The sequence below is a fragment of the Augochlora pura genome, chromosome 3 (genome assembly GCF_028453695.1).
Source record: "Augochlora pura isolate Apur16 chromosome 3, APUR_v2.2.1, whole genome shotgun sequence".
NCBI lineage: Eukaryota > Metazoa > Arthropoda > Insecta > Hymenoptera > Halictidae > Augochlora > Augochlora pura.
This window is the reverse complement of record NC_135774.1, coordinates 8,584,149-8,656,237: the sequence shown is the minus strand read 5'-3', so window position 1 is coordinate 8,656,237 and position 72,089 is coordinate 8,584,149.

The following is a 72,089-nucleotide window of genomic DNA, read 5'->3' as shown; positions in this document are numbered from 1 at the left end:
ATATCCAAAGACAATACTATTATATAAATCATTATTTTCAGTGCATCTTCACAAATACTATTTTAATCAATAATTTTCTTTACAACTGTCGACTGTGATTTACTATGGACATATTTCAACATTTCATCATATCAAACTAGAAATACGAAAATGGCAATAAATTATACAGAATACTACGCTTTTGCTTTATATTCGTTTCTTGTCGAATTTTCGTCATAAAGGACGAATATATGTTAATGTCGAGGCAATGCTAATCAACGAAGTTGTGAAATTAATGGCAGCGCGAGGTGTTAACCTGGTAGTAGAAAATATCATCAGATAAACCATCTTTCGAACTGGAACTCTCTCTCTCTCTCGCTCTCTATGAAACGGTAGAGATTGAGATTGAAGAAGGATGCTCAGGCGGATTGGTAAAATCACGGTGTCCGGAGGTGCGAATCGCGAGAGGATCCAGGTCAATCGGTAGAAGGTGAACGTATTGGCGGCCGTGGGTGCGGATATCACCTCCGACAGCACCAGAAGGAGAAGTAACCTAAAGGTTACTACCGCATCATCGCCACGTCAAACTACCAGCTAGATTAGTCCCCCTTGGGCGAACACGAGGTATGTTTTGCTCGGGCCGCGTCTCTGTCTCTGTCAGGCTTGCTCTCTGTACACGGACGCAGTAAATGACTACATTGCCAGCCGGTAGGTCGGTAGGTAGGTAGGTCGGTTGGTCGCTCGGTAAGTATATTAAACGATCCTATCCCCCTATCCTCCTCCTCCTCCCCTCCCCTCCCTTTCGGAGTCTCTTAGCCGTTCTTTCTTTCGCTGCATCGCAAGCTGCTGCCGCTTCTAGGATCTGTGGGAGCGCCTTTCACCTAATTGTTGGCACAATATGTGAAGTCTGAGCCACCACGGTTCCCATCGACTTCTGGAGATGATTCCCCGGCTCGTGGCGCCTTAGCACAGTTTAACGGCGAGGTCGATAGTCCTAGACCACCTGCCGCAAAGGATTTTTTCTCGCGTGGCCAATGAGTATCTAAGTAGCTTAAGATCGTTGCGAATCGGTCGAATTGTGCTCGATATGGTCTGCGAGATGTTTTAGAGCTTTTGGAAATGGTGAAGGTAGTCGGTGGTGCACTTGGCACCTTATTTGTTGAGGATCTTTTGATCTTTTTATTTTTTAAAACAGACATTGTAAGGTTGGTAGCTAGAATAATTAGCAGAATGTGCACTAGCATTACTGAAAATTTTACGAGTTTTGTATTATTTATAATGTATTTGTAGTATTCTGTTAATTTATAGTATACTATAGAATATTCCACTGCATTTCAGTAGATTGATTCCATCACATTTTAATTTATTATACAAAATTCCGTTGCATTATAAAATATTATACAATTGTCTATCACGTTATAAAGTATAATATGGTACAATATTTCATTGTATTAGAGATCTTTATCAGTTGATGAAGAGGAGGTGTAAATATATAGCAATATAAAATAGTACATAATATTTCATTATATCATGATATATTAGAGAACATTTCATTACATTATAAAATATTATACAATATTTCGTTACATTACATATATTGTACTATATCCCATTACACTATAAAATATTGTACTATATTCCATTACATTATAAAATATTATACAGTATTCCAACGCATTACAACATATTATGATGACGTCTCTATAATAGTATTGGTTCTGGATGTCAAACATTTCTATTTATATCTTTTCTTAATCATTTTACAGTGATCTTAAAGCAAAACAAATTATTTTATTTCCTTTCGTACACTAATTTAATAATTCATATGTTTTTGGATAATATTGTAGAATATGAAAATTAACTGAAACGTAGAATAAAATCGCAAGAAATAATGATCGATATATCAATGATTCGCAATTAATATTTTTAAATTGTTTTATAAAAATTGTTTAACATTCGCAGATCAATCTGTTTGATAGTTGTACCATATTTTTGCACATAATACAGTGATAATATATTTTAATACATAATAATATAGTGGTGCTATGATGTATTCTAGTAATTAACTAAATTAAATTATATTAACTAGGTTCCAATATATAATACAGTTGTAATATATTTTTGTACATAATAATACAATTATACTGTACTATAATACATAATGCAGGTGTACTGTATTGTAGTACATAATAATATAATTCCACAAAATTCTAGTACAATAGCGTAGATGTATTATGTTCTAGTACATGATATAGTTTCAATATATTCTAGTATATGATATAGTTTTAATACAGTCTAGTGCATAACACAGTTCTAATATACTCTAGTACGTAATAGAATTGTAATATATTATTCTAGATAACCAATTTATACTATACTGTAGTACACAATAATATAGTTCTATTATACCTTAATACATAATGCAGTTTCACTATATCGTTGTCCAAAATAATATTACTCTACTATATTCTTCTACACAATAAAATCGTCGTTATATGACATAACACAGTTCTGATATAATTTAGTATACAATAGAGTTATAATATATTCTAGTACCCCAATACAGTTATAATATGTTCCAGTATCCCAATACAGTTGTAATATATTTTAGTACCCCAGTACACACAGATTTACATTCCAAACCTAATTGTGGGATCGCAAGAACGCTGGATATTTATTTAAGAAACTTTCCCACCACCGAAAAAGCAATTAAATATTAGAAAATTAGTTATTCGAATCCATTGCTGTAATTACGATTCGGGCCCGCGTTGCTTTTTCATCAAACCATAACTTTAACCCGGTCACACGCTGGGCAGGTCGAAACTGTTGGAAAAACATCGGAAATGAACATAAGTGGAATGAGCGTTTGGTTCATTCCATTCCTCGGAGCTAGGAGAGTGCTTTTACAGTGGAAATATAGTTATTACACTCCGCTAAAATTGCCGGGCGTCATAAAACAGTATTTCATAGAAAATTACCTATTACTTGTCGGTGATGTGAGATAAAGTATAATTGCTCGGTCCGCATTGGTAATGAGCAGAGAGAGTAGTACGTGCGATCGCTTTCTGGTATAAATATTTCTAATGAAACCAATTAGCGAACTCGGTAATTCCGAAAGTCGCGAAACTTTCTAAATCGTAATGAAATCATTTATGCATCGATCGCTTCGATTTCGGATGGTTAAATCGTTCTTCGAAGCGACGCAGAATTTTCGTTGCATTTGTTTCATGTTATCATTATCCCTTCAAATTTAAAATTTGAATTACGCAAATTTATACTTTACGTTATTATAATTTTATAGATTATAAAAGATCACGAAAAGGCAGAATAAATCTCCGAAAATCACAGAAAAGCAGAGTAAATCTCAAAGATCACAAAAAAGCAGAGTAAAAGAGAGAAAAAGTCCAAGAAACCCCCATAAGAAAAGCGCCTGCGAAAATAAAAATAAATGTTGTTAGAACAGATCTGTTAGAACAGTTTTATCGACCTAATTTCTTCATTCGACACCGATTTATTTCTAATTATAATCAGAGAAAGAAAACGCTTGTAATTAAAAATTCAGTACATGTAAATATTTAGTTTTCATAGACTTTCTAGAGCCACTGTACAGACGCAGAAAATGCGCAAGAATAGAAAGAGGGCGCAGAAGAAGAAGAAGAAGAAGAAGGAAAAGAGGACAAAGAAAAAGGAGACGAAGAAGAAGAAGAAGTCTCAAAGAAGAGACTCTCGCGGGAAGTCCACCGGCTCCTCTTCCGTCGTCTGCGTTCGGCGATTCGCCATGATCTATAAATCGCGGGACAAGAGCCACCTCCGCCGACGCGAGCAGGACCCCGTTGTGACTCACCAGTCACAACTCGCGCGCGGACGACGAGAGTGAAAGAGCCGCGGAGAGGAATGGACGTTGCGTCTGTGTGCTCTCCCGGAGCAAAAGAAAGGGAGGAAATCGAACGGAGAGGGATGGGAGCGGACGGGACGAACGCGTAGAGACAGAAGAGACAGAGAGAGGAGGACGAGGCGCTGCTGCCGGTCGAGCTTCAACAATAACGATTATTTACGCCCGCGGAGCATTGACGTTGACGTTTAACGTCCCTCTCCTACCGAGAACGCGACGCTGCGCCGTGCCCCCCTTACCGGCGCGACCCGTCGCTACCCCGCCCGAGAAATTATTGCCGGTTTAGGAGAAATTAATTCTAGGTGTCCGATCGCGGCTGACTCGCGAGGCAACTTGTTGTGTACCTGGGCGATAACTCTGTGGCTGCGCGGAGGACGCCGCGAGAAGAGTATTGCAGGATTATGGTTGAATTACTGAATGAATTACAATTGCAAGGTAATTTGATTAGATTATAATATAATTAGATTACAAATCGATTACATTAGAATGCAATTGTGTTGTAATTGGATTACATTAGAACGTAATTACATTAAAACACAATTACCTTATAGTTCGATTACATTATAATATATTTACATTAATATTCGATTACTTTATAATACAATTAGATTATAAATCGATTACATCAAAATGCTATAACGTTATAATTTAATTACATGAGAATGCAATTACAGTATAATACAATTACTTTATATTTCGATTACATTATAACACAATTACATTATAATTCGATTACATTATAATTCGATTACTTTATAATACAATTACATCATAATTAGATTAATTTAGAATGCAATTTCATCATAATTCGTAATTCAGGTCTCCATTCAATTAAATTACAGTGCAATTCGTAATGCAATAGGAATATAATTACAAAGTAATAAGTAACCCAATTACATCAGTGAGTCATTAAAATCTAATTGAATTATAATTACAAATTACAAGAGACTAATAGATAAAAAAGGTTGAGAAAATCATGTGAAGGTTTAAAACAAAAGAATATTATTGTTATATCCTCCATGTACAGTTACTCTCGTAAGTAGCAAATTACAAATTAAATTACTGTATCACTTGCAAAAAATAATATAATATTTTATTTCATTACAGAGCGATTTAGAATTACGCAGATAAAAACGTATTATCTAACTTCTTCAAAATTATGAACTTTAATTTGAAGGACTATATTTCGATTATGTTATATTTCAATTACGTTTTATTTCAATTACTTTATATGTCGATTATATTATGTTTTAATTACATTGTATCTCAATTGCAATTCTCGATTGCGTAGTTTTAACTGCGATCGTGATTAAATAAATAGTAATGGAATTAATTGAGAGACAGAATCACCTAATTGAATTACAATAAGTGAATAAGTGTGTACGTTATCTCGAGATCTATACAAGCAACTACTTTGAAATTTTGCAGATATATTTAATATAACATATCTGAATCATTGACGATCGATTTTTCAAAATTTTCAATAATTTCGTAAAGTATAAACAAAAAATATATAAACTGTTTCTAGAAATTCGATAGGTCAAATAGATACCATTTTGACAATTTTCCACGAAAATAAAAATATTGAAGAAAATATGGGTAAATTTTGACCGCTCCGAAGAATTCTAACCACCTAATAAAATAGCAGCTGCAATCCTTATTCGGATACAGTTGCGAGCATTCCTACCAGAAGGTAAATCGCGATATTTATGCAAATCGATGACCGCGGAAACGCGGCCCTAACTAGGCCAGCAGATTTCTCGGCACCCGCGTTTCTCCATAAACCTCTTACACGAATCCTTTCGCGGCCTATCTTTCACCTTTTCGTCCTTCCTCTCTCTCTCTCTCTCTCTCTCTCTTTCTCTCTGTCGTCCGCCCACGCTGATAAGTATAGAATTTTTAATAACAGCTTAGGCGATTATAAATGGCTGTACCGAGGAATCAGCCCCGAAGGTTTAGATTTCTACATAATCACTGTGGGATATTCGTGTAAGATGAAGTTTTTCGACGCTTCTCCTGAGTGATTGCAACGAAGGTGAAATTTCTATGATTTTCTTTGCTGTGATAACCTGTAATTAAAAGTGAAATAAGATATTTCTAAAATCATCAGTGTTTGACTGATTAGATGCATTCGTTATAGTCATGTGTTTCTTTTGAATATTCATGGTATTATATATTGTATATTGTAGTATTATATATATTATTGTATTATATATTGTAGTTTATTATTATATATTGATTGTTAACTCACAAATAAATTTATATGTATTGCATATAAAAGTTGTAAATATTATATACAAATATATGTATTGTGTATTATATGTATCTATTTTTTTACCGTATCAGAAAATTATTAAACATAAATTATTTTAATCTTCTCGACACCATTAAAATTACTTGTCTATTTTTCTTCCATAAATTAATATAATGCTTCACAATATTGTATTTGTATTATTAAATATATTTTTATTTACGCAGATGTGCATATTATGTTAAAATATCATGTTATTATATTAAAATATAACTGCAATGAAATTGTCTTCACAGATCTTTCAAAAATACAATAATTCAACTATGCTATAATTCAATTACCTAATTTTTCAACTACAACAATACAGAATTTTGAAATAAGTGAGATACATTTTTATATTTTCCATTCGTATATTCCTCTTATTCTATATTATTAACTATTATTACATATCAGTTAATTATTTTTTAACTCGTTCCTACGCTACATTGTAATTTGTCATTTGTATCCAATTATATCGTAATTTGTTACTTTAATTAAATTGCGTCGTAATTCATACTTTTAATTCAATTAAATCGTGATTCATAATATTAATTCAATCACATCCTAATTCGTTATTTTACTTCAATTAAATCATTATTCGTAATTTTAATTGATTAGATCGTAGTTCATAATAAATGTAATTCAATTACGTCGTAATTTATAATTTCAATTCAATTACATTTCAATACATAACATGTCATTATAATACATAACTTGACATTACAATACATTAATATTACATTACATTATATGTATGCCATAAATACATTATAAAGGCATGTACATTAAGTTACATTACAATTCATTATAAAGAGATATACATTAAATTACATTACATCACATCCAATTACATTAAATTACAATTCGTAATTAATGTAATTCAACTGCATAGTATCTTACAATTTTTCTCCGACTCCAATTACGAATTACACTGTAATACAATTGAATAGCGCTCTTAATTACGAATCACAATGCGATCGAATCACAGCGTAATCGAATTACTCTATAATTCATTCGCGATTCTGCCCAACTCAGTCCGACCCAACGATTAAAAATTTCTCCCGCACCAAAAGGTGTTGAATCACATTCGTGAGTCACTGTTACACGCTTCCTAGCATTCCCACATTCACAGAGACACCGCGAACGCAACGGAGATCCGCGTAACAGATCCAGTCATAATTCCCGTCGCGCGCGGACCGTTCGCCTGGCTGAAATGATCGGAACGTCACACAACACCTTGGAACAGAAGGGTTACGAAATCCCGTTGGAAGCGTTCGGGAGACCTTTCGACGATTAATCGATCCCCAGCCCCGCGATGCGGTGTGTCTTCACCCATGAATTTCGTGATCTATAGGTACGCGAACGATTCAGCGTAAGGCGGCCCCAGATACGCGCCGTTTATCGAGGGGACGCGATCTGGCCTCGTCATCGGGGAATGTGGGAGTGTCGCAAAAGGATCATCCGCGTCTACGGCGAAAACAAAAAGATCGGTGACAGCCGGTCGACGGGGAAGGTGTCACAAAGGGGCGTGCTGGGTTCGTCACAGCCGGCTTGTCGCTTCGTCCACGGAGCTCCCCCCCTTCCGTGATCCTTTCCGTCTCGATCGTCCTCGTTATCCACCGCCGTGCCGGGCTAATTCAATTATCACTAGACTACGATGATTCGCGCGCATTTTGCAATACGCATGAATTGCAAGGGTTCGGACTGTTGCGATTAGACCGCGGATGATCGTGCACGGTAAATAAATGTAATGATCGTGACATTTGTGCACGAAAAATATGCAGCGTACGTGCATGGATATAAAATATACAGGATGTTGCATGTATGTCTTTATATATATATATAAAAATTATTTCTTGAGCGAGTTATTTGACAACGCAATATTGATGTAGGATCAACTATTTTTAACCACGATCATGATTTTCACAATTCTTAATACTAGAATCATATAGGATTGACATATACATACTTGCATAGTAATAATAATTAGTAATTTATTCACAGGGTATCGTTTGTTACTTTCGAAGTATGTAGTCATGATTGAATTCATGTTTATTTTGAATTTTCCAAGTTATCGATACTTCTATAAAATTCTATTTTAATTATCATTTATCACAGATCAATTAATAATTAATATAATTTATTCTAGCTAAAAGAGAACGACGTTGCTAACAAATCTATGGAAGGAATTTGTATGTTATGTTTAATATTGATTTGGAATTCGCAAACTTTACTAATTATAATTACTATATAATACTAATTGTAAATACGGTGAATAATACTAGGAAGGATATGTTAATTAAACATTGTGAAAATGACAATAATAGTATGGACAGTGATACAGTAGTTATAGTAGTTGAAAAAGGCAACAATTTCGTGATAATTGTATTCAAACATTACACATAATATTGTTCACAAATTCGTGCTAATTGAATTCAAACTAGACATATGATATCGTTCGCATCTCAATTCTTATTAATTTTCTTTAATAAGCTCCATTTTTTATTCAGTTTGTTACTTGTTCAGCGGCGATGAAGATTTCTGAAAATTTCAGCAATTATCGAATGCATCAGAAATTGAAAGCACCTGTACACCGAACGTCAAGGTTTCAACAAATTGCGATGTACAATGACAGTAGTGAGAAGCCTTCGTTGGACTCTGTGCGCGAGCAACCGCATGTATCTGCGCAAAGTGATAATCCTGGTACAGAAAATACCACGATGTTAATCTTCCATATTAATACCGAGGATTATGAGAAAGGTTAAATGGAAACGTCGAATTAAAATTCCGAATTTTTCTTCCATCATCTTTAATACGCCAAGCAACGCGGTGTCATAATCTTCGAATACCAAGATCTACGTGGTTTTTATAACTGGATGTATGGGAATCATCGTCGTTATAACATTTACAATTGGTCTGATACGGAAGCATCGTTTTCATGAGAACCGTCGAGCCGCTAAAATAAATACATTTCGGTGTTTATAATACATTCGGTGCAATTAATTGTTTAAAGATTCTCTTTTCTAAAATTACATATGAATGAGAACTAGTAGAGTGTAATATGTATAATAGTCTGTATGTAATTATATACAGTAGATTGTTGTTAGAGGTTATTGCAAAACGTTACATAAGATTGGAAAGCAATAAATTGAAAAGTTAATTACAAGATGCGTCTGCTACTCCGAATATACTTTTTTCCATGTGTTCGTTTCAAATTGAAGATGCAATATATGCAAATGACAGCGAAGACTGTAATTAACACGTCTCAAACAATAATTTATGTTATTATAGTAATTTTATGTTTTATGTCGTTACTGGAAAATTCTATTAAAACTGAGCATCAAAGTATCATCTTACAACATACTAATAAACATTGAAGTTAAATTTTTGAAATCGGAAATTATGTATTTCATTAGAATTGCGATCTGAATTAATATTTGTAATTAATTTTGACAGTTCAATGAGCTTGATTTTTCGCACCTTCAGTACAAGAGTTTTTAACAGATTTATTTTTATTTATTTTTGATGAATTCTTTTTGAAATTATAGCTTGAAAGTTCTATTTTATTACAGTCTTTATGGATTTTAAGTGTGATGCACCCTCGCTGCTGTAACTCTTTAACTTTAAGACTATGTTTGTTATATTAAAGATTGCGAAATTTGACAATGCCGTTTGCCACTTAATAAAATTCGATCGATCGCCTTTAATTTGAAAGAAAGACATCCGAGTACAATTTTATTAATTTGGCAAAATTACAGCACTTTAAGGCAGCCCTTAAATTTAATAAACATGGCCTCACATTTAGAATGTTACAGCAGTGATTATGCACCAAAAATAAAATCCAAAAAGCAACTGTTTTAAATTAGAGGTTTCAAGCTTTAATTTAAAAAAGAAGTCATCATCCTACAATGACATTTCGCGGAGTTATCATCAGTCAAAACCAGCCAATTTTGTATCCATTTATCTGTACTATTATTTTTGAAGTCCATGAAATTAATAAACTCCAAACAAAGTAAACGATCGAATGGTTACCTTTACTCCTTCGAAAACACTGAGGACCCTAAACGGGGGAGGGGACCTAAAGTCCCCAAAGGACTGGAGCGGGCCCAGCAGTCCAGCTGGCAAGCCGCCGCTATCACGTTCGCCATCGCGTATGAAGACGCTGAAAGAAAGGAATAAATAGCGGACGAAAAACCACGGTGTTGGTATGACTCAGAGGTATTCGAGGATTCCAGCGTAGAGTGCCGGGACGTTTGGTCCCGTTTCGAGTCGCCCTGGCCCCGGCCACGGTTTTCTGGCTGCTCATTGGCCCCCGTGGGGGTATCGGGCCAACCGTGTCCCATTATCCCATGCTAATTCCCCGGCTACGGCTGTCATTGCCTCGAGGCGAGGACTGACAAGTAACACCTCTTGGCTCGTGTTTCACTCGACCGTAGGAGTGTCTCCTCTCCTGCTCGCCCCACCATCGGGGCCTTTTTTCCCCCAGTCATTGGTCCCCACCTAGAAATCGTCTCTTTTTAATTCGCCCGGTTCGCCTCTATTTCTCCTATTCGAACCGTGGACAATGGAACATTTAGTTTCAATTTCATTTCAAGTAGAATGGTCAAAATTCGAACTTGCATAAACATTTCTGATCCAGTAATAACTATGTCAATTGTGGATCTTTATTCATATTAAAATACGTTATATATAAATGCGTTATTAAGCACTTCACATACTAAATTTATTTCATTCTTTCCTTTTTATATTTTTTGTTTTACCTTCACTGTACACGCGGATATACAAAAGCTAGATTAACAATTTCAAATCACGTTGGAATATTTGTTGTTTTGGGTCCGGAGAATAATATTGACTATTGAATATTAATAAATTGATGAATAATATTGACTGCTGCATATTAATAAATCGATGAATAATATTGACTTTTGAATATCAATAAACTGACGGATAATATTGACGCGTTATCTCTTCAAGCGGTGATTTTATTTGCTTGGAAAGAACCAACAGGTATTCCTCAATTGTCTAATGAATTAATTATTTCATGTTTCACGTACCTATTATTGCCATAAATGCATCTCAGTATACTAATATCTAGACTGCGGGTATTTATGCGAACAAGGGTCTATATTAATTGCAAGATACAAGGGTTGCATGTATTTCTTTTGTCAATGGTTGTGACAAGTTAAAAAGAATAGAACGGTAATTAAAAATTCTTTAAAATTTTACTAATTTGTGTTTAGTTTTGTCACAAATGCACAAAATTCGCAGTCCACTAATATTATTTAACCTCCGAGTTTTTGAAAAGAAATTAAAATACAGTGGACTTCGAATTTCTCAAGAAATTAAATTTTTAGTTAGAAATCAAGTTTTTAATTACATTATATTTAAAGAATATTAATATTCTTTTAATAAGTGTAAGAGTTGGAAGTTAACTCGCTAATTAAAAAAGAAAATTACTATTAAACTAAACTAAAAATATACTTATACAATAGTAATTATAAATAATATATAATTTAATAATAATTATATATAATATGTAATTATCATATATAAAATATTAAATAAGATTCATAAATCTATTTGCAATATCCAACCAATTATTTTTGTAAAATCATAGTATAAAATAACTGTATTATTTTATCTCCGAATACTTTTATTCTGACAAAAACGACAAAAATAATTTTGGTGAAATCTTTGCGAGGAACACTGCGCGCCGTTGCCATTGTCGTTAACATTTACGTTTCTACGTCTGTCTTCTCCCGGGGCCCGGCAACCCCCTCTCACCAGCCCTCTTTCTGCCTGCCACGGGTCCCCGTGGGCCCATCTCCGCGGTGCCCGCTCCCGCCGAGACCGAAAATCAACTCGTCATGCTCGCTTCATTTTCTGGCCGATGTAAAACAGCCATTTGTTAGGTCGTGTCAAGCATCGCAAGAACGTCCGCGGGGTGTCCCGCTCCTTGGACGGCCACGAATGGCATATCGATTGGCGATTCATGCGATCGACGCCTGATAATAAATATCCGAGAGCGAGAACGGTGTAACATTCGAAACTCCCCTTTGGATGGAATCCCACCTCGAGCTTACTCCCGGTGTTGTTAATAGTTCTTCCTCGATGACTCTTCGGCGTAACCCTAATGCGGTGCCTTGTAAAATGCGTTTGTTCTACCTAGAATTTTGCTGTTTATTTCACCACTTGTTATACCATTTATTTTGATATTTATGTTACTATTTATTTTGCTATTTATTTTGCTATTTATGTTACTATTTATGTTACTATTTATTTTGCTATTTATTTTGCTATTTATGTTACTATTTATGTTACTATTTATGTTACTATTTATTTTGCTATTTATTTTGCCATTTACTTCGCCGTTTATTTAACTATTTATTTTGTCATTTAGTTTACTAGATTTAGATTGAAAGTATCAAATGCATTGTTGGTTCCGGGTGAAATTTTACTCTTTGTTGTACTTACTCTAGCATTTATTTTACCATTTATTTGAGTATTAATTTTAGGATTTATTTTAGCACCAATTTTACTATTTGTTTTACTACTATTTTGTATTTTCATTTTTAATTCGATTTCTTTTCATATTGAACGTCTCAAGTGCATTGTTGGTTCTAGGTGAAATTTTACTTCCAGTTGTACTTCACATTTACTTTAGCAATTAATTTACCATTTATTTGACTTTTTATTTCAGCATCTATTTTAGCATCAATTTTACTATTTATTTTACTATTATTTTCTATCTTTATTTTCACTTCGAACTCTTTTCAAATTGAACACTTTGAATGCATTGTTGATTATAGATAAAATTTTACTTTTTGTTCTACATCACATGTCACCTTTATTTCATTCTTTCTTCTTGATATTGTTTGTTTGACCTTCACTGTACACGTAGCAGAAAAATTGCACAGATATACAAGAGGTAGACAAACAATTTCAAATCATGTTGAAGTAATTGTTATTTTGGGTTCAAAAACTTGTTGCTGATTACAACGACTAATGAAAGACAAGCATTTATAATTTTTTCAATTAATTATTTTCTCATTCTTTATTCCTAAATTTGTTTTATCGATATAAATTTTCCCATGAAACAAATATCAAATATTCTTTGCACATTAAGAGACCGAGAAAAAACGTTCTGGGGCCAGTTACTGTATAATTATTATTTACAAAACTCAGTTACTGTGTCTGACTTACTATTGTCCTCCTCACTGAATCTTGTGTTTCAATTACTGTGCTGTTTCCCTGAATATTGCGTCTCAATAACTATACACAATGAAAATAAAATATTCAATGTACTTTAATCAATTTTATTCCCTATAAAACATATATTATATTATATATAATATATATTATATCATAAGTCATTTAGAAGTCACATTAAAGAGAAACGTTTTAATAAAATAAATATTTCTTTCCCTTTCAAACTGAAACAGTAATAATTTCAAGATTTGAGGTTATGCACATCTATTCTGTGCTAAAACAACTGAACTAAAAATAGATTCATTTACCGCTCACAATAAACAAACCACAAAAATCAAAACTAAAAACAAAAGTTCAAATAAATAATCACTGTTTCCTTTAATCAATATTCATTGAATCATTATCCTCTTTATCTTTTTCATAAACATTGCAGAAAATTTTGCAAATTCGTTACTAACAAATTGAAACAATCCTTATGGTATTTTAAGAGTCTTGAACGAATCAATTAAATATGAATCAATTAAATATAAATAAACGAACGTCATACGTCCTGCTCGATAAAAAATTAATTACGTTTGAAAATAAGCGGAGGGCACGGTAAATGGCTACTCCAAAGCGCCTGGGACCAGCGCGGCGTACCTCCGTCAAGTATTTTAAGTTAAGTGTGTTTGACGACTATATCCGTCATGGGGTTGTGGTAGATTTTTGTGCCATGACGATTATATCCTTCATGCATAAAATTTTGTTACAATTTGATATTTAAATTGCAATTCTGGCGAAAACTAAAATATATACGTAAATTTTAATATGTTTAAAGGTCATGTCGAAACGAAGCAAACGAATGAAAATTATAAATAATTTGATTTGATAGTTGGATTCATAACTTTCTTCGTCATCGCCACTGGTGGGCGCTTTGCAAAGAGATCGCCGCAGTTAACTGGTTAAATACGTGTACCTAACAATAAGCGGCATGAATGAATAGGCAAGAAAGGGGTCGTGCATCACGTGGTGGTCGTAAACCCGGCGATATCCTTTCGATATAGACGTAAAATTTGATTAACCATCAACGGGCGATCGGCGAACGGTTAAGCTGGTTAAAGAGCAAAGCAGAAACGCATTTGTTGCGTGAAATTTCACGATGTGCCCAGAACAGATCGGTGTCGCGCCGCTTAGTCGTTCGTTGGCCTCGCGGACGCTCGTTACGGCGCGGCGCTGTCTCGTAAATAACTGTCTTATATTCTTCGCTCTCCTCTCTTCGGTTCTGTTCCCCTGGAACCGTATTCGTTCGCTGTTACCGCCGTTTAGAGGCCGTTGCTGGTTTTATGAAACACTCGAAAACTCCGTTGTCGTTGTAACTGTCACGTCGCCGCCACGGGCACGCCGCGAAGACGGAATACCGAGAATCCTGGATCAAAAATGGGCAATTAAGGATTCGAGTCGCTACGAAACGCTACGGGAACGTCCCCCCCCCCCCCTCTTTTTTTTCGTTGGCTGCGTCTTCGCTCGCCGCTCGCTAATTAAATCCGAACATATCCATTGCGACGATCATTTTCGCCGGCGACGATCTCTCCGCGAGGACCGTATTCCCTTTGATAAATTGTACCGCGACGCGTGCAGGGAATTTTGTCTCTTTTAGCAAGTGACATGTCTTGGTATACGGATTCAACGGGTGGAGAATTATGCGCAGCGGATTCTAAGCGGAGTGGCACAAGTGTACGGATAATGGAGCAGTTGTTTTGATTGCAGTGCTAGATCTTAGATGGATTTTAGGTGGATTCGGTAAGTGGAGAGTCGTTTGCGCGATGTTGGACATGAAAAGCGCACATTTTCAATCTGAAAAGGATATAGTTGTTATTGCTTAATTTTGTTAAATATTGTTGTTATTGCCGTATTTTCATTCTCAAACATATATAGTTGTTATTGCCTGTTTCTTAAGTTATAGTTATTATCTTTTTAAGTTATAGTCAATGGTTTATTATTTATATTATAATTGTTAATTTCTAAGATATAGTTATTACTTCCCTTGACACGTTGAGCGTTACGACGGTCAGATACGAGTGACACTAATTTCTAACTGTTCTCAAAATTCATTATTACTCTAATATATTGAAACATTTGAAGTTTTACTTGGATCTTTAAAATATCGAAGTTAAAACACGATAGTTAAAATACCGTCCACTATGATACAGTTTTCAAGTTTCTAATTGCAGTTATACTAATTCAATTACTTTAATTTTGGGGGTTGTTTTAGAGGTTAATTTCTGGCACTCAATGTGTTCTTTGCTGTTCAACGTACATTTACTTCGACGTCATTGTTTCCTTAAAATTCATAGAATGATAGAAAATTGAAGCTCGCGTCAGTTTTTCTGCATGGAATAATAAATCATATTGTAACCGTATTGTATGTACGTAATGAGAGACATGGTTGTAATTTCTAACATATATTCTGTAAAATGCTTCTCATCGCATTGAATTATTTAGTTCCGTTTTAATCAGATTATTGTGTTCTAAAAATTACAGAAGTAGACAGGAATTGCATATTTCTCTGCGATACCGATAATTGCGAAGAAATACTCAGTGTTCATTAACATACTTACAATAAAAAAGAGAAAGTCGGATAATCGAGGTTCTACAGATAATGGACATTAATTGTCAATGATCAACATTTGAACGTCTTTATTACTATCCGTAACAGTGTTTTATTCAGTATTTATTACAAGTGTTATCAGGTGAATATGTTAAATTGGAAAACAGGTGTCAAATTGGCAAAGGGGTGAAATTGTGGTTGGAAAATTATTAAAATAGAAAATTAATAGTTGTCGATCAATAGACTACAAATATTCCCATAAATTATAATCTTTTTCCAGATTACTTGACAAAAACAAAGATGAACATTCGTATAAAAATAAATATTTTCGTGCAAAGCCCTTAGGGCTCTATGGACGCATATATGCGTTTGGCATTCAATGGAAAGTTATAATTTTTGACTGGGGACTTTGACTGCAAAATGAAAATTTAGAAAAAGATCGTACATAACAGAAATTAAATGAAAATAAATAGTCTCTTTTAATCATTTTGTTAAGTTAAAAGTAACGCAATAAAATCATGAAACTCTTCTTGTGTCCTCACAATATTATATAAATGAATAAAATTTGTAGTTTAATGATCAGTAATTAGCATAACTCAAAATGCTATCACACTTTTCAAATTCTATTATATATTTATATTTCTCCAGTGTTTAATTGATCTTAAATATTTTCCATCTCAACTAAACATTACATTTTAAAAACATTATTTAATATCTATCTAACATTTAGCTAGATTACTTTAATCTAATTCTAACTTTAATAATCTCAACAACTTAAAGATAGAAACCAATGTTTTAAACAATTCTCGCAAGTTTTCTGCCCAAATGAATAAAACCACCGGATGAATTAAAACATAAAAGCAGTCATGTTACCACACTTAACCAATTATACATGTTTATTTTGACGATTATTTACGCATTCAATGTCCATACGGCTGAGAAAATGTCAAAATGGCCGTAGAAAATGGATCCCGATTAATTTCCGTCCATCATGACCGCGCCGCAGGATTCAAATGCGAATCCTTGATGCACGCTTCTAGATTACGAAGGACAGACAATGCCGGGCCGTGCCCGGGGGATCTACTTTGTTAACCATGAAGAACACGGAACAGAAACGCTTTGGTATGCGCAGCATCGTTGTCTTTACACCGGCTTGAACCAAATTTATGTGGCACCGGGAGCCGAGGGTGTGCATTTGAATCCGGGATGAGACACATCCATATTTTTTTCTTTACGACCGCGTGTTCTTGTCGTGCACGGAGCCGTATGCCGGATGTAGCGCGCGAAGCGACACTTTTGCGACGACACGGACGTGACCTCCAACGCGGGGCCCCCACGGAATTTCTTTCCTTTTGTTCCGCACTGCTCCTCTATCCAACGATCCCGATTATTCGTCGACGGTCGGATGCCAGCCGAGAATAGGATCAAGCTACCTATTACTGGGACGACAGGCTTCAGTCGCATTTTCTTCCATTGTTTCCCTCGATTTCTTATCACATATTTGCCTCATGACGAGAATTCGTCGTTTCGTAAACCATCACCATTAACCAAATGACGAAAATTCGTCGTTTCGCAAGTAATAACCAATAACTAAATGACGAACATTCGTTGTTTTGCAAACAATAACCATTAACCAAATGATGAATATTAGTTGTTTATATATTACAGACAATAATTAATTCTTGTTCTTCTCAATTTATATAAATTAAATTCTAATTTTTACCGAACAAAGATTATTCCAATAATGAATTGATTTCAGCAAATATGTCTAAAATAAATAACAAAAAAGAAATATGTGCAGACAATTATAACCTATGACATATCTTTGTGTTTTCAGTAATTGATTTCAACTTTTTTGTGGATTTAATTTTTCCTGTATTGCAGAAAGCAGAAAATGAATTAAAAATTTATGTATAAAGACAAAGTTTTATATCATTTTTCAAAATTTCACTCAAAAATATATGATTTTTAACAAGTTACGTTGTGAATGGCGGTGCAAAAAATGACTGGACGAATATGTGTTAAGAATGAAACGATTCTCGGATGGTTTCTCGTAAAGAACAATGCATTTTAAAATAAGAAAAGAACGCGCGAACTTCGAAAATGTAACCTAAAATAAGAAAAATATCGAAAATCGAGTCTATAACATTGTGTACGAATTCATGTGGACGAAAAGCGTCATGTACCAATTATTATATTAGGTTGGAAACTATGAAACGGGCGTTTTTGTTTAGTCTATGTTCAGTTGCAACGCCCGTTTCATAGTTTCCAACCTAATACCTTGTTATAAAGTACAAAAGCTCATGAAAATAATATTAATTGCAGGAATTTGACAACGAAAATAATTCATTTAAACAAGCGTCGACATTCATATTAATTACTCATGAAAGGAAACTATTAATATTAACAAGCAACACCAAATAATTTATCGCGACAGATGTGTGATTAGCATTCTTTGTTATTTAAAAATAATAATATTTTCTGACAATCAATTCAAATTTTCACTTGTTTCGTTATACTTTCTATAGAAAAACTAACGTCTCTAAATGAGTTTAAAGTACCTGCAAAATCATGTCAACCATAATTGTCAAATAAAATTATAAACGATCCTAAACATACTTCATCGCGCTTATATGAAAATGATCCTTCATTCGAGTATTAACGCCTTTGCAGTCGTAGACATATTAATTGGAAATCGAAAATATTTTTCCATTTTATATAATCTGGTGGCTATTCATAATTTCTTAAATATAAGTATATTTGCTAAAAATGATTTTGATACGCGACACGATAATATTCAGCGGCGCCTCAGAGTCGCCACTCGACAGCAAAGGGTTAAAGATCCGCAGCGAGATCGCTGTTGCAAAGCGACGCGAGCGATATCCCATTGTTCGAAATCCGGAGATAAATATGTCGGGGATACGCACCGTGTTTCTCAGGACGAGCGGACCTCACCGGCGCGTTGACAGACACGTGGACGTGCGCTGTCAACAATCCCGGCGCATCCTCGCCACGCATTTTAACCGGCCCGTGCCCCGTGAGAGGATATATACGACTCGCTGTCGCAATCTTTCGCCAGATTCGGGAACACTCTCTGGGGACTCCTGAGGGTCGAGGAATCCCGGGGCCCTCCCTGCGAACGTTTAAATCGATCCTCCCCCGTGTGGAAACACCGAAAGAGAGAGAAAGAGAGAAAGAGAGAGAGAGGGAGGGAGGGAGGAGAGAGGCCCTCGGGGCCACTCGAATCTCGTTACCGTGCCCAGCGGGACTCCGATTACCATTTCTTGGACAAATCGTCGCCTTCGAGCCGCGGTATCGCGAGATCCTTCCTGAGAAACCGCCTTTCAGGTGATTATAGATGCTGCCCGTTCAGCGGAAATTCTTCGTCGCGGATTTCTAGGAGAACGCCGCGCGTCGTTTTACCGGTTCCATTTATCTGCCGCGCTCCCCGGCTTCTTGTCTTTCTTGTGAAAAAATAACTAATGATAAAGTCGATCAGATCTGTATAAATACATTGGAAGTATGAGGTAAGTGTGTTAATTAGAGTGTCCATTGAAGTGATGTCATAATTTTTTGAAGATATTAACCCCTTGCCGTACTTTAACGAGTCAGACTCGTGATGGTGATTTATAATAATAAGCTGTTAATATGAACGTTCATCCGTTTCTTTAAGTAGAAATCAAAATTCTCTTGTTACCAATATTTAAACATTTCAGTATGCGTGAGCACGCAATAAATATAAAATTCTATTTTTTCAAAGAAATTAGTGCCATCGAAAAAATTCTAATCATGGTAATTGTAAAGATAATGGTACGACAAGTGGATTTTGCGCGAATGCAATTTCTGATAACTAAATTACCATTTTCTTAATATATACATATATTTTTGATATAGCTATTATAGTATTAGCTATATTTATTCTTTTCTTAGTGTACTCGACATATACATTTTCACTTTAATCGTTTACTTTAATAATTAATAATACAATTGAGTAAAGCGCGAAACATCCGCGGAAGCCACTATAACGGCGCGTCGTGCCTAAGAGGTTATTCCTTGTCACTCCAAGAATGTTACAGAACGCTGGAACGCTGCATTAAAGATGGCAGAATTACTGACAGTTCGAGCGATTAGGGTTAATAATAAATATAATAAGTATTAAATGTTATTTCTATTTAAAATGCGTTTAACAATTTTTGTATGTTATACTGTATAGTTAGACGTAGTTTGAATTTCTAAGATCTTATTTGTATTCCCTACATTTAGGTTAGGCTACCTAAATCTAGCTTAGAACCTCTATACCTCGCTTGGACTCTTTAAACTTAATTTAAAACTAATTTAGGCTTTTTAGATCCAGTTTATATTTCTTGGATCTAGCTACATTAACTTATCATGAACTCTTTAGATCTAACAACTCTTTGACCTAACTCTTAAGACCCCACTTTGATTTCTTAGACTCATCTTGCAATTCTTAGACCTCATTTTGACTTCTTAGACTTCATATGAACTTCTTATTCCTAACTTAAACCTCTAAGTTCTAGCTTAGGCCTCATAATCTTGACATAACTTTGACTTCACTCGGTCTCCTTAGACCTCACTTGAACTTCTTATTCATTTTTTAAACCACTGCGTCTTAGTTCAGACCTAGTTTAGGCTTCTGAAACCTAGCTGGTGTCCTCAAACTTTTTTTCTACTGCTTAGACCTAGCTTAGATTTGTTAAACTCGGCTTAGGCTTCTTAGATCTATTTGAAGCTTGAAGCTCTTGGACTTAACTTGGAATCACTTGATTTCGCTTAGACTTCATAGACTTCATATGAACTTATCATTTCTAGCTTTGACTTCACTCGGACTCCTTAGACCTGACTCGAACTTCTTAGTCACATCTTAACCTTTTAGCTGCGTACGACGTATATACACGTCATAAGAAAATGGCAATTTTACATGTTATAATAAAAATACTTCTCCTACGATTTATGTCAAAATGCTTATGGTAACATATTCATAAATTTCGCACACTTTAGATTAATTGTAGAACAATCATCATAAAGATTACAGTCAGTGCAATCAATAAAATACGTAACAAAATTTATCTTCAAAATATATCGACGAAGTTAAGTGGTTAAATCACTGCGTCTTAGTTTAGACCTAGTTTAGGCTTCTTAGACCTAGCTAATGTCCTCAGGCATTGTTTCGTCTCCCTAGTCGTAACTTAGATTTTTTAAGCTCAACTTAAACCTCTTATACCTCACTAGTACAACATAGAAGGTAAAATGAACAAAAAATATTACAATATCATTTAGTAAAAATGTCTTCGAAAGCATACATTTTCAAAAAAAAGTAATAAGTATCGATTATTTGACTGTCTTAGATTATGGCAACCCCTTAAGTTAACGAGCACCGAGCACCTACCCCGATTGTCAGTCGAAATCTCGGCGTCGCGGTGCACCGAGCCGATAAAGAGTAGTCAGCGAATCGGCACATACACACGCGTGCGCGGCACACACGGTTCGAAGGTAGAAATGGTAGGTAGGATGTAGGTCGTATATCAATCGGTTTATCTACTTGTCGACGCGTGTGGCCGACGGCGCGTTATGTCGCGGTCGACGAGGAGAACCCGAAGGTGGAAACGAGAGGAGCGGAGCCTCCTTTTCTTCCCCCCACCCCCGCGCTCTCGACCCTTCTTATTTTCTTTTCTGAACCCGCGGGGACACCGAGAAAAGCAAGTTTCAGGCCACGGACGAAGGAGGAGGAGGAAGAAAGCGAAACCCGTGTATTCTAATGTTTTTCTGTCGTCGTGCCTTTTTATCGAATGAGCTGTTCAGGGTGTGCGCGCTCAGTGGAACGGGGGTGGATCTACGATGGCGTGCACCGGTCCACGGGTTTTCGGGCACCGTGGAATTCATTGGCGAACGGCCGACTGTGGTTTTTTAGACGATTGGAGCCATACGCGAATTTAATGTGTTAATATTCTCCAGAGCTGAACCGTAATAAATGTTGAGAATTTAGATTGCCAAAGATTTTGACAGAAATTTAAACTGATTGATTTTAATTGGGGTGATGTGAATTATAACTTTTAATTATAATGAATTTTTACTGTAAATTTGAGATGTTATAATTTTGTATAGAAATTTGTATTATAGTGGATTTCTGTGGAGGTTAGGATTAATTTGTTTTAGGTAGGAATGATATAAATTGTAATGAACGTTTATTATAAAATTGAATTATAATACGCTTTTAGTATAGGTTTATAGTTTAGTAGAGCTTTAACAGAAATTTAGATTAATTAATTTTAAAGAGTAGTGATGTCAACCACAATAAATTTCTAATATGAAGGTTAATTCTAATGAGTTTTTATTATCAATTTGAATAATAATAGATTTTTATAGTTTAAAATATAGTATATTTACATAGAAGAACATTTTCATTTAATTTCCTCTTCTTTTACAATTGAGCTCGGATATTTTCAACAAGTATTCAGAATTTAAGATTACGTCAGATTTTATTAAATTTTAAGCAACGAATTTTCTGTATTTATCACAAAAATGAGGGATTAAAAACCATAAAATATTTAAACATATATATAGAGTTTCAACATATTGTTGCATTATGTGCTACTTTTTAAAATAATTATAAATAATATAATGAAACAAGTAGGAACTGAATTGCTCAAAACTGTAGAGTTACTTTTAAGGTTATGCAATAATGAAACAACGATGTGAGGGAAGTGAGAATGATTATGTTAAACAATGAAGCGACAAATAAGAAATGCAAGGCAATTGAAATTATTTACAACTATTGGAAAGATAATATGCATAAACTTGGTACAGAAATTCGCGTTGATATTTCAATTCTATTTCTAACGAATCGTAAAAATATTATTAACAGAAGCAAGTTTCTAAAATGTTGTTCTCTTACGAACCCGCGGCAGACCATGAATCCTGTTCACGACTTTCTCGTGTTTGTCTCCAATTTTCACCAAATCTGCTTTATTTCCATGTTTTATAGCTTCCCCCGGAGCCATAAAACTATTCGCGGCTCTCAAGCCGCGACGATAACTCACCGACAATCGCGTTTCTCAATTAGGTATCGTCCCGTAGGCCGGGCGGTTAACGTAATTCTGAATAAATCAGGCTCCCCCCCCCCCCCCTCCCTGTCCCCCTTATATTTCGAGGGCCTCTTCCTACGGACTTAGTGGACACTCCTAAATTCGCATACATATTTATTTATCATCCTCTGTATTGTCGTGGAACGGCTGATGAGGTTGCAGTTCGACTACTTTGCACTGGAATTTCCTTTTCGCGTCCTACGCGCGACACGTACGGCCGTTTCCTGAGATTCGTTTTTATTATACGAGAAAAAAGAAATAAGACGGCCGATGATAGTTCGCGTTGGAACAGTCCAACGCGAATAAGACAACTTTTCCAAACCGCGCTGTGTAATCGAATTAAGAGATCGTATGCCTGGTGAGCAATCTAAGAGAAACGCGACTTTTCGAAAGTTATTCGTAATAATAGTTTTTCAGATAAATATTGGAAATTGTTGGATTAATGATAACTTTTGTGGTAGGTACGTGATTTCAGAGTGCGGTTTTATTAACCCTTTGCACTCGAATGGTGACTCTGAGGCATCGCTGAAATTGTTACAGCACGTTCCAAAATCATTTTTACATTGTGAAAAATTAGAGTCCAAAAATTATTAAAAGTATAACTGTTGCTGTATGAGTTACAAGATTCAATTTCATATGTATAAAATACATTTTGTTATATAAAATGGAAATACTGTATGTCAGGAAAGTTGTTTTAGAATTTGTTATTTATTAAGGAGAATTAGAAGATTCTTTCTATGTTTATGCTTTATTGTATTTTGTGAATATTTTGTATTCCTTTTAGATAATTATAGGTATACGAAACTGGTTTGAGGTCAGTGTGTCTTATATTGTTATATAAGATTTTGCAGGGTAGATGTGTTTGTGGTAAACTATTTTTGAGAATCATTATTAAGCTATTCCGTGAAATTCAGTCTTAATGTTTCAAAACAATTTTTGGTTAGATGAGTTTTGGAGAGAAGATGTTATGAGTTTTCAAAATATACTGAAAAAAGAGTGAAAAATATTGGATATAAAATTTTGAGATTAAAATAAGCTATAACTGACTATGAATTAACTTAACTATAAATTTACATAACTGAAAATTAACTTAACTATAAATTAAGATAACTAGAAATTGGTTTAATCAAATTGAATAGCAATTTGAATTACGAATTACGATCTAATTGAATTTCTTTCTAATTATAGTTCCTCGAATAATTCTATTATAATTCTTTACAATTCTATTCTAGAGCGATTATAAGTATTAATATTCATTGATTTCCGTTAATATTCGGAGAACCTTTAGAACAAAACAGCTTCTTTGGAAATGGATTAAATGATCTTTTTAGACAAGTAAAATGTCTTTCTTAAATTTTCATTACAAGCTCAGATGAAAAAGTTAAAAAACAAAAGTTTCTTATTTTAATTCGTTACTCCAAGTAATAGCAAATTTGTAACAAAGTAATTTAATCATTGTCTAGTACACCAGTCCCTCTATCATCTACAAAAGTTCAACTCATTTAGTCCAGTTTTAACATTAGGTTCATATTCTACTCTTCACTAAAGGACTTATAAAATACCGTATCATTTTGATAGAGATATTTTGATGGAGATATTTTGATGTGAATACACCTGTATAACAATGTTGCTTTAAAAATAAATTACTTATTCCACAAAATATATACTTTTTCTAACATGCGCCGAATTGACGCGTGCCTCAGAAATAGATATATAAGAAATCTCCGTAAACCTAGTGTTACGGAAATTATTGCATTTTAGAAAGTGTCCGAATATTAACGCGAGCCACCATATTTTCCACCAGTAAGCTCCCAGCCGAATTGGCTACATCGAATTACCGCAAGAGTCGGTCACTCTCGCGGCGTTCTCGCGCAGCGTCGATCAATCGAGCAGAATTGAACGAGCCAGATCGTCGCCCGTAAAGTATCGTTTCCTCCTTTTTATTTCCCCCGAGCCATTCATGTAGACCGATCGGGAGGAGCCAGGTGTATATTTCATTCGCTTTGTCCCGGGCACTATCTCCGGCCGCGTAAGAATTGTCGTCGTCCGTAGCGGAGAACGCCTCGGCCGTTGAGAGACGAGGACATTAGGTATAAGAGCGCACAGCAGCGTCAGCGATCCATAATTTACCGCTCGTGGTGCTCTCTCGCGTGGCCGTTTGCCCCTAATTTATGTGTTTTTAAAGATGCGGCCTCGCGGCTCCTACAGGATTCAATTTTCGAGGGGATTCCCTCCTCCCGTCTTCCTCGCCCGACACGATAGCCTCATCGGCTGGCCCATTTGCGCCGCTCTTAGGGTTATTTCTATCGTAAACGCCCGGGATTCGTGTAAGTGCACCGGCCGTATTTACACCGTCGTGGCCCGCGGAACAGGGGAATACACTGTCTGCTTTGCTTTCGCTCGTGCACGATGCACCTATCCGCCTCCAAGAGGTTCCCGCGCGGATTGACGTTGCTCCGCGGAAACCGCGTCGAGCCGAAGCATTGAGCAAACCGGAAGCGCTATAAACGGGAATTGATTCGGCTGGTCGTGTCATAAATTTTGTCGCGGGTCCATTGAGTGATTGAGAAAAAGTCCTTTCGTTATGATCTATGCATAAACGGAATTTATCGAGCTTTTAGTGGTCGGGTTCGGACTGTGGGATACAGGAGGGAAATTGTTGTAATTCTTTGCTTTTAACCCTTTGCACTCGAAACCATTTTAATACTTCACCGACCGGTATATAAATCGGCTTCATCCCCCGATTGGTAGATTATAAATCGGTTGTCGTGGTAACCAATACATTCAATATCAATTATTATGATAAATGTCTCAGATTGTGTTATCGGAAGCTTCAATATTACTATATAATATTCTGAAACTTAAATATCCCTGGCGATTAATGAAATAAATAAAATCAAGATAGAAACGAAAACATTAAGCTAAATTTTGACGACCGGTCGGTAAAGCGTTAATTGTAAATCTAAGACAATTTTTTTACTTCCTGTATTTCTATTCTTTATGAGAAAATTCACTTTACACGTGTGAAATTGAATCTTGTAATTTATATAGAGTTACAAATTTAATGATTTTCTTAAATCTATACTTTGATAATATGTATAGAAAATTATTTTGGAACAATTATTGTAGTGGTGCCTCGGAGTCACCTGCAAAGGGTTAACATTCAAGATTCTTTATTTCGTTATGCGTTTTCGTTATTACAATAATTTGTTAAAGCAATGTGTCTGTATTACGAAATGATAAAACAAGTTTGTTTAATTTATGTAGGTTAGATTTTATTCACTTTCATACGGAAAGAAACTAAATTTCTTGACTACTATGCAATTGATAAAAATTAAATACTACAGATAACTTCTAAAAATTGTGATAGTAATTCGACTATAAATAAACTCCAAAGTTAATCCATTATTTTTCTAGTAATTCTTTCTCGTTGAGAAATAAAATTTTTTTAACAATCTGATATGTAGTAGATTGAATGCTAATACTAATTGAAATTAGAATTACATACTGACATAGTATCTAATAAGAACTGAATAAATAATTAGAAATATATTGATAGAATTGCCAAAGTACAAAACAGATTAATACAATAATACGTATTGTAGAGAAAGTATAGCAGAAAAATTTGAAATACAATAATCTGTGTAATTATTAGAAAAGTGAATCAAAACACGCCTACAGATATTAAAACACCGCGCGAGTCATTCCCAATGCATTTAAAGGCACGTATTACGTGGCACCCCCACGAGGATGGCACGAGATAATCATAATGATAATCAGACGCCGCTCGTGGCCACCTACATCGGTAATATATGCGCGATATATTAATGCAGCCAAGAAAACGATTGTAAAATAAATATAATCTGAAAAATAGTTTTCATTGATTATTAATGCATGGGAGGCGAAGTTATTACCTGTATACATCGATAAATCTGCAGCCACCTTGAATTTGAATAAATTATTGTATCTGCATTTGCATAGCAAGGCAGACCGCGCTGATCTATCCTTCCTTGAAGAACACCTGGTGCATATACATTGGCGCACATTGCATGCAAATATCTCGCAGGGAACACCAAGACAATGCGAGCCCACGCCCGGAATTTGCCGATGGCGAATTTTTATCGAACAATACCGAGATCGTCACTTCTGCCGACGTGATGCTTGACGGAAAGATTCGTATTTATTACAACGTTCACTGAAAATCGACTTAAATAATAAAACAGAGGATTTCGAACAATATTTTATTATTACTATTACGAAAGTTTCGCTAGAGACCGAGTTGAATAGAGAAGAAAATTTAGAACAATATTAACTATTAACTTTACAATATTTTTATCACAAGTTGTCTAATAGAAAGATGATCTCGTACGACAATAGTTATTTATATGTTAACATTTTTAATAGAAACTGTTCGAAATTAGAAACGAGATTTCGGACAATTTTTGCTGTTTTAAAATTTTTACTAAAGTCTACCTTGTTTTAAAAAAAGAGATTTCGAACAACATTTGCTGTTAATATTACAGAATTTTTACCACGAACTGTTAAAATTTAATTTGAACAGAATTTAAAATTTAATTTGGACAGAATTTTAATTTTAATTTGAACAAAATCCAAATTTGATTTAAACGAAATTCAAATTTAATTTTAACTGTAATTTGAACAGATTTGAAATTAATTTTAAACTTAACTTGGACACTATTTAATTTAATATTAGAAAAGAATACTGCATAAAAGAACAATGTTACGTTAGAGAACAATGTTCACGCAGTTTCGTAGACACAATAAAATCTTGCAACTTTTATTTAATTTTGAAATGAAAAAGAATACATGAGCCGTTTATTTGATAAATGACCGAACTCTATTTTCCAAAAACATCGAGCTAACTATTTGAATAATAATTTTAAGAAAATTATATTCCATATATACATATTATATTTATACATATTATATTTATACATATAATATCATTTTAGCAAAGCCTCTGGAACGTGATAATCTTTAAAAACACAAAATGTTATTAATTACCAACATTCATAAATTTATTAGAATACAAAAATCTTCAATATCTTCCAACTTTAAAATAAATTTATTTAGTCCACGCAAACGTAATTTTCATCCCTCTGATCCTTCTACCAGCACCACGAACGAAATACCATCGTATTCGCCACAACTTGCGTCCACGTGCGTGCGAAGTTTCCTAATATTTTTAATTTCACGGGTTGACAAGCGTCCCTTGTCAGCGGAAGGCGGCAGAGAGTAGGTAGCAAGTTTTGAAAATTGAATAAGCGTTGAGTACACAAGCCGTCAGAAAGGCGAACGGAATTCCGAAAGGCCGGAGAAAAATGGAACCGGGCCTGGAATGAGACATCCCGCGGTTCGGTTCCAATGGAAATCTTTTTCTCGTCGATTACAGGGTCCCCGATTCCCCATTGTATCCCCGAAATTTCTATTCGAGATCCGGCTTTAATGACTCCCTCGGCCCGTCCCACGATTAATCTCCGCGAAATTTCAGCGAAAACACCCGGAGATTTCACGGTCGTCTGCGGGTACCTTCTCGTCTCCACCGGGCGTGACGGGTGCCGCGCCACCATTTTGTGAGCGGCGAATAGACCCGTTACATCACAACGGAGGCAGCGGGCATTTTGATCGCCATAAATACCGGAATCGTCCGAAAAAGTCTCTATACATCCACGCCGGTAATTATCTCCGGGATTCTCTTTCTCGCGGGTGCCGGTCCCGTCTTTTCTCTTCTCTTTCTCTCAATCTCTCTCTCTCTCTCTCTCTCTCTCTCTCTCGCTCTTTCTCTCTTTCTTTCGATCTCGATCTCTCTCTTTTTCACGGCGTCTATTAAAAGTTCGTTTTCCTAGGCAACGCACGAGGGCGGAATGGTCACGGGTGCCCAGTAATTAAGGGGACCCGTGTTACTGGAATTTCCTCCGAAACAGTCTAACTTAAGCGGTATTTAATAACGTAACAATTATATGGTAGGCACTAGACTTTCGAAACCAGCGTGGCCCATCGGGACCTCATCGGTCCTATCTTCACCCTTCGGCTTTCTTCCCCGCCCCCTCTGCCTCCTGATACCGTATACCGAAACCATTGCCAAGCGTTCGTGATTTTTTGTCGTATAGTTGAACTGTTTCAACAGTTGAAATGTTTTAATCACTTTGCTGTTTTTTACGAGGACACTCGTTGCGAAAAATTAAAATACTATGTAAAAATTAGAATAATATATTATAACAAGTATACTAGTCGTGAGTAAAAAGTATTAGGTCGAGTCATAAATAGCTTCCGTTCTTTCATCAGACTATTAATTTGCTTTTTATTTATTTATCTTTTCTTATGTGTTTTATTTTATTTATTTTGAACTCTTGTCTATTTACTGAAGGAGCAATAAATCGTGCATTTCGATGAATTATAGTGAGTAGATACGAACAATAGATAGTAACTAGTTGCATCGGAAGTTATTTGTGGCTTGACCTTACAATTTTTCTGTTTTAATTGCAATTTTTGGAAAACTAAAATAAAGGAGTAAATAAGATATTTGGAATATTTGGAAGTCGAGACGAAGTGAAACGATCAAATAAGAAAATATAAATAATTACTATGAAAACTGGGTATATTATAGTATGAACAAGGTACTATACTGCTTTTCAAAAGCATAGCAATTGGTTAAAGTCACTTTCACTCATCGTATAAACTATTGTAACTAAGATTGTGCACATGAACATGCTGTTCTTTTTTTCAGATTTTAGTCACTTGTATGTAATTTCAATATGGAGAATTATTCCAGAATAGAAGTCGTTCAATTGTTTAAATATTACAATGTGTGAAAAAGCAAATGTTTTTAACACATCATTGTTAACACACAGTTGCTAAATACATACAGAATTAATATTATATTATGATCTGAAACAAGCACATCTCAGTTTTATTTCTGAGCTAGCAATAATGTAGCAATAATAAACTATCAATAATGAAAACAATTAATATTATGCTTAATATAATTTTAATATTACTTACAATCAGGGCAATATTAAAGGCAATGTTAATTTCCTTGATTATTCGTATATTAAGCATATAATATTAATTAATATTGCCTTTAAAATCGTCCTGATTATTGGTATATCAAGCACATAATATTAAACACATAACATTAAGCACAATATCACATTAAAGTCATATTCAACGCGTCAACTTGTCAAAACTACTAAAAAGCACTCACAATACAATTACACATAATAGAAAACTAGCAACAATAGCAATCCTTTCAACCACTGTCCAATTGCTTCTGAACGAGGTACCTGGGGTTCATCTGGACTGAAAAGTCCCATAAAACGAAAACACTGTGCCGCAAAGTCGAATCTCCGGAATCGCAAGGTCCCTGCGAACGCGTAGAATAATTACTTCTTGATCGGCCACCGTCCCAGCCCGGCGACCATAAACGCGCGCGGACCCAAAAGGCCGGGCGTATATAACAAGGACGATGTCAGGGAGATCGATTCGGGATGCCCACTAAAACTATTCCGTGTAGCTTCCATCCGACACAAAGCGATACATTGTGCGTAGTCGGTTAGCTGCGGCTCGCCTCTTTTATCTCATCGTGTCGTTTCTGATTTTATGTCTTCCCGAAGGATGTAATTATACGATTCCCGGCGAGCGCTCACGGTGTGTGATTAACCCGTTGCTGCGCGACCCGGAACGAAGTGGGAATTTCGGTGAGCGGGGTACGAGCAGCCCGTAATATCGTCTCGATAGGTTCCGTCTCGATTTCGTTCGACGTGGAAAAAAAAGCTGCTCGGTGTCTTCCATGTTACGTTATTGATTGATGCGGTATCGCCATCCTTTTATTTTCGAACGTTTTAAAAAATCTGTTCCATATTTTCGATCTCACGGCGGAGATCGAGCGCGATCCTACTGTGTTGAAAAAATATGTTGAGAAGAAATATGTCATTGCAAATGAGAATGATAGAAATGTATTATTATTAGATAGTAGCTATTAGATGCATTATGAATGTATTATTAAATAATGATATATCACGAATGTATTATTAGATTTATTAATACTACAATGTAATAGTAATGCTGAAATACAATAAAATCGTACTAAAATGTATTATTAGATTGACTATTTGTCGACAAATTATACTTAATAATCGTTATTGTTTTTACAAGAGATACAATCACATCTCTTTTCCTTCACAAAATCTCGTCAAAATTTTCTGTGCAACTCAGAACTGATGTTTAATTAACATAAACTATTTAAAAGTAATTTAGAAGATAGAAATGTGTATATTGCAATTACTATATTTGTTAACGACATAAAAGAAAAGTTAATGCGTTGAGAAAATAAGGGTTTAACGACAGATCCAGTATATTTTAATCATTTACATTGAATTTATATTATTAAGCTTCATTAATATCATAATTAATATCATCAATAATATAAACATTTAAACATAGGAATCGCGATATTAAGGCTATGGATTTTTATATTAAATATACATGATCAACGTCCATTTCAAATTTCTTTAATCATTTTAGTATGTCGAAAGTAGTACATCAACATTGTTAAATGTTGTTATGCTTTCTACAGCCTTAAACTGTGACATTCATTTTCATCATGTGCATAATGTACAAAATGCGCAATCTAATTATAACTAATTCACAATAATCAAACACAGGTTTAACTTAGTTGTTAAATCATTACAAACAGCGCAGCGCAATTGACTGCGGATTATATGCATTTATAACAACAATACGTAAAATAAATTCAGAACAGTATAGACACAAGAAGAATTTACAAAGCTTGTTATATTCTCATCAATTTGTTGAAACTATTAAAAGCAAGAAAACATTCTTTCGTAATTCCCATCCAACACAATGTTTCAGCCTCCTTCAATTTCGGAAAAGTATAAGTCCCTACTAATTAAAACAAAGTATAAGCTACCAGTATAAGCCCGGTCGCCCGTCATTAAACCAGGATAAACGAGAGAAACCGTCCGCGTGTCCGAACGAATTAAGACGGACGTCCTCGAGCGATATCCGACCGAAAATTCCTGAGCCCATTGAACCGGTGATCAGCGAAGGGCCCGTTTTTTTTTAAATTCAATCGGAATAATTTCATGAAAATATAGACTCCCGCGGGACCGTCAGGAAGTCATTTGTCACCCTCGATCATCTTTTTACGCTGCCCCCGGATCGCCCGTTTCCCTGTCGCCGTTCCTGGCACCCGCCGCGGACGGATCCCAGGGCAGACAGGACGAAACCGCAAGGGATCAATTTTGGAAATTATTATCAGGTCCCTTGCGAACGCGTCTATAATTGGCCATTGATCGGTCCCGCCCAGTCCACCAGTCGTAAACGGCGTCGGCCCACGTTTTTTCCTTCTTTTTTTCCGAGGCTCTCCAATCCGCAGACGCGCTACGCAGCGCCTCCGCTCTTCCTGAAAAAGACTCTCCGATCCGACTTCTTCCAGCAGAAGACCGGAGTATACAATGCAACACAATATAACACCTAACAACCGAGCCCTAGAGCGCGGGATGCCCAATTAAAAGTGGAAGCATCCAATTACCTGCCGATTGCGTGGGGTTACGACTACCCCGACGAACGATTCCTCCTTTTGTTCTTCCGTCCCACCCGTCGAACTTCTGTTTTCTTTCCGATGCTCTACGGTTAAGACTGCTGGGAACGTCTTCGGCGGCTCGGTTAGCCGCGTTTCTGGGAGCTTTTGCGGCTGATGCGGATGCTACGAGAGTTCTGATAATTCAATCACATTCTAATTCAGTCTCATAATTCGATTATATTGTAATTTAATTTCACAATTCAATTGAACAATTCATCACATTGTACTTAATTTTTATAATTCAATTTTATGATTCAGTTATACTGTCATTTAATTTCATAATCTAATCTTATAATTAAATTACAATGCAATTCAATTTTATTATTCAAATACATTGTAATTCAATTTTATTATCGAAATACATTATAAATCAATTTTAAAACGTAATTATTCCATAACTGAATTTTACAACTTAATTACATTGTAATTCACTTTCATAATTTAATTTTATAATTCAGTTACGTTGTCATTGAATTTCATAATCTAATTTTACAGTTCCATTACATTGTAACTCAATTTCAGAATGTAATTACTCTGTACCTGAATTTCTCAATTTAATTACATTATAATTCACTTGTATTTTATAATTCAGTTCCACTGTCATTTAATTTCTATAATATTTCAATTTCATAAGTGAAATACTTTAGACTTTTAGAGTACAATTCCACTATAATTGAATTTCATAATTTTATTATATTGTAATTCGATTATAATTCTATATTATGTAAATTCTACTTGTAAATACATGAATAAGACTTACAAAAAGGTTAGTTTGTATGTCTGAAAAGATAAATATAATTTACAAAGGGATTAATTTAGAGTGCACATAAGTAATTATTGTCTGTGAAAGAATAAGTTTAAAATGCATAAATATTAGAATAATATATAAACGGATTAATTTAAAGTGCATAAAGGTGGAAATAAAATATGCAAAAAGGATTAATATAAAGTACACAAAGGTAAGTATAAGCTGGAAAAGGATAAAATTAAAATACACAAAAGTAAGTATAATCTACAAAAAGGATTTTAAGATACATCAATTTAAAAAGCATAAATATGAGAATAACGTACCAACAAATTAATTTAAATTACAGAAAAATGAACACGATCTACGAAAGTATTAATTACAAACGCATTCCCTATATCGTACGATTTACAATAGTATTCTGCACAAAAGTCGGCAGTCTATTCGGAATTGAGGCGTTAAGGAGGGAAGCCGAGCCCCCGGAACAACGGAGCTAAATTATCGTAAGGAGTTACGGAGTGGTTGTTTGAATCTGTTCACGCTTTCAAGAACCGGCGCTACTTTCCCAGCGACCATAACCCGTCGTTCTGCCCCCCTCGCGCGCGTGGAAACGTGCGAAAAAACTCCGCGAAACTAACGCGAGCGAAATGAACGCTTTTTGTTCGGTCGAATCCTCGGGGCGAGGCCGAGTTCGTTCCAAGTGGAAATGTGGTTACTGCGGGCCGGCGGGAATCGTTGGGCGTACCTGGGGTTTTTAGAGACGTTGCTCCCGTCGGGTCGTAAACACAGGGCGGCGGGTTACGAGCCGGTCCGCGCCGTTTTTCGAGAGAACGATACATTTCGGTCCGCGGAAGCTATCCGAGAATTCCACTCGAATGAGAAACCTCCTCTCCCACTTTTCTCTCGTCGACGCTACTTTCCGATACCGTAACGCTTTTAACCCTTTGCGGTACATCGCTATTTTTTTATTTTATTTCTGGATTTGTCGCATTACTTTATATTTGTGTATAATATAATGCGTGTAATGTATATAACATAATAACATATATATATAATACGTATAACATATAATAATTTATATGTGTAATATAAATAATATATAATAATATATTTGTATAAAATATATGTATAATACGTAATACCGTATATATTTTATATAAATAGCATATAAATATAAAATAGATAAAATAATATTAATAAATAAATTAACACTAATAGTCAGTTAACTAATCTTATTAGTATTATAACTTTACTGATTAAATTTAATGAAATCGAACACGCTATATTATATGAATAAAATGAATATATTCTACATTATTCGAATTAACTGAATGAAATAAGCTAGATGAACATAAGCCATGTGCATTTATGAAATGTTATTTTCTGTCAAATGTTATTTTTCTTCTAACTGATATTCATTCTAAATAAGTGACTAATACAAATATGTATAACAGTATGTATAATACAGACATGTATAACAATTTGTATAAGACTGATATGTACAACAATATGTATAATACAGATATTTATAACAATATGTAAAACAATATGTATAACACAGATATACATATATAACAGTATCTATAATACAGGTACATATAACAATATGTATAACAATATGTGTAATAATATGTATAATATAGATATGTGTAATAATATGTATAATATAGATATGTATAAGAATAGTATTGATTGAAGTATCGATGTCGCATTGATTCTAGTCTCTCTCTCTCTCTCTCTTTCTTTCTCTCTAAATATGGAACAGAACAGTTACCGGAATCACATAAAATTCATTTACCTGAAAAGGTCTCTCAAACCCAATCCACGCTCATTCTTCAATCTGATTGGCATTCATACAAATCACACGTCATTACCTAGCATTCCACAATATTTATATTCACCGATTATACATATATTCTCACGCCATCATACAGTCTAATTGTCAATCGCATTTGCACATCACTCATGCCGATTAGCAAGCTATGAAGTTGGAAAATCTATCAGTACAATAACTTTTTCGTGATTCGGTATACGATCTTTTTGTTGGAATTTTAGAGGAATTAGTTTATTGGACAATGGATGAAAAATTGTTTTACAAAATTTACAACTGGTTTAGATGATAACAAAATTTCAAAATGATGTTTCTTTAACTTTTCTGTGAGTTCGTAACGACAATTTAAGGAACGCGTTTTATAGACTTTGGTAATTGTTTTTAGTTGAAATTTGCGAAATTTATTTATATGTATATATAGAATTTTACTATTATTTGCATCGTATTAATAAATTTAGTATTTATTAATAATAATTATACAGTATTCATAAATAAGTAATCGTTATGCAAAATAAAATGCACAAATCGATCTATCGAATTTACAATGCAATTATATTTGTATTACAATTTCTTTTTACAAATAGCAATGTTTATTTAATCCTTATTTCGCCATACATATAACACGTTCTACAACGTTCAATAACATTGTACATCTTATCTTATCCACTCCATACTGTTTTATGTAAAATAAAAAAGATATTTTCAATTAAACAAGAATAACAACAGTTAATAAAAACATATTCCTTCTTTCGCTGACTTGTGAATTAGAAAAAGGCGAAGAAAATGAATTTTAAAATTTTGCTTATACAATTAATATAATAAATCATAATCAGAAACTTAATAAAACACTTTTCGCATTTTACAAGTTTTAAATTATAAAATTATAGTTATTAATTATAAATTATAGTGACTAAATTACAAAAATTATATATTAAATTTTATTGAGAAAATTTGATATTATTAATTTAATAATACTGTTTTTAAATATATCTGAAATTATTGTGAATTCATAGTGATCAGGAAGGCGAACAGTTTAGCGAGGACTACGCTTGCCGAAAAGCGGGAGTTCTGCGAACGCAGACGGCCCCCATCCGACGTTACACAGTTTAACGGGAATTACGTTTCTGACATTTTTAGTGCAAGGCCGGAGCCGTCAGGAATAAATGCAGGACAGGCCTATCATTGACGGTCACGGCGGAAAGAATTTCTCAGGAAAAACGTAGGACGATGGCTGGGCCCCGAATGACGCCTCCATAAATCCCACGTAATCCTCTCTTGATTTCAGGGCCCTCAATTCGCGCGATATATTGCGTCGAATTCCGATTAGCTGTCCGTCGAAATTGCCTTCAATTTAGCAATTAACGAGTGGAAGGAGGGCTAATGGGAGGGTAGCTAGATACATCGGGTCGCTTGAGTGACAGCTTTGACCTCTCCCACAAGTCTACGCGCCGGGGAACTCACCCCGGAGTCGCACAATCGAGTTCACTCACACGACCCTGCTCTGTTGCTGCTGCTGCTGCGTCTCCTCATTGAAATCGAACCCGGCTTCCTTCGGATCACGATTCTTTCGCGTACGATTATCGAGAACGAAATTGACAGCTGTTCTACCTCGATCTTAACGCGTGTAACCGTTCGTCTGCCAGCGGAAAGACGGCGCACGGACGATTCCGGTTTCGGGGTGAACGTATCGATTGTTACGGTGCCATGTTTCGATCGTAATTTCAATGTAATATTTATTATTTTAATTAGTATTTAGTAATATTTATTATTTTAATTAGTAGTTAGTAATATTTATTATTTATTATTAGTTATATAATTTAGTCTGATACTTCTCTTCTGGAAATAATAATACATTCGAGCTTTTTGCAATGAATGATGCAAGTGTAAAACTCTAATACCACATAAGAAAAGTATTAACAAAATAAAATTGATTACAGTTTGTACGTCTCTTAATACTAATGCGTAGCAATTATTACGCATTAGAATTTGTAATATAATATTTAAACAAATTCTCAGTATAGTAAGAAATAATTAATCTATTTGTTACGTTCTGAATTAATAAACTTTTTATTAATTTTAATATGATAGCGTGATGTTACATTTCATTTTTAATAGTATAATGTAAGTTATCTACAATATAAGTTACGTGATCTATGCATGCATAAAACAATGCTTATATATTTAAATACAACGAATAAAATTAATATCTAAATAACTGAATAAATACATTTGGTAAATATGTAATTAGATAATAGTTATGTATTATCTATAGTTTGAAACTGTTTTAAATTGACAGTATGTATTTATAATAATAATATTAATAATAGTTATTAATTTAGATTAGATGTAAATAATTATTAATACTTACATTGTTTATTATTAATTACTTCTATTATACATAACCTAAATTAAAAATTCTCGTCACAGTATGAGAGAATTCTTAGTGATATTAATCACAGTGATATTTTAATGTGTGTAATGCTGTGATGTAATTGTTACATTAAGACAGCAGAGAATATAATAATTAATATTTTAATAACAATATATACAATTAAATAATACTATTATAATTTAATTTAATATTTTTACTGAATCCATGTAAGAAGTTAATTAATAAGAAATGCAAGTACCTACACCATTTTTACATAATCTTCATATATTCCTATTGTTTCGATCCTGTTGTTTAACAGTCATAAATGCATCTGTTTCGTCTCAAAATCTTGCGCACAACAAGAAGAATCCATTAGGGTAGGTCGTTTATATCTTATCCCCGTTTTATCCTTTCGCATAACTATGTTCCATATTGTCGCCCGTGGCACGACACGCAAGATAAGCTGCGCATCGTTATTCATCTTGGAGGTATAGCAACGAACAGAAGGAGTTGTTACGTTTTGTCATCCTCTAACGACAAATATCGTCTCAATCTTATCAATTCGTGCCTGGTAAACGGGGATGTATTTGTCAAGCGGTTTCGAGTTATGACGAACTTATCATTAATATTACAAGGCCATTTACATTGTTGGATGGGACAGCGGGACGATCATGGTGGTTTCACGGTTGTGTAGTTGCAAGGTGAACACGACAAAAAATTCTTCGAAACAGAATCGAACAATATTTTCATGTGATTATTTAAATTTTATTTTTGATTGCTGTGCTAGATTTTTGATAAATTGTGTATACCTGTTGTTCAAAATAAAATGATTTTTTAACAAGCATAATAATTTATTTTTCTTATTACATAGGAATTTCATTGATTTTATTATATAGTAATTTTATTAATTTTATTAATTTTATTACACAGTAATTTAATTGATTTCATTATATAGTAATTTTATTAATTTTATTACATAGTAATTTCTTAAATTAATGTTTAAGAAATAGAATTCAATAAAACGCACCAACATTAAATTTTTTATAAATATAAAATTAAATATTGCCCTCTCTTACAAACAAAGTTGATGACTTGTATACATAACAAAATTGTAAGTAATTTATTACTCACACATTAAAATGAAGACTATTTTCAAGGCTAATTCTTAGTACACCATTTATTATTTAAATTATTTTAGTAATTCATAGAAACTTGTACTTTCATTTAATTTTGTTCGAATAATATTTATCATCAGACTATCAAGAAATAAAAAATTTATCAAAATTATCTTGGCACATATAAGGTTTTCACTAATTTGTTCACCACAAACTTTTGCACACTGTGAAGCTATGCATATCAATGAAGCTATTAAAACTTAGAAATTGTGTTGCTAAAATATATCACAGCAATTGAATACATGGAATAATATGTTTATAAACAAATTAGATAGAAGGAAATATTACTTTTAATAATACTGGTAAATTTAATGATAAAGATTTCCTCAAATTGCAACTGACATTGAATTTTCGTTTAATCATTTATGACAAATATAGGTAGGAGTTTGTTATCTTCATGACAAAAGATAAACAAAAGAACACTCTTCTCTTTTCTTTTTCATTTTTCAGTGTCATATCAACCACCTCATAATTATCGACGACTATACTTAAATATTATATATCTACAAATTCGATACATCTCAGTAGATCTCTTTTCTATCGTTTTTTATAGCTTTCGTGAAGTCTTTATTTATAATATTGCTCGTTCAATATCGTACATTTATAAATTCCGTATCGAACCGCGATCATCGTACCCCTGCAACATCAATAAACACGAAAAAGAATGTGAAATCACTGTGAATCGACGATCGAGAAAATTCCTGAACTCTGTCTAATTTTCGTCAGACCGGAACGACCTCTAAAGATAACAAGCCAGGCTCTGTCGACAGACCTTTACCGAAATGGAAAGTCCTCGCAGCTCCATAAATCGCGCCGGCAAGTTCTCGTCGTCGAGTAGAGGCACCTCTTTCCCGGCGTAGCCTAAACGTCTCGGAACTCACACGGTGCGAGCAGCATCGGACGAATCTATTCCCGAATACTTCCGACGGCCGACATTTCGGATTCTTGTTAAGACAAGCGTGTCCAAATTTAATTAATGAATCGCGCGCGAGTCAGGGGGGGGGGAGGCCGCGCTCGAAAGTATTAAACCGCATCCGGGTGTCCTGTTAGATCAATCCGGGCTGGACCAGTAAGTTAACAGGGGGACAAGTATCCGTATCCTACCTGGATTATGCTGCCTGTTCACCGCTCTCGTGTCCTCGGCCCACCGAAACCGAGCCTTTCGAGTGTCTCAAGTGGATCTATTGTTGAACCGTGTAGATTTTTGCTATAGTTGCGGTTGGTTTAATTCATGGCAGAAATTTATGTTTTTAACGGGTTAGAATTCGACCAAGTGATACAATTTTTCTTTAAATAATAAATTGATTGCTTTGTGTGATTGTTTGGAACGATAGAAGAAAATGATGTTTCAGACGTGTTCAGATTGCACTAAATTTCTTCAACTTTTCTGTACCGTTAGATTACTTAATTTATCAGGCAATGAGGCAAAAATGTTTTTTAAAATTGTAAATACATAGTATGACAATAGAGAATATTTTCAATGCGTTGAAAGTACGTCAACTGACTGTAGAATCTCGTTCGAAAATTATACTGACTAATTGATTGGACAATGAGAGAAGAATATTTCAAAAAATTGTAATTAATTAGTATGACAACAGAAAACAATCTTTTCAGCCTATCAAAATAGGACTAGTCGAGTTGAACTTGTTTTAAACAGTAGACTTGCTTATAATATTATACAATAATTTTTCGAAGTATCAAATAGTTGGAATAACTGAATAAAGTAATACTCGCAACGTGTTATAAAATTGGACCAATTGATCTAAACTTCTTTAAAACGATAGACAGAATGATAACTTAATGATGATAATTTGTTAAAAATAATACTGCATTAAACAATAAAATAAAAATTGTTCCAAAACCTGCGATTGACTACAAGTACAAAAGAAAATGATATCTTCATCTTATTGACTTGTAAGAAACTCAAGTAAAATAGAAATCTCTTCCTCCTCCGTTACGATTTCATAAATTCTGGGAGGTATTTAAATCGCATTCAGGTGTCCTGTTAGATCAATCCGGGGTGAACTAATAAGTTAACAGAGAGGCAAGTATCCGTATCCTACCTGGATTATGCCAGCCTATTTGCTGCCCCCGTGTCTCCGGATCCTCGAAACGGAGCCTCTCTCGAGAGAGAGAGACTCTAGTGGATCCATTGTTGTACCGAGTAGACGGCTACCTAGCCATCTACCTGTCTTGGAAACTGCAGGTCCGTTCTCGTGCCGATGTCAGACGATCCGGCGTGAAAAAGAGCCCACTCGTCCTCGTTTTTTCCTTTCTGTTTCGGGAAACGATCATCCCCCGGGCCACTTCGCTTTTGTCGCCATTGTGAGCTCGAGAGACTTGCTCGTCACTTTGTGCCGCTGTTACAGAACAATTTGCTGGTTTTCGCCGTCTACCCAGTGTCGCCGGTGGCCCGTCAGTTTAAGAACCGAAAAGCTCGAGGAGAGAGATCGACCCGAAATTTGCCCGGTCACCGGATCAAGTCTATTGAGCATGATTCTATGGCGATTGTCGTCGGTCGAGGTGTGAAAGGTCTGAATGGGATGGGCTTTTCTGTTTCAGAGACGATTCTTGTCGTATATGCGCTGCTGTTGAAGTGGAAAAGACTGTATCATAGTTCGGAGCGAAGTGGAGGATGACGTTGGGTTTGCGTCAGAGGAATTGTGCGAAAATGTTATTTAGAACGAGAGTTTGGAATTGAGTAGAAAAATATGTATGCGTAGAAAAATATATATGTGTTGGAAAATATTGTAGCAAAGTTCTTTGAACTTTTGAAGGAAAGTTGGCCAAAAGGCATAGCCGATTAAGATGGTCAAAACTGCGCTTAGAGGTTTTTCAATGAGTCATACACAGTTAGATAGCTGACCAATAAAAACAGATTTGTGCAAAATTTTAACCCTGTAATTTGTCCGTGAGGGTAGTTACAGGATAAATTAGATTTCGCGGTTTTCCGTCATTTTTCCACCTTTAGCGGCTTTCTAAAATTTTGAAAAAAATATAGCTTATTTTGGACATCAAGCCGAATGTTATAGAATTTTTTCAGATTTTTCAGTTGCAAGCTGTGATTATCAAAAATGAAAAACCCCCAAAAAATCGAAAAATTCAAGATTTCTCGAAAACTGAAATCGGTAAAACTATTACATTAATTCCCTGACAAGGTACTATCACGGATCGTGTACTCAATTTTTCTCAGATTTTTTGCTCGCCTGCAACATTATCAAAAAAAATGAAAACCCAATGTGTCGATGTTTTTTGCTGTCACAATGAAGCTACTACTTTTTTAGTTTACCGCGAGTGTGGATTAAGTAATTTCAAACGTTATGGCATCGAAACAAATAATTTTTTAACCCCGAAAATGCGAATCGAGCGAACAAAAAAATTGTAACGAGCGCAATATATGCCAAAATGTTTCCGCTCATCACAACTTAATCGGTTAGCGCAATGGTTACAGCGTACGAATTCGGTGCTGCTGAGCTCGGGTTCAAATCTCGTTGGAAGCTAAGATTTTTTTTTGTAAAACACATTTTATTTTTTGAATTCCATATCACATGGTTTATTTTAAATGACTTTACAAATATGTTTGTAATGTCCTAAAAAATTTTTTTTTAACATTTGAAAAATATTTAAGTCAACATTGTACAACTTCAACTTTAATTTGAACCTTGAACCTTGAACCTTGAACCTTGAACCTTGAACCTTGAACCTTGAACCTTCAACTTCAACTTCCGGGATATGTGATATGAGATCCGGTATATGGGGTATGGGATCCGGGATATGGGATATGGGAATGTAAGACTGTAGGAATATAGAATGTGGGAATGTAGGAATGTGGAATGTGAGAATGTGGGAATTTGGGAATGTGGGAATGTGGGAATATCCCACAGATTGTATGAATGTCCATGGATGTAGGAGTTGAAGGTGCCTGAACCATATAGGTTTGAAATGAATCGGACTGGTCCATGCATGTAGAGCCTGAAGGTGCCTGAACCAAAGAAGTTTGTCTTGAATCGGACTGGTCCATGGATGCAGAAGTTAAATGCGTTTCTGTTACCTGTCACTAGGAAGCTCTCTTACGCACACTTTCTTTGCGGAAATATGACGAAATATGGCACTTTTATCAATATATATCACCAACGCTCACTTTTCCAAAAATGTTTGAAAATTCCGTAGCCTGAAGTGATGTACGTACTATCTTCCTCTGACTACGCACTGTTCGAAGTGCCCGATTACGCCCTATATACCTTGTAACGAGACTTTTAGACATTTTGCAAATATTTGAAATGCGCGCGATTGAAATGTTACTTCTTTGGAGTATATACTCCAAAGTATATACCAGGAGTACATACAAAATCGTGTGAAAATATACAAAAGAGTGAACGTTCGCGACGTGTACCGTTGGGCGAGTCGCAACCAAGTAAAGTTTCCTTAAATATAAAATGTGTTTTACGAAAAAAGCCTCCAACGGGATTTGAACCCGAGCCCAGCAGCACCGAATTCGTACGCTCTAACCATTGCGCGTTAAAAAATTATTTGTTTCGATGCCATATCGTTTGAAATTACTTAATCCACACTCGCAGTAAACTAAGAAAGTAGTAGCTTCATTCTGAAAGAAAAAAACATCGACACATTAGGTTTTCATTTTTTTTGACAATGTTGCAGGCGAGCAAAAAATCTGAGAAAAATTGAATACACGAGCCGTGATAGTACCTTGTCAGGGAATTAATGTAAAAGTTTTACCGATTTTAGTTTTCGAGAAATCTTAAATTTTTCGATTTTGTGGGGGTTTTTCATTTATGATAATCACAGCTTCCAACTGAAAAAGCTGAAAAAATTCTATAACAACCGGCTTGATGAAAGAAAGCCGCTAAAGGTGGAAAAATGACGGAAAACCGCGAAATCTAATTTATCCTGTAACTACCCTCGCGGACAAGTTACAGGGTTAAAATTTTGCACAGATGAGTTTTTATTGGTCAGCTATCGATCGGTGTATGACGCATTGAAAAACCTCTAAGCGCAGTTTTGACCATCTTAATCGGCTACGCCCTTTGGCTGAATATAATTCCGTGAATAATCATAGTAGGGTGATGACTATTTTTCGAAATCAAAGCACGAAGTCTCTGTTTTTAGATAATAGTCCTGGATTTTAAGTTTGATGCACCCTCACCATTGGAATCATTTAAATGCGAGGTCTATTGTTCGTTATATTGAATATTGGTGCTGCAAAACAAGGGTTACATTAACTCTTTCGTTACGACAGTCCACTGGAGTGACGCCACGGAATTATATTGTCGTATTTTATTATATTATGTAAATTATATTTATATAGTATTATATGACGATTATAGTCGGAATCCGTAAATACAGTACATCGCGCGGACGCCAACTATAGTCGGTACGCGTAATGAAAGAATTAAAGCGCTTTAATTTTGCGAACAAAAATCTTCAATTCCTTTTTTTAATTACAGAGAAAAGATCAAACTGTAAACGGCGTATATAAATATGTTTTTGCAAAATCAAACTTGGCTTTTGCCGCGCATTTAAAGGCTTATAATGGCATGAGTGCATCAATATCCAGAAATGTTATCTCAAAATAGAGGTTTCAAGCTTTAATTTGCAGAGATAGTAATTATGTTACGATGCTTTGAGATCAATTGATTAAATATATACTTAGAAGCATAATCTCAAGTTCTAATAAAGGAAACGCTGACTTACAATATTCAAATTATATTCTCCAATTTTTGGGCCTCAATAGTATTGTTAATATATGAGTAAGAGTTGTTAGAAAATTGTATAATATACGTACTTCGTGTTAAACTTTCGCGGTACAGTTACAAACGTCGTCAGATTTACAATTATAAACAAAGACATTCGCACACTGTCTCCAATCATTAATCCATTAACTGCCAAATCTTCTTTTAGAATTTTTTAATGCACAATAAGTTGTTTATCATTATAATTATATTCAAAGTATACTTTGTTAAAATATTTCTTACTTTTTAATAAATCTGGTGAACTTCGCCCACCAAGTTATTTGTGAATTAATACAATTATAATATAATTATCAATTGTAAGTTGGTAACTTCATACTCTAATGTATCGACATATGCCTTGTGTGAAAGTGGGAGTGTATGTATGCAAGGATTAACAACACGTGAACCTGCAGTGTGAGTGTAGTCTGTAAAAAGCATAATAATAATAACATGTGTACGTTTTTGCCCAACAATAGAAGTAATAACGAAAATGTATTACGTCTCTTAAATAAACCATAACATAAAATCTTGTCATTATTCAATCTCTAAAGTTACCAGAACTTGATCCAACTGCTATTTCGAAAGTCGGACAAAAAGATGACAAAGTGTCGCTGCTATTAACTTTCTATTTGTAAATCCTAATTGATCACAAAGGATCGATGTTCAGAGATCGACCATGACGGGGACACAGGAGCCGGCTATACCACCAATAGCTAGAGCTACTCGAAACTCGGCGGCGTTGAGTGGCCGTTGAACAGCAGTTGACAAAACTGCTTTTTCCTTCGGTTTATTCATCCCGTTGTTCGCCGGAGGCTTTTCCCGTGTCAAAGGTAAGAAGCCTGGTCAAAGAGGAAGCGTCAACGGTGGTCTCAAAGGCGGAGAGACACTCACGGGCGGCTACCGTGCGGTTCGTCCGCGGGGGGTCCGCGCGTCCTCTCTCGTCCTCCTTTTGCCGCTGCCACCTCCGATCGCCAGTTTTTCGGTGGAATTCGGCCACAAAAGATCGTTAGCGGTGACTGCGTTTGAGGTCGGAACACCGAAACCCGAGAGCATCGGTGTCCGTGACAAATTTCCGAAGACGCATTCGGATTGTTGAATGGGGTCAAAGAATATTTATAAGAGGATCCTACCGGCCCCTTGGCGTCTTCGGATATTTCTACGGTGGCTCGCATTTGAGATCCGGCCGCTGTTCTTGCCATTCTGCTTTCTCGTCGTGAAATTCAACGCTGACCCGGTGAACCGGAAGACGTATCGTTTTAGGTCACGATTTCCTGCCGATTTTCGTACAGTGTTCGCTCTGCGGGTAGGTAAAACAAGATTTGTTCTATTATTCCAGGATGTAAGATTTTATACGGAGATTGAAGTTTTTTCATAAGCTACATTGGAATCTCTTAGTAATTTTTGGAAAATCTTTTCGTATTACGAGTTTCAGTGGGAAACAGATATGGAAAAAGTTCTATTTGTTGCAATGTATGCTAATATACTAATGAAATATGTGTTTTTGAATGTTATATATTTGTTTTGTTTTATCTTCGGTCACATGGTTAATGAGGCAGGCATTTACCATGACCATTGTACTGCGCGACTTCCATCGAAAAGCACTTTTCGATCCTACCACGTGACGAGTCAATGACGAGTTACAGACAAAAGTATGTATTAGTTATTGATAAAAATATAATATTAGAACTAAATAATTTCAGAAGCAATCAGAACTTAATTACTAACAGAATTCTTAAATTAACAGAATTCTGAATCAAATTTTGAAGTGAAATATTTTATATAGCAGAGATAAATAATTTGTTGAAGTATAAGTTAAATTTCGAGTAGAATTCTTCTTATAACGGGAGGTATTTATTCACTATACATATATTTATTTATATATTATATATTCCAAGTCGGAACAGTGAAGAATAAGTAATATAAGTACATTAAGTATAAAACATAATCTTATATTATATTACTTTATATTACTATGTATATTAAGTACATAAAATGGAAGAATAGTATGTGCTCGCTTCGGGACATCTGTATTCAAATAAACATTGTTTTTACAGCTTCAGCTACAATGTTCAAAAATATGATCAGTAAAGTGATTAATAGCCCTAATAACCCCATAAGGGATTTCGTACTTTAATTAATAAATAACAAAGAGTGGCTTTGTCTTTTAAAATCTCCATAGACGATATTATTCATTCAAAAGCCTAAAACATATTTAACCTTTTGCGCTCCAAGCTATTCGAAACGATGATAACATTTTTAACAATTTTGCACTGTAAAAAGTATTTTGTCCCTTTGCCCTCGAGGACTCTGGTGCGGACCCATTTAAAATTTATGTTGAAATTGGAGAACTTTGCTATGGAGACGAAGAGAAATTTTAAATGGCTTTACGTTAGAGCCCTGAAACACAAAGGGTTAGAAATGGCATTTATATATTAAAAACTAGTATAGGAGAAGCGAATCAAAACAAATATGCTTTGATTAACCCCTTGACGTACCATTTTCTTCACAGTCAGTGCGATTAGGAATTTTTCAATTGACACAATTTCTTAGACGAGACAGGACATTAATGTTTATTGCGTGCCTAAATTTACTTGTTAAGGGATTATAATTTTATTCCAATTTTAAAGAACGGAATAACGTCCATACTAATTATTTATTACTAGTAATTTCCATCACGAGTCGGACTCGTCAAAGTACGGCAAGGGGTTAAATAAAGATCTACCAAAAAGGAACACATAACGTATTCACAATGCATTTAACAATAAACCTTCCGAGATTTAAAAGCAATAAACAAGTGTTACCTTGTCAGAATTACAAGTTAAAATTAATTTAAATTTCTCCAATTCTTATAATAGTCTATTCCTGACTAAATAAATAAATTCAACAATTTCCAAGGGAAACAGTTTGACAACATCAACAATTATGAAATAAAAATCGTATAACCATTCATCCAGCGGTGGTAGATTTCGTATTAAATATCCATCATTTCGTGAACCTGCTGGCAACAAACATCCGAGCTGGACATAAAAAGTGGCGCGCACAAATCGGTCGCGAAGTCGTTTCGAAAGCGTGATGCCCCACGGCCGGACCCCGGGCGACACACAATAGAAAATTAAGGTACCGGTGCCGCGATGTAGACTTCCCCGATAACATACGACTCCCCCCGCTCTGCCTCTCACGAAGGTATCGACGTTGCCACCCTGTCAACGTCGGCCGGTCCTCGTATTCTTCAAGCGCCGCGGCGACGGCGGCGGCGGCGGCGGCGACTCGGCGGGAAAGCCGACGAGGTCGCCGAGAAAGGAGGCGAGCGGAGAGAAAGATCGCGCCGGTCGAAAGGAATAAATGAAGGGACGAAGGATGAAGAAATAAAGGAGAGGACGCGAGGTGGCCGGCGGATAAAGGACGAGAAAATCGGACGGGGAGGGAGGGAGGGTCGGCCGGGGCAGGAGGAGGCGGCGGTGAAGCTGGAGAAGCTGGTGAAGCTGGTGGTGAAGCTGGCGGTGTTGTAGGAGGGAGGGCGAGGGGCACAGAAGAGTGGGAGAGATGTCGGATACAAGTGTCTCGATTCGACGGCGCTTCAAAGGCGCCCGAAGAAATAAAAACTCGGCTCGCGGCTCGTTGGCAGAAAAAGGAAGGGAAGCCCGCCTCCTCCGGGGACCCCGGTGAACCCTCGTGGACACGCCGCCATAATAGGCGGCGTCTTTACGATTAGCATTGTGAGTCTCTCGATGAATGTGATTGTTGTCTAAGCGGGTCCCTGTCGTTCCGTATACCGGCGGAGTTCGAGACGGGGCGAGCACGGGGCCCTATGGGCCCCCACGGGACCTCGTGCTGGGCCCACAATGCGCGCAGCTATGCCAAGCACGCGTCCCTTGTGTTGCGTGAACGTGCGTCCGCGCGCGACCTGCCTGCCTATATTTATAATGCATTATTTACAACTACAAGGGCCCGGTATTCCTCTTTCTGTCTTACCTGAGCCCGCCGCCTCCGCTTCACTCTCCGCTCTGTCTTCGTGCCTGTCTTTGCCGTCTTCGTTCTGTTCCTTGTCTTCGGCGACTACATTGCAGCCGTTGTCTTTGCTGTCTTCGCGGCCAGGTCGCTCTCTGGGAGTAGCGGGGCAGATCGGGGCCAAACTTAGTCCAGGAAAGTTTAATATATATTAGGTCTACCGGAATGTTATGTCATGCATATTATAAGTATATTAATCTAATGTTATTTTATTCGCGACATATATTTCTCAAAAATGATATTCATAAACGACATCACGCTGGCAACAGGGCATAAGTTACGATTATATTAAATTATTATGTATATAATACAATAAATATTAGATGCATACAAAATTTATTGTTTTCTTTCTTTTTAAGGGCAGATAGCATTTTCCGGTAGACCTAATATAATACTTTATTAATTTGCAATTCGATGTCACGATTCTTTTCCTTCTGAAAATTGCCGATATCGAATTGATAAATTCGATGCCATCTGGTCATATAATAATTCTGTTTTATTTATGAAAACTATGTTTTCTATCAAACTGTGTTCCTTTAGTAAAATTATATGCAATTTTTAAGTTCATGCGCAGCATTTTTAACTGGATATTAGAGGACAGTCTATGATGAATCTTTGAGGTTATTTTTGATTTTATTAATTCGATCTATATTGCCAAATTATTCTATATTTTTTAATAAATACTATCAACCTGGAATTGATTATTTTTAACTACCCATATCTAATTGAATTCTTGAAGAAACAAATCGTGCAAAGACAAGCAAAATTTGTTGACAAATTAACCTCAAAACGTCAGCTGTAAAAATTGTATAATGCCTAGACTGTGTATTTTATTAAAGTAGTAAAAAGATTCAAATGAACTCTGACTGTTGATATATTAATATCAACCTATTAAAATTATTTAAAAATGCAAAAATATCACGCATTACTTTTAAGTCTTACAATTGATGTAGACACTCTTTATTATGCATAAAATAACATCCGCGCAAATTAACCCCTTGCCTCTACTTTAACGAGCCGTGATGGAAATTACTAGTAATAAATAATTAGTACGGACGTTATTCTGTTCTTTAAAATTGGAATAAAATTCTAATCCCTTCTTATTAATATTTAAGTATACAAGTAAATTCAAGCACGGAATAAACATTAATGTTCTACCCCTTCTAAGAAATTGTGCCAATTGAAAAATTCCTAATCGCAGTGGCTGCGAAGAAAATGGTACGTCAAGGGGTCAAGAATTACTTCAGCAACGTTTCTCATGAAACAAAATGAAACCACCCTTCTCATTACATAATGAAGTATCATTACGTATTATTATCCTAGCGAACTAATAAATATCGTAAGAAACGACAATACAGATTAGAACGAAGCAGTCCGGTGAAAAATAAAACTGCCACCCGCGATTCTAAAAGAACCACGTTCCTTTTCGACGAAACCAATATATCCAGCGGCGACGGACAAATTCACGAACCGTGAGTAGAATAACGAATTCCACTTTCGAGGGAAAGCGGTTGAAGCAGATAAAAAGATCGACAACAGTTTAGAGTGAATTTATATGGAAAGGTTTACCCTAAACGCGCTCGGACATTTTCACCGGGTAGAGAATTCATTAACGGGTAGATCTAATGCCCGGCCTTCGTTTACAAGCGTTTATCCCTACCCGGGGACAATGCTTTCGAGCCCGCACAGGCATTGTCCTCCCATCCCCGTTCTCTCCTTCTTCCCATTTCTTCACCCTATCCGAGTCCTTGCCGCGGCACACGTGCCCGATTTAGCATGGTACGCTCGCCATCTTGTAGGTCTCCCAGGACTCCCACCCTCCCTCCCTCTCCCCTTCCCTCCCGCACGATTCCCCCGGGTGTAGTTCGACGTTCGACGATTTCCTTAGGGTCCGTGCCCCGGACTCGATTGAGACAACGAGCCCCCCCAAGTGATCGATCGATCTCGAGGAAATCTTATCTCGCGACCGATCCAACCACTGACACCTTTCCGCTCTCTCTCTCTCTTTCTCTCTCTCTAGGACAGGGCCACGTGAAACCTCGAAAAATATTGTATTACCTGCGGCTAAGCCGTCTGTTGGCTGTAGATCACGCCTGATAACGGTAATAGGCTTTTAAAATGTTTATACTCGCCGGGACTTCCGTCGGTGTGTTTCGCCAATAATTAACGACCCTCGGTCCCCGACGCATCGAACGGTTTTGACTCCTTTTCGAGAAAAAAAAAAAGAAAAAGGAAACGGAGAGTGAAACGATAATTGCGCGTGAAATTTCGTAGATCGATCTCGAATTGATTAGCCCCGGGGTACGGCTACTTCTGGGCTCTCTACCTCGGATCCTTTGTCTCTTTAGGAAAATTACCGGAATTGATTAGGTCGGCGGTGCTCGGCTGCTTCTGGGTCCGATCTGAGCCGCTGTTCCTTTTATGGTAATTAGCTCCCGCATTTTCAACTGGACTTAAGAGCGACGATATCAGCTATCTATTTTGAAAACGACCTGAGTATAATTTTGTTGAAATTCAGATTTTTCAGGGTTGCGTCTTGGAAAAAATAAAAAATATGCGTATTGAATACCAATGTGACATACTGCTTATATGATATAAGAGACTTAAATTTACAATTTCTATAAAAAGAATAACAATTATTAAGTGGATAACATACGCCTTGCTGCAGTCAACAATGAATAATAACTTAGGCTACGTTCAAAATAAACGACTCTATGTATTCTATCTTTGAGGTTAGTTTCGTTGTTTAATTTACTAGTTTGCTATTCGTTGTCCAGTTTCTTTGCTTTACTTTATCAAAAATTACTGAACCTGAATTATTTATTTTTGGGGTCGTTTGCTTTTGGCTTTATTATGCTTCTTCGTTTGTTTTATAATAATTATTTGCCACATTTTCAGTTGCATATAAGGTGACACAATCTATGCTCAATCTTTGAGGTTACTTTCGTTTCATAACTTATTAATTTGTTCTTTGCTATCAAGTTCTTTCACCATTTTTAATAAAACTTATCAACTTAGAATCTTTTATTTTTGGATTATTTTTCTGCTTCTGCCTCATCCATTTATTTTATAATAATTAGCTTCTAAATTCTGGACTGCATATAAGGCAATAATTTGTGCTCTGTCTTTGAGATTATATCCGATTTTATCAATATATTGTTTGTTATCAAGTTGCTTTATTTTAGAATTAATTATTTTTGGGTTTGTCTACTACTGACTTGTATGTGCTTCTTCTTATGGAAGAAGATATAGTTATGTGTATAATTTTGAACAATTTGTAGGCACGAAATTAGTTTGTTTTCCTATACAAAGTGTACTTTAATATTGTATAATTTTATTTTAACGACATCTTTCGCATTTTATAAATAACGTTTGTAGCGTTTGACAAAACATTTTACAACTATAATTACTAGAATACTAAACGTGCCAATCAGATTTGAGCATTATTAGAATTGTTTCGAATAAATCTTTATGTCACGATAAGATAATTATCCGAATGAGTGCTTTTTAGACGTATATTTTATTCGAATAACAATTATTACTTATTCATCATACATTATTCTGTCTATTTATATCTAAATATTTATATATTTAATAAAGGATTCTAATTATAATTATTCCAATTAGAATAATCATAATAATTTTAATCATAATTACAATAATTATAATAACAATTCTTTATTCAAAGGAGTAAGTAGAATAATTTATAACGAACAATGAACAATCGTTCTAAAAATAAAATATTCTACAGAAAATATCTTTTTAAAAATACACTTTATATTCTACTATTTTTATCCAAATTAATTATTTTCCCCAAGAATTCCAATACGAATAAATAATTTACTCCAATAATATCTCATAATAAAATATTAACAATAACTCTAGTATCAATCCCAGTAGACAAAGTTCAATAAAGTCCCTTCAATTGTCCCTCAACAAATAAACAAAAATGAACAATTTGTTATCAATCAGCAACTAGAAAAACGAACCGCAAGCTTCGAATAATCGTATCTCCTCTTCCCAAATTGTCCATTCTCGTTCAGAAGCCGCGGGGCAATTGCGAAGAATTTACCATATTAACATTTTATTGACATGTCATCCGGTTGTAAAAATTTTCGTTTTTATTTCGATTTTATTTATCTTATTAATCGCGAAAGGTATTTAATATTTAGAAATTTATATAATAATATTGAAGTTTGTGGTACGATTTAACGCATTTATCTCAATAAAAATTAACAAATTAAGGGTTACTATGGCAACCGATCGCATTGCCGAACACATCGCGCCCCAAATGGTTTCACGATTGAAGTACAACGTCCGGTTTCCGCGGCGATACCGGAGGAAACCGGCGCGGCACAAAGTGTCTACGTTAGTGCGGCTGTTCCGTCATATTTCTATTTGGTATGCGCAGTTCATCGGCGGTGGAAAAGACACTAAATTCCGTTCGTTCTGCCGTATTATAAACGAACGTACGGGCATAAAAACCGACACCCGGGCCCCGCTCGTAAGATCCCCGGTAAAGTTAGCCTTCCGCGCGACGGCCATCTTCCGCGTGTCGAAAGTACATTAGATTTAACGATACGCTGTGCTTTCGTGCACTGTCATTCGTGGGACTTTTCCATTTGACGAGCACCGAAGTGGCGTTGTAACGTCGTGAATTGATAGCGCTTGCGCCTCGGTCGAAGTGGCGCTAGGATCGTCAAGGTGAATGAAGAATATGAAATTAGAGAGATACGATTCTGTGGAACACGCGTCGACGCGAACCCGTGGGAAAATCGGACGCGCCTGCTGACAAATCGTCGATAGATACTGAAATTATATTATCAATATTATGAACGCTGACAAATTGCCGATAAATCTTCGAATTACTTCGCGAACCCGTGTCGGTGTAACGTTAGGCGAGTGCGGACGTTTAGTATGCATACGGGTACCGAGTGTATGAGCTATTGTCAGCGTTTTTCTTGCAAATAATAAATATTAGAAAAGAATGAAGGAGTAAAAATTTATGTTTTTTAGCAAATGATTTCCGTGTTATTTTTTATGAAGTGAAGGTGACGTAACTAGAGTTAGCAGATAATATATTACTGATATCGTCGTTTTAAACATGATGATGACATTTATGTAAATTATACGTAAATTTCATCTAAACACAATGATTATGCTTTCAATGGTATTATATTTTAATTGTTAATATGTAGTTACGTTATAAAAGGATGTAAGGATATCAATTTTATTTAAACGTCAATTTTGCTATATCGTTTAGACCTAGAAAATTCCTCATAGTAAAAATAAGGTAACTATCATTAATAGACTACAGATTTTAATGCAAAATGTTCTGCATCAATGGCAAGACAAATAAACCAAATATAATTTTATTCGTTACTGTAATAACTTCAATAACATTAGCACAAATTTATAGTTTATTTTAATTTTATCCCCGTTTAAAATTTTACCTACCCATTTCTGCCATAAACGCAAAAATCCACAATATAGTCATTAATTTTTCTAAACACTTGATCTAGTTTTGTAATAGCTCTTTTAACGTCAAAGAAAATTTATTCAAAACCAATATTATCTATTAAATTATTCAGTTGTGTTGCAACTAACAAAAAGACAGTTATAATACAGTTAGTTAATTAAAAAGAAAAAGAAACAACACAGTTCGTTAATTGAAAAGTCTATCGGGTTATAGAAAGCGTTAATGTCCGCGCATAATTTAAAAACGTGCGAACCCCATAAATGCATAAAGATGCGAAGCCTGATCACGATACACGGATGTTACACCGAAATAAAATTAGCAAATTTTCGGGCCAACTTAAAGAAGGGGATGTTCGACCCGTGGCTGGCCTAAAAGTTTAGGGCCCGAACGAGAGAACAGATGACACGTACTGATTCGTTTAGTGTCCCGACCGTTTGACGGTTTTCGGGGAGGAAGTCCGTCGCCGCACGGGTACTTCCGAGTACGACCCATCGGCCGGGCCACCACACACACAAACACGCACACAGTCGAACCGTGTAAAGGGAAATAAATAAGTTCGTAAACGTTTTACGGTTAATTATCACCACGGAGGGCCGACAGTTTCACGTGACTGACCGGCCGGACGAACACGAGAATGCACGGGAACGAGGGAAAGAGAGAAAAGTGGACGAACTTTCAGAGTGGGTGGCCGTCGTCTCAGATCCTAATCTTCTGGTTTACGGGGTCTTGTCCTTCCTTCCTTCCTTGGTGACTTTACCGCGTGTGCATCTCCCGCGACGTCGATCCTCTCGCTTTCCGTTTCTGAAATCGCGACAGGGGACTGCCTTCTTCTCTATTAACCCATTGCCGTACTTTAACGAATCGGACTCGCGATGGAGATTTTTAGTGATAAGGCGTTAGGTATGTTCATACGTTCCTTTAAGTGAGAATCAAATTTTATTTTCTTGTCACCGATATGTAAACATTCTAGTGGATGTAAGAATACAATAAATATGAAATTCACTTTCCTTCTAAGAAATTAGTGCGATCGAAAAAATGCTGATCATAGCAATTGTAAGGAAGATGGTACGTCAAGGGGTTAAGATTGCAGCTTCGAGTGAACCGTTCGAACAACTTTCAATTTTCAACAATTTTCGGCAATTTTTTCGTAACGTAAAACGTCGACGAAACTTTTTGTCGCTTTTTGTATATATTCTTTAGTATTTTAAGATACATAAGTTTTTTCTCGTTGTATTTTATTGATGTTTATGGAAATATTGAATTTTATTTTCCATAACCATACTCGTCGACAGCGTTGTTCTCTGTATAATCTAGCATTCTCTTTCTTCCATCTTGAACACGAAATAAAACAAAGTATTTTTTTGTAGTCTATTTTATATATTAATAATATAAACTAATATTATATGTAATAATCTCAATTATTTTAATGTTACATTTATGCAACCCGTTAAAATGATGGGTCAGTAATTTTTAAAATCATGATTATTCAGAGTGTAAGGGTACATTTATCAGTTATTTATTCAATATATGTGTTCCTTAAATATTAAAATAACACTCCTTAAAAATCAATATAAATATCTTATTACTACTCTTATAAACCAGTAATATAGTACACCTACTTTTAAAGCTCCTTATATCTAGTGTTAAAATAATTAAAAATTTTACATAGAATAATAATATATAATTAAACCTTCAAAAATACTTTTTGCAGGTTGAACAGACACAACCATTATTATTCCAAAAATTAACTAACTACTTGTGGTAGCTAAATTATTACGTTGCCTCCATTTTCCACTATAACAATTTGTGCCAGCAAGTTGCACTAAGTCGAATAAATTATTGCTGTATTGTGAAATCTCTATAGGCCCTGGATCGACGGACATGTTAATTTCACTATCGTTGCGGTGAAAGTGAATTTCGTCTGCGAAATCAGCGATGGTGACCGGTGACTAACATGTAGGTGAGAGTGATTTTGGTTCAGATTAAATTAATCTCTTATTGCGGGGAATTTCGTGAGAAACATTTACTCGATATCTGTAAACACTTGTGGTCGACAAGTATTAACTTGTCGATTTTTCTTTAATTTATCACAACGATTCCAATCTGTGAAACATTTATTACACGTTCATTACACAATTCGATTTCAATGCTATAAACGGCCTGTGGATTTAATACATTAATTATACGAATGATTTAGTGAAATACTAAAGCAATAATTAAGATAATTTAAAAATATTCTTACGTTGCACTACATTTATTGAAATCGTCAAAAGAAGAAATATATTTATTATATACATTTTTATTTTTCATGAAGATACGTACTTTAGTTATAGTACTAAATGAGTGCAAATAATTTATCAGAATTAATTTACAACCAAATAATGTAAAATATTCGTGTCAAACGTATCTGTCAAATTCCAGTGTCATTACAAGTTGAGAACATAATTTGCTTATTCAAGTTTTATTTAACTTTGGTTTATTTAATTATAACCTACTTCCTATATAAAAAATTCAAATTTGTATGTTACAATCATATTTTTATATTAACTTCAGAATTAGAAAACTAGTGAAATTGATTGATATTTTCTTTGACAGTTATCGAAATTATAGTAACTCAAACGTTATTATAATTATATCTCAATATGAGATATTACATATTAAATTTTAATATATTAATTGATACCATATATAAATAAAAGTTTTTTAATATGTTAATTGATACCATATATAATAAAGTTTAATTAATTTTAAATTTTTGTCAAATATACGTTAATCGCGTATAGGCGATTCCAATATTATTAAACATAACTGAAAACAAGGCGATAAAAATAGTAAATGAAGCGAAACGAAAAAACGAATAATAAAGCTACTAAAAAATTTACGGTAAAAAAAAAAATACGGTGGTACGAGGTGCATTGAACAGAAGGGTTGGGTTACCGAAGAAATTTCTCTTTGTCGGTTCTAGTTTCAACATGTCGTGGTTATTACTCTCGTGTAATTAAGGTTGGTGACAGGTGGTAGGCGCGGCACTGATAGATGTGAGTGACGTGGTTAAGTATCAATTAATTGACAGAGCCTGAGATAAATTGATTTATGACAGTTTCGCCGTTACGCCGCTTCCATTGTTCGTTCCTCTCCCTCCCCCTCCCCCTCCCCCTCCGCTCGAGCCTTTACAGATTACGTTTCTATTGCCTTATAATTTACGCCGGGGAGAAGACGGGACACGTGAGAACAAGATGGAAACGATGGATCGTGTTACACGTGTAATTACACTAGTTACAATTCTTAAGCGTACGTATAAAGCATGTCGCTGTCATAGACAGCGTAACATAACTCGCGTCCGAGCGCAGCGAATTCTATTTCGGCTTTAATGTGTCTTCTATTACACGATGCGTCGTCCCGATAATACAAAACTTCTTATTTTTCTGTTACGCGTGAATGAAAATCTACCGGGTGTACACGTAGTTAATCATTCTTGATAAGATTTTTGGGATAAATGCTGAGCTATGAGAAACGAATTTAACGTACCGACTTTAGGTTAAAAACAAGTGAAAATGTTGATTCATTAGTTTCACTTGATTAAAATTATTTAAGGAAGACACATAGTTGCATTTAGCTTCTATGTTCTGCTATTGATGCAGATAATTTTATTTTCCATGGAAATCTACAGGCATGACGTAATATGTTATAATATAGATAGAAAATCAATTACTATAAAAATAGGCGTCTTTAATTCATGCAATGTTGCTGACTAATAACAATAAATATTCGAAACACTTTGTTTACATCATATACATGTAATAGACAGACATTGCGCTGATTGTTTTCCATCAAAGGTATTGTTGGCTCTCAAAGCATATTTCTCATAATTTTATATAATAATTATAACAATTTATAATTATAATAGTTTTATATAATTTTTTTTTGAACAGTAGTCTGCTTTTTCTATGATCAATTTAATAGTTTCGCAACACGAAAATATATGAAAAAGAATAAAGTAGAGGTTATGTGAGACATTATTTCCTTTTACAGTATTTTTGGCGCATTATAGTCTTGTAATAGGTGCAACGATTCTAAAAGATGAGTATGATATAGAAAAGCATCAACTTTTACTGCAAAATCTGTACAGGATATATACTTATTCTACGTCGAGTATTCTCGTCGCAGTTTAACCGCTTTAAACCAGGATCGCATAGTAAAATATTTCGAGCTCAACACTCGAATTACAAAAATTAATCTACGTGTATTAATATAATATTTATTAATATGATATTGTCACAAGAAATCTCTTAACAAATATCTTTATACAAGAATATTTAATAATATACATCATGCGAAGTTTAAAGAAAAGCAAGCTTCTTATTATTACGAAGCAATCCACGTTCATCGCTTATAAAGCTCTGTAGTTCTATTGTCCACATGAATTATCAAGGTTAAAAAATGTTTATACTATATTAATCAAATTCCTATCAAAAATTCTTTTCTTTTATTCTCATAGAAAGTATTTGATACTGATAGCTCAACCAGCTACGCGCCGTCGTCGAAGGTGAAAAATTGATAAATCACCCAAACGCAATAAACCATATAGAAAGTGTAGCAACATCGACATTTTTACGAGAATCGCGGGCTGCGCTCTGCTACCAAAAGCGTAGACCCGATCGGCGAATAAAACCCAGCCGGGTCCCTTCGGTTCGCTGTTGTTCGCGAGCACCTTCGGGGCCCGGGTGGAAAAACGCGCGAAACTGCCGCGCGCGGGCCCCCGTGTAGGCCGAGCAAGATGCATAAAAGAGTCGTTTGCTCGGAAACGAGACCTACCGAAGACGCGGGCAGACGTCGTTAACTCGGCCGATGGTCTGGGGCATTTCTGGTGGACAATGAGGCGCGACAGGTACGAAATCGCGAGGGCGAGGACAGAACGGGGGAGGAGGAGGAGGAGGTGGAGGAGGAGAGACGCGGTTGTCGCCGTTTGAGGACCACGCAAGACCCATTCTGGCCCGGGTGGTCGCCCGTCAATCTGCTGCTCATGCCGCTTTCGGCGCAAATATCCTCCAAGGATGTACTGGGTCCACCCCCTCTCCCCTCCCCGACGCGGCTTTTTTACTTTCTTTCGGCGCGCGACGCACGTAACGGGCCCGGGCCCGGGGACCCGAGGACCCGGGGCCCGTCTCTGCCCTCGCCACGCACCACGGACCCGAGGAGAAAAGGTAATGCGGCGCGGCGAAGGCGAACGAAGAAAGCCGGACGTGTTGCTTCGCTGTTTCCCAATCTTCTATGAGGACCACCTTGGACATCCACCGCTCCTTTTTTTCACTAGCCTGCAACTGCTTTCGGTTTGCTGGTGAATTATCCGTCCTTGTGCATTTATTGCGAATGGAGATTATAGGTAACCAGTTGAGTGTGTATGACGACTATATCCGTCATGGAGATGTGACAGAATTTTGTGCCATGACGATTATATCCGTCGTGCGTAAAATTTTGTTACGTTACGATATTTAAATTGTAATTCTGGCGAAAAATAAAATACAATCATAAATTTTAATATGTTTAAAATGTTTAGAGGTCAAGACGAAATGGAAGTTATAAATAATTCGAGCTGGTTTCATAACTACCTACATAACCTAATGTTTTTAAAATTCGAGTGAATTGAAAAATAGTATTTAGAAATAAATAAATAGTATTTGGTAATAATACTGTAAACTTAAGGATAGTAAAACGAGATCATTAAATCCTTCTTTCATTTTCACAATTTTATATTTAAATTATTCATTTTTGTTATAAATATATCAAATACGTAGTCTACTTATAGTACACTCAAAATAATCTTAAAACATCGTCAAATTGTTACCATTTTTAACTATTTACAATTCTATGTTTCACCTACACGTTTCTGTTATAAACGCATAAAATCCGCAGTCTAATTATCATGAACCTATAAATCACGTTCGCTGCATTCATCGTGTGCCCATTTGTTACGCTTCATGCACTACACTCATTTTTCATTAGGCTTGCTTGAACTATAATGAATCAAGGCATACAAGGCAATGCTACTTTTTATCTCCTCCATCGCTACATCTTTTATTCTTGTTCCTGCTCCTATTATCTTTACAAATTATCCTTCTAGTTCAATTTCCTGTCAGATCAATTCAACATTTTCCTCGGTTTTCCCTTCGCTTTTAATTTCGATTTGGTTCTGATTTAGCTTTGATTTTTATTACGTGTAAATATCTGTGTTTACAGACAGGTATATACCTAACCTCTTTCACATAATTATTGTATATCGCCAGTATCAATTTTTCTAAATAGAATTTTTTTAAAATTCTCTATTTTTGTCATTTATTTCAAATTTTGTACGAGTATGAATTCTGTAAATATTCGTGTAATATTTTCAAAGCCAAGTTTATTTATTCAAACACCATAACTTATTTAAAAACAGCGTTTATATCAGAGGAAAGTGTGTTATGGCTTTATTAACCCTTTTTCGGTCGTATTAAATTTATACATAAGTCAAGGTTATGTATAATAATAATAATAATGTGTATAATAGGTTATGTATAATAATAGCATATGTATAATATATGCTGGTCGGAATTAATGTTTGTTGAGTGTTTTAATTTTATGTAAGAATAAAAAAGATGAACAAAAAGAAATAAATTACTTCGGTGGCTGAGAGTAGACATACGACTTGCAAATGGTTAAATAGACATCATTGAGAAAATGATATGAAGATTTAAAGATCCGACGTTTCGTGCGCAGTTATCGGGCGCAGACAGTCTCCTCTTTGCAGAAGAAGGTTCTACATCTTCATCAACGCCAGTAATTTCTGGGACGCGGTATAACGAGCGTGATTTAGTCGCGTTTTCGAGAAAAATCGACCACCGTGCGACGGGCACGGTCCCCGCCGCAAGAAATTAGATCGTGCCCGGAGCCCGGCCGTGCCCGGTAATCGTAAAGCATAAAATTTACCATCGTGATAAAAGTCGAGAATTTATCATCGTCTTGGTGTTTAAATTTTTTATTACGATCTTAGTTGCCGTTAAGGGCCATAAAGCTGTTTTATACGCGGCCTTTTAGCCGTTTCCCCGCGCTGTCCATGAGGTAGCCCTTCGCGCTGCGTGGGAGGGGTGGAATCCTGACATGCGGCTTCAACCCCTTGCGCGCGACCACCAATTTAAATTCAACGCCGACGAGGAAACCCGTGGAAAGTGAGGCTTAAATAAGAGATTTTATGCATTTATAATAGACCGCGAGAAACATCGACTAATGAAGAGGTTAGAAGAATTGTAGAATGTCTTTTTACATTCCATATAATTTACTGAAATTATTAACAGAAGAGAAAGATTTTTATTTACCTCCTGTTTCGTGAAATTGGATCAGAGAACTTTTATTTTGCATACAAATATGCAGACTACTTGTTATTAGACTGTGGACCTTTGCGCATTTCTTTATTCCATATATGCGAAATAAAAAGTGTTTACACTAATTTCAAAATACAGAAGTTGTGTAAATACTTATTTCATTTATTAGTAATTTGAAACTGTTGTACGTATATAATGTAAGAGCATTTTTAAATTCTTTGAATGTTTTATATTGTTTAATATCTGATGTATTCATTCATGTCACGAGTATATAACATTTATTGTTTAGTAATAAATTTAGAAAAATTTGAATATATTATAAAATGCTAGATGCGAAACTATACTACTAAATATTTATTTCACTCTTAAAAATTTGAGGATGTTATAAATAATGCAAAATTTGAAAAATTTGGTGATACTAATATACTAATATAATATACAAGATTTTATTAGTATACTTATATATTATACTAGACACAACTACTATACTAATATTAAAATTAAATATTTACTAATATTAATATTAAAGATACACAAATTGAAAGAATTTAAAAATATCCCTGTATAATTTTCAATTTACTAAAATTTTTAAGAAAACAATTTCTCTCGAGCTGTTGTTTGTTCCAATTCGCAAAGAGAACGTTTATTTTGCATTAAAAATCGCAGTCTAATTAAAAAAGAGTAAAAAGGATAACACAATAATTTAAACATATTCACAGTTCAATTTTTCACGAAACAAATAGCAACAAAAGAATTAAAAATAAACTTGAGATAGAAAGAGACTAACACAAGAAACATCGCTAAAATGATATTTATAATAAACGCGGGCATACTATTGTTCCTTTAGCAAATTGCATAGAACGCCGGGGACGCGATTAACGTAATTAAGGGTTAAATCCGTAATTTCGCGATTCGATTAACGTCCGACGTGCCAAAAAATAAGCATTAGCGGCCCGCCCGACCGCCGGTTAGGCGAAATCCAATGGACGCGTCGTGGACGTCGCTCGTATTCTCCCACGATTCTCGAAAGCCAAAGCGATCTCGTATCGCTGATTCGTCCCCGTAATAGGAGCACCACGTCCGAACCATCTATCCGGATTTATCCTTCCCGGGACGCATTCGCTGTTACCGAAGCGAGAAAAAGAGAGAGTGCGGAACCAGTTCGTCAAATTTTCGAGCCTATCGACTGCACAACAATAAAACGTCAAGGACGACACGAGGGACCACCGTTCTGGCTCTCATCCCATACTTCTGTCCGGATACTCCTCCGGGACTGTCTCACGGGACCGGAGAATTATCTCGGGCCAGAGACAAACTGCAGAATAAAAATTTCCTACAGAGTGAAACGTTAACTTTGTTGTTGCAACTTTACGATTCGTTTATTGAAATTTTTCTAAATATTTGACTTATTAGAATATTTCATTTATTAAAATAGTTGAGTTGTTAAACTATGCTATTTAGTACAATATTTCATTTATTAAATCATCTCATTTATTATAATATTATATCTATTTAACCATCTCATTTATTATAATATTATATCTATTTAACCATCTCATTTATTATAATATTATATCTATTAGTTACATGTATTATATCTATTATATACAGTAAATTTAGATTTAGAGAAAATAGTTGAGTTATTGAAGTATTAACAATATTTCAATTATTAAACTATCTATTGTATTATGATTATTTATTATTATTTATAAAAATATTAATTTCATGCCGAGAAAATAAATAAGTATTTACAGCTCACTGCCAGTGTAATCGCGAAGTCTTACACAGATTTATTACATTTTTCGATGTCGAATAACAATGTGTTATGTATTATTAATTTAATTTTGTTTAATAATCAGTGAACAAATAAACGCAATGTTCCTTCAATTAATTAAAAGTAAAGAAATAATTAATAAGAATTTCTTCGTGAAAAGAAATGCATAAGACCATGTCTCTTTATCTTCACATTAGTTTTAAATAATTATTTAGCTTTCTAATTCAAACATAAAATTATTGGAGATCATTTTTATAAATATCTGGGATGATATAGAACTTCAAAAGATAGTATTTCTAAAAAGGAATTTTATAATGCACTAAATCACATAAGACTGAAATATTGTAAATTGGGAAAACTATTTTCGATTTAGAGTTAAAATAGTTTCGAGTTTCAAGCGTTAAATAAATTCTCTTTAATTAATATTTTAATTACTATCTCATTACTTACTAATATTTCTATTTATTTTATTAATTTTACCATTTTATTATTAATATATTAATTCCACTTATTTTATGTATTGTCTTATTAACTAATTTGTTTTTCGAATCTACTATTAAATTTTGAGAACTATCAAAACGTTTGAATAATTCCGTGCGTCGTTGTAAATATACCACCAAAGAATACTACAAATTGTATGGTTCATTCGTCTCGTGATCATCTGAATTGGTGTCAGTTACTAAAAGGCTTATCAGTTACTGAAGCCTCGGAGGTTCTAAATTTCCATAAAGGTTCACCGTCTGTCGATTAGCATCCGGATGGTTGAGTCACGCTGACTTCGGCGGTTCCCGTTAAGGATACCCCCTAATTAAATCACACAAAATATAGGTCATTCCTAAACATGTGTTACAAGAAAACGAGAGACTATAGAAAGAATACGGTTTTGCAATACATTCAGACGTGATACAATCTTATAAGCGAATCTTTAAAGTATACTGTATTTAATGGGTTTTATTATACTTTTTCATCAGAATAATTCTTTCAGTTTTTCATTATTCGACGCACATTAAATTTTTTTAAATAATACTAAATTTTTCGGTGTACATTCTATTGATTGTTTATAAAATATCATAATAATAATAATAATAATATTATATAAGCTGTTATGTATTCTATTATTTAATTTAATATTATACATACTATTATTCATATAGACTCTACCAACATAGTTTATTAGAAAATATATCGTCGATAACAAGAAAGAAGAGTATTTTTGTAAAAGTGCCTTTATATTTTCAACATATTTGAGTAAGAAGTTTACAACAGAAAAACTATCTTAGAAGGATATAGTTTAGGTGCATTTGAAAATGCACGCATGTACAACCTGACATAAATCTACAAAATATATTTTTTAAATTTTCTATCTAATAACTAGATTAAATGTTTATACACAGATACGAAGCTATAAATATTCAAGAATAATTCAAGTATGTTGTTATATTATATAAGTATAATGTTATATTATATAAGTATATTGTTATATTATATAGGTATACTGTTATTTTCCTCTCAGTAAACTTTTTGAAAGAGAAAATATATTTTTGTGTAACGTTGGCTGCAATCGATTTACAAACATTTAAAATTTTACCAAAATTTGTCTACCACTAATTAATACTATGAACCATTAAGAAAATCTCTAAATAATCAGCTCTCGAACAATGTATCATAAATATTGACCTATAAATATTAACCTAGTTGCATCCTCAATTATTTAATAGTAGTCGTATTTAACACGAGAAATAACTTAACTTCTAGTGTTACTTTTAAATCAACACCAAGATAAAATCCACTTATATTTCCCATGATTTTTATCATGAACAAAGAATCTAAAAATTCGTCCAAGAAATATTTCTAAAACATCAAAAAGTGTAAAATCGAAAACCAGTGATCAAGTATAGTATCAACAGTAGCAACATACTAATTGCTCGCACATCCGCCATAGAGATTCCATCAATTCCACTTTCCATCGGAATTCCTAAAAACAGCATTATCTCAGTACGACCGGACAAGTGAATACCCGAAACACAGCGAGCCGAGAGACTCATTGTCAGCGTCCGTGGCACAGCCTCGGGACACCGGGGCCCCGTGCAACAGATTCACGGCCGGCGTAGGGCAGGCGTGAACGGAGGAGCGACGTCCACCCTTCCCGAAACAAGAGGAAGAGAATCGAGGCTTAATCTCGCGACAACGTGGCGGGAGAGAGGCTAAGCGCAAGAACCTGGATACGACGATCTTAAATTCTCGCGAGGGCCCTACTCGATTACCTGCCCACGCGATTTCTCGAAGCTAACCCGAGCGTCAGGACGAAACACGGGGTAAGAACATCGGAAGAATACGAGATAACACGGCCGGCAGCGCGCGGAAGAGGGATAGCCGCCTTACCGGCCGAAGGTGGAACGAAGAGGGACGCGTATCCGTGACAAGAGACTAGATCTACGCCGGCGGGACCACACGTGCGACGACCGGCAGACGAGAGCGGACCACGAGAGTGCGGTTTCTGGGTCCACGGCTGGGATTTTCGGCGCTCGTGGATATCTCGTCGCCTCCTCCCCTCCTCCCCTCCCCCCGGCTTGCAACGTCGCGCAAGGATTATGTCGGGGTACCGCGAGATATCGGCCGAAGAGGCTCGCCCCGGCTTTATTGAGTCCCCGGGATAAGTGCTTTCTCCTCGACTTTTTCGTCGTCTTTCACGCGCGCGGACGATCGGCGATCGATCAAGCGAAATCGAATTGCGTTACAACCTGATAACCGCGGGATACGAAACTAAGTTTACCACGGACATTGATATTTTGATTACAACGTCCGCGACCCGTCGGCTCGGCGCGGCGAGTTATCTGGCTCTCGGGAGGTCTGGGACCGGGGCGGTGTCCCGGTGTGGGGCCAGAACTGTGTAAAATTGCGATTGAATTACTTAACACGTATTCGTTCGGCAATTTATTGCACCATCGTTCGCAAAATGCTGAAATTTTTTGATACTATATCTATATATGATGCTAGTCTATATAAAAGTAATTTAATTTGTTGAGAATCATATATTTATCAGTGAAATTTTGGAAAATTATATAAAACATATTTGTCTTTACAGATAAATTTTTAATTCTTTTCTTGCTTTCCGAAGTTAAAGAAGATTAAATCTGCAAAAAAGTTGAAATTCTTTACTGAAAACAGAAAAATATGTCAAAGTTGTAATTGTCTGCACATATTTCTTTTTTGTTATTCATTTGCAACATATTTTATTATTTTATTTTGATCAAGTATTTATTTATTATGCGACGCAACTGAAGCTGAAATCAGTCTTTTATTGGAATTATCTCTGTTTGGTAAAAATTAGAAATCGATTTATTTAGTATTAAAAGGAGAAGAGTGTAGTGTAGAAGAGTTTTCTGTAGTATACGAATGACGAATTTTCGTCGTGCGGACAATTATGTGTTAAGAAATTATAAGTGCAAAATAATTTAATTACAATATAATTGATTGTTTAAATCACTATTGGATTATAATTGCAACGTAATTTAATTATATTGTAATTCGTAATTCGATAGGAGTGCAATTACAAAATACAAAGTAAATGAATGATATTAATTACGAATTACAGTGTAATTATTGTTTATTCGATGAGTTATGCTGACTGGATAATAAATCATAAATAGTTAAATGGTAATACAGTGGTATCATGATTAGCCGAACTGGATTTATCTCGATATTTACTATTTAAAATTTTAAAACACCTTGCTTCGCCTTTTCAGCAAAAATAGCGTTAAATTCAGTGGTCAAAAAGTGTACTGTACCTCTTTCCTAAATTCACTTTACAATTAAAATGATCGAAACCAACCTCGCGATCCCTTCGTTAAATACACCATTAACCTCTTAGACACGACGCGCCATTATAGTGGCTTTTATGGATGTTGCGCATTCTACTCAATGTATTTATATAATATATTAGGTTGTTCGGAAAGTCATTTCGTTTTTTTTTTGGGGGGGGGTGGAAATGAAACACAATAGATCACTAAACAAAAACTGTTGCAAAGAATCAAACAAAATTTTTAACAAACAAGGCTTACTATATCAGTTGTCCAAATATATAATAATTATGCAGCTTAAGTGTGAAGTTGGCTGTGAAAAAATTAGGTCCTTTGGTGGGAAGAAACGAAATTACTTTCCGAACAACCCAATATATTCTTTTCTCAATGTAATGTTCATATACATTCTCTCTATAATGGTTTCATTTAATAACTAATAAGTAAACTATTAAAGTAAAAGTGTACATGTACAATACATTAACAAAACAATATTTATTATAAATAATATGTAACACTATATAACTAATAACTAATACTATATATAACTATACGAAAAAAATTGTATATTAAGAAAAATTGCTAATTTAAATATATAATAAATACTATATAATACTATATAACTAATAACTAATACTATACATATATAACTATCCCCAAAAAATTGTATATTAAGAAAAATTGGTATTTTAGTTACGAAAAACTTCATTGACGTAATCCAGTCATTTCTAAGAGGTTGACACCAACCCGGAAAACGACAACAATTGCCCGCCGCCCGAGGAAAACGAAATTCCAACGAGCCGCGACTGACCGAGCCGGCGAAAGATTTTTCCAAGCCGGCCGGCGCGTCAGTCAAAATCCCCGGATGCGTTTCTCGGCTTGCTTACCGTTATCTCGATCGAGCTGACAAAACGTCAGCGAGTTCCCTTCTTGACCGGTTGCAAAAAGCACCGTTTGACGAGGGTGACACGAGGGAATATCGGGCCCGATCGAGTATACATAATACGCGCGCGTATCCCGCTCCTCCCCCTCCTCCATCCCCCTCCGGCCCCGGACGCTGCGTCCTCTTCTTGCGCCGTCGGCTGGGCCCCAAGAGAGAAAAAAAGAAGACGAGTCGGTAGAAGAAGACGAAGACGAAGAAGACGAAGAAGAGGAAGAAGAAGACGAAGACGGGGAGGAAGGAGAGGTAAAGAGGGAGAGAGGGGCCCCGATCGTCGTTGGTGCGCTCCTTCCAGGAGGATTACAGGTTTGCGGAGAGATCAAGATCTAAGCTTTTGGTGGTGATCGGCCGGACGGATGGACGGAGAGCAGCCCGGGCGGTTCCCACACGTCGCTTAATTGATCGATTCGAAAATCTTGGTGATCACTCGGAGGATCTGCTCGAGCATTTACTGTAGATCGTGTCCGGATCGTTCCTCCGGCCCGGCCTTTGCTCCTCGCTCGAATTCTCAGGAGTATAATAAATTCCTTTCGCCTCGTTCCCGCTTTCTTCCTCCCGTCTCTCCTCGCGGAGCCAAACGCGCTGCCCGTGCCCTCTTCCTCCTCGTGGTGTTCGACTTTTGACTAAGGATACACGATCCTGCATAAGAGGGAAGGGGAGGGGGGAGGGGAGGAGGGAGGACGGAACGGGCCAGATCGCGGAGGAAGCATGAAGGGGGTCGGTCAAGCCGACCGACCGAATATTTCCTAAGATTATGACGTCAGGCTGCCAGTTAGCCGCGGCTTACCGGTGTAATCCGTCGTAATGCTCGCCCAGAATCCCTCTTCCTCCTTGCCACGTCCTCCTTTCCGAATGGCCGACATTAAATGTCCAGAAATACAGTCGTTCCCATGAGGCGCGGAAGGGGGTCGCCCGTCACACCATGGTCCAATGGAGATACAATTGTTGGTTCATACCTTTTAATTGGATCAACGTGTTATCCTGATATATTTTCGTTAGTTCACGTATTTTGTTTAACCGTTTGCACTAGGATTTATGTTACGGTTACGTTGATTGTTCGGTTATTCGTCATTAACCCTTTCGCCACTGAGTAATTGACACTGAGGTATAGAATGCTACGAAGTAGAAGTCATTTCTTGTTCTCTAAATTTCACAATGATATTTATTGTATTTAGTAATATTACTTTGCTTTCTAAAATATACATAAGATTCTAATCATAATTTATTTTTTTAAATATTGTAGTCAACTGTTTGTCGATTAACAAAAGTATCTGATGTAAAGTATGCAATAAAAGTGTATACATATATGGTATGAACTTATATATGTATGCGTTCCTTGTAAACATATAAATGGCCATTCTAAGAAACATAGTATTCCACTTAAGAAAAGAAAATTGATCTTCAAATCCGCAGAACGGCTTCACTTATAAAAAGAGTTAAAGCACTACATACTATACCTCTTTAGATCACGCAACTTTTATACTACAAATTTTGTTATTCAATGCATACTTTACAAGTTACAAGAAGTACACACAAGTTGCAAAACAAGTATGTTCGTTTAACTTTGATATATACAATAATTAATAATTTCATACGATGCATCAATCATTTTGGAGAAAATGTCAAATGGCCTGAATGAAAAGCCGAGCAACAAAGGCCAGACGCGGAATGTGTTAATAAGATTTTCTTGTTATCCTAATCCAGCTGTTGGTTTAGTCCCTTACATTGGATTTATGTGATGTTCCAATCCTGTTATTAGTACACAGCTTCTAATTGTATTTGGACGTTATCCTGATCCAGTGATTGGTTTACGGTTTTCAATTAGATTTGAATGGGTCCAGTTCTACGGTTCCAGTTTGGAGACAGGTGTTGACTTTCTGCCGAGAATATGGTAAAATGGTGATTGTCATAGTTAGGTGAAGTAGCATAACTTTACGAATAGTCTTCTTACTAAAATTGTTATAGCACTAAATTTTCTTAATAAAATTGTCATAGCACGAAAAACATGACGGATGAGCGACCATCACTATTAAATATGTATTTTGAATATGTAATCGAAATATGTAATTCATTATTATTTGATCATTACGTTGAATTTGACATTTATCACAATTGTTTAAGAATTAAAGTAGTACAGTTTGAGTCGCAGATCATTCGTTTATATGAATTTCTGCTACCGAATCGTAATAAGTAACTATTTTATAATCGCATTATATATACGTTAATAAAAGTCTTACGTAATCATATGTATATCATCCGCTGTAGCTTAATATCTTTTTAAGTGTCATTATTAATATTACATTCCTTAAATTTGATTATTATAATCTGTATACATGCTAACATATTTTATACAGTGTGAACCAAAAATCAATTATCATATCATTTAGACTGCACCTAATAATTTAAAAACAATGTTACACATAAAAGCTCTGTAAAATTGAATAAAGAATGTTTCCAAAATATATTTCATTAAAACAAAAATTATTTCGTGTTTTTTAAACATCAAAATCACGCGTCTTCAATTCTCACGCTGCAAACAATAATTTACAACAATTTTTGCACAATTATATAATATAATTAAACTACAACAGCAAGCTACACGTAAACAAATCCATAAAAATAAAAGAACCACGGGTCCATAAAGAACCTTCCTCGAACAATCATTAATACTCCGGCAAAGATCATTCGATTCACACGGATCACAAAATTTGAAGGACATTAATCTCGAGGTCTAAGTTCGCCCCGAGACACGCGGACGAATCGATTTTCGTTCCAACGATATAATTGGCAACACTGCTAACATCGTCGAATCCGATCGAAAGATAACGCGGGCCTATTTGTAGAGATTCTCATAAGCGGACTACCACTTGCATACGAATCCCACCGGGCTTATAAATATTTAATTAAGCGGCGCGAGAGAGGCCGCCTCCTCCCCCTCCGCGCCGCGACGAATTCGACTGAATGAACAGATTATTCTAATTCCCGGTGTGCGTGTGTGTGTGTGTCAATGCCGAACCTCCGGCGAATTAAAGTCACCGCGCGGTGACCAATCCGTCGTCCTCCTAGACGCGCCTCGAAGCAGTATTTCATCAGCAGCCTCGCAATAAATTTCTCATCGTTGTCCTTCCAAGGCGTCCGGAGCGGACGGGGAAGTGGGAGCGAGACGGAATGATGAATGCCGTCGAACGGGGCGAGCGAGAGTCGTCGACAAATCGTAGACTCTCGTCACACCTCAGGGACAAAACGTCCGGTAGATTTATCGCGTTTTAACGAGGCACCGTGCGCCGCTTTCTTTCGGCCGCTGCCTACGTCTTGATCAACCGACGCCGCTCGATCGTTAATAATCGCATCTACTGCGGCGCGCTTCGAAGCGCAGCTCGCGACGCGATTAAGAGAATGACGAAGAGAGGGGATGGTACGATGTGCACCAATTAGGAATGATTAGGAATAGGTAGAGTAGAACGAAACGCTCTGCCTTGGAGCGCGATGACAAGAAATTGCGAGAGCAAAGAACGCATGGAACAACAGTCTCAACCCTTATGCAGGCAACCTATCTTTTCACAGTTTGCTTAACGACTGAGTAAATTAATCCATTTACTTCTTGAATTTGTTATTTTCTTGGTCGATAGTATAAAAATGCTGCTTCGAACAATTCCAGTGTCTGAGATGCAATTTATTGATTAACCCCTTGTACTATGATTTCTTTTACAGCTGTGTTGAATAGCATTGCTTTATTCTTAATCATTTTCTTAAAAGAGCGATGCTACTTTTGTTTCCTGTATGTCTTTATCTATATTCATTCGTTGACGACAGAAGAATCAAATTTTTACGTAGTCTACAAGATATAAACTTTATATATATATTTCAAGTTTAATAATGATGTATATATAATTAACAATAATTATATATTTAAGTATATGAAGTTTATATTTTGTAGACTATGTACGAAATTTTCGCCATGAGTCTGGCACGTTGTTATAATGTAAGGGTTTAAGTAAGTTGCAACGACGTGTATACATGTCATAAGGAAATGGCAATTTTACATTTTATAATAAATATACTCCTCTCACGATTTATGTCAAAATGCTTATGATTACATATTCATAAATTTCGCACGTTTTAGGATAATTTTAGAACAATTGTCAAAAAGATTATAGACAGTATAATCGATAAAACGCG